General features: G+C 31.3%; 7 protein-coding genes and 2 long non-coding RNA genes across 9 annotated transcripts; 6 read left to right on the forward strand and 3 right to left on the reverse strand.

Annotated features, from left to right (window-relative positions):
• Window positions 1-701: 701 nt before the first annotated feature.
• Window positions 702-1,481, reverse strand: LOC108327973 (lectin 7). Its single transcript, XM_017561731.1, has one exon. It carries the CDS (start codon window positions 1,479-1,481, stop codon window positions 702-704), a length of 780 nt encoding a protein of 259 aa, XP_017417220.1.
• A 557-nt stretch (window positions 1,482-2,038) lies between these two features.
• Window positions 2,039-2,866, forward strand: LOC108327982 (lectin 5-like). Its single transcript, XM_052867776.1, has one exon. The coding sequence runs from the start codon at window positions 2,039-2,041 to the stop codon at window positions 2,864-2,866; it is 828 nt and encodes a 275-aa protein (XP_052723736.1).
• Window positions 2,867-6,917: 4,051 nt separating this feature from the next.
• LOC108327990 (lectin 7) lies at window positions 6,918-9,425 on the forward strand. Its single transcript, XM_017561755.2, has 2 exons — window positions 6,918-7,695; window positions 9,373-9,425. Exons 1-2 carry the CDS (start codon window positions 6,918-6,920, stop codon window positions 9,423-9,425), a joined length of 831 nt encoding a protein of 276 aa, XP_017417244.2.
• A 12,742-nt stretch (window positions 9,426-22,167) lies between these two features.
• On the forward strand, window positions 22,168-24,394 carry LOC108327997 (L-type lectin-domain containing receptor kinase IX.1). The gene has a single exon (XM_017561767.2). The coding sequence runs from the start codon at window positions 22,291-22,293 to the stop codon at window positions 24,328-24,330; it is 2,040 nt and encodes a 679-aa protein (XP_017417256.1). The 5' UTR covers window positions 22,168-22,290; the 3' UTR covers window positions 24,331-24,394.
• A 9,747-nt stretch (window positions 24,395-34,141) lies between these two features.
• On the forward strand, window positions 34,142-39,324 carry LOC108328008 (uncharacterized). Its single transcript, XM_017561777.2, has 17 exons — window positions 34,142-34,278; window positions 34,480-34,594; window positions 35,514-35,595; window positions 35,711-35,832; window positions 35,968-36,021; window positions 36,148-36,267; window positions 36,385-36,501; window positions 36,727-36,862; window positions 36,991-37,167; window positions 37,348-37,503; window positions 37,606-37,712; window positions 37,813-37,906; window positions 37,988-38,129; window positions 38,220-38,379; window positions 38,491-38,607; window positions 38,758-38,884; window positions 38,980-39,324. The coding sequence occupies exons 2-17, from the start codon at window positions 34,497-34,499 to the stop codon at window positions 39,223-39,225; spliced, it is 2,055 nt and encodes a 684-aa protein (XP_017417266.1). The 5' UTR covers window positions 34,142-34,278; window positions 34,480-34,496; the 3' UTR covers window positions 39,226-39,324.
• Window positions 39,325-43,628: 4,304 nt separating this feature from the next.
• On the reverse strand, window positions 43,629-44,365 carry LOC128195776 (uncharacterized). The gene is made up of 3 exons (XR_008247642.1): window positions 44,114-44,365; window positions 43,953-44,017; window positions 43,629-43,848 (listed from the first exon to the last, which is right to left on the reverse strand). It is a non-coding gene; the product is annotated as an uncharacterized LOC128195776 (long non-coding RNA).
• Window positions 44,366-44,972: 607 nt separating this feature from the next.
• LOC128195777 (uncharacterized) lies at window positions 44,973-47,063 on the reverse strand. Its single transcript, XR_008247643.1, has 5 exons — window positions 46,524-47,063; window positions 46,332-46,414; window positions 46,147-46,240; window positions 45,537-45,603; window positions 44,973-45,389 (listed from the first exon to the last, which is right to left on the reverse strand). It is a non-coding gene; the product is annotated as an uncharacterized LOC128195777 (long non-coding RNA).
• A 1,945-nt stretch (window positions 47,064-49,008) lies between these two features.
• Window positions 49,009-57,592, forward strand: LOC108328019 (probable rhamnogalacturonate lyase B). Its single transcript, XM_017561790.2, has 16 exons — window positions 49,009-49,169; window positions 53,839-53,914; window positions 53,989-54,110; window positions 54,273-54,323; window positions 54,653-54,766; window positions 54,860-54,979; window positions 55,088-55,223; window positions 55,337-55,519; window positions 55,599-55,757; window positions 55,848-55,954; window positions 56,039-56,132; window positions 56,239-56,380; window positions 56,463-56,622; window positions 56,711-56,827; window positions 56,917-57,040; window positions 57,135-57,592. Exons 1-16 carry the CDS (start codon window positions 49,009-49,011, stop codon window positions 57,369-57,371), a joined length of 2,103 nt encoding a protein of 700 aa, XP_017417279.1. The 3' UTR covers window positions 57,372-57,592.
• Window positions 57,593-69,256: 11,664 nt separating this feature from the next.
• On the forward strand, window positions 69,257-71,472 carry LOC108323871 (probable mannitol dehydrogenase). Its single transcript, XM_017556671.2, has 5 exons — window positions 69,257-69,440; window positions 69,519-69,632; window positions 70,092-70,605; window positions 70,766-70,916; window positions 71,067-71,472. The coding sequence occupies exons 1-5, from the start codon at window positions 69,343-69,345 to the stop codon at window positions 71,270-71,272; spliced, it is 1,083 nt and encodes a 360-aa protein (XP_017412160.2). The 5' UTR covers window positions 69,257-69,342; the 3' UTR covers window positions 71,273-71,472.
• Window positions 71,473-72,089: the final 617 nt, after the last annotated feature.

The raw sequence follows: 72,089 nt of genomic DNA on the forward strand, positions 1-72,089 counted from the left end.
TAACTTTGGTATGCTGGTGATGGTTGGTTGTAATGGTAATGGTCACTGCAAGAAAAAATATCAACTTAGAGTTGGCTAAAAGCTTATGTTACCAATGAAAAGTCAACTCTACTACACATGACTAATGTAATTTTCTCATATTAATCAATATTTCAGAAAATTTTCTGAGTGTCTTATGGAAAAGCTAAAGGGTCCCTTCCTAGTCAACTTTTCCAATAGCATGGATTTCCCAAAGGCTGCTGGTAATAATTAATCTTTGATTTTCATTTCTTAAAATTCAATAAAAGGAAATACTACATACACGTGTGTGTGTTTTTTATTTATTTATTAACCTCTCTTTTATGTTTTGTTCAGATTTTAGGATAAGATAGAATAAAAAAAAGAAAAAAGAAAAGAGAAAATAATATCATATAAATTAGGAAAGAAAAAAATAATTAGATTTATTTATTTATTAATGTTATATTATATTATATTACATTAAAAAATGTAAATATTAATTATCTTTTCATTATATAATAATAATAAAGTAATAATAAGAATAATTAATATAAAAATTGAAAAGTTTTATTATTATAAAGTATTAATAAAACAGGTATTAAGTGATTATTATTTTAAAAGATAAGTGAAAGTAAATCATGATTGATGACTCATTCCTATGTAACATAAGTATTTGATATCATCTCATAGCAGACGCCATTTTCCTAATTGAAGCTAGAGCTGAAAGTCCAAGATAGAATCTTGTGCAGCTCAATCAGCTGTCCCGTGGCACCGGAGAACCCAACGCTGACCCATTCAGGCAGAACGGTCGTCAAATCAATCACGTGCCCAATACTAGGTCCGTCGTTACTTACGACCGCGCTTAAATTTTGTGCCACAGGATCATAGGCAACGGTAGCAGATACTGTTGCAACCCCAAGCTGTTTATTTTCCCAGGCCACTGTTGTTACAGAAGAAATGGAGTTAATATCAATGCCTATGTGGGGAAAAGGAGGGTCCCATTCATCTCGGTGCATGTCAAATTCAATGGCAACTATATGGTTTCGGCTGGTGTTTTTTAGAGCGGTGTGGGGACTGAAAAGTCCGAGGTATCCACCAACTGCATCACGGGGCATGTCGGAGCGGAACGGTGCAATGAAGAAAGAGATCCCCTCGCCAAAATCTAAAGTTGGAGCGTTCAGTATCTTAAAACTGAAGGTAGTGGTGAAGCTTGCCGTCTTACCTGTTTCTGCATCCCAAAGACGCACCGGTAGAGCATAGGTGGCTCTGCCAGCACTGTGGAGCACGATTGTGCCGTTATTCAGGACTTCTGTTAGTTCTATTACACCAGTTGATGCAAAGGCATCGCCTTGGAAGTTTAAAAGGGTGTTAGCGTATGGCCCTGAAAAATTGGGGAAATTGAAAGATGTGTCTGAACTGCGATGCAGCATTAGGAGCGGGATGAGGAGCAGGAAAACGGGCTTTGTGTTGTACAAAGCAGCCATGGCTTGGAGAATGGTAAATGTCAATCCACTAGATATACACAAAGAGGTTTTTCTGAGCTGAGAAAATGAAATTATGTGCAGGATAGGAAATGGCCAAACTATTTACATAGTTTTTACTAGACAGCGGATGAAGGGTGATTAGAACAAGGGTGAAGTCTTTTTCACATTCACAAGGGAGCAACTCATTTCAGTACAGTTAACGGTAGACATTTTTTTACTCATTTAGGTAAATATTTATTCATGATAAATTAATAAATATGTATGATTTTTTGCTTTTGTTGTGATCAAAGAATGACATATATTTAGGACAAGCGCCAGTAATCCAAAGTAATATTGACTAAAATCTTTCGAGAGAGATATATGAAGCAATCCTAGGATTTTTCACCTTTCATGTTTTGACCACACATTACTATGTTAGGTGCATTGTTGGAAAATCATTTTTTATTGAATTTACTGATTTAGAACGGATCAGCCAGCCTATATATAACTCGAATTTCTGGGTTTTGCCATGCACCACCAATCAATTAAGTTTCAAAGTAATCTCTGGGGTGTCAACCATGGCTAAAACACGAATTCCATTTCCCCTTCTCATGATTTCCTTCTGTTTTGTGTTTCTTGTAAATAACGTGAAGTCAGATTCACTTTCATTCAGCTTCTCGAAATTCGAGCCAGGAATACAGTTCGACATTGGTTTCCTCGGCGATGCCCGTGTAGTAGACGGTGCAATACAATTGACTAGAAGAGACGGTGGATCATACGGCAATCCGATCATTCGCGAACACAGTGCTGGTCGTGCTGTTTACATTCCACCCGTCCGTCTCTGGGACAAAACCACAGGGAAACTTGCAGACTTCGAAACTGTGTTCTCCTTCGTCGTTGATTCCGCTGGGTCACAAATCCACGCTGATGGCCTCTCTTTCTTCATCATACCATTCGATGCTGACCCGAGCGTTCCCAAAAATTCAACTGGGGGATACCTCGGACTCTTCACTCCCGAAACTGCTTTCAACGCCGACAAGAATCAGATAGTGGCGATTGAATTCGACAGCTTCGGAAATGAATGGGATCCCGAGCCTGTTGCCATTGCTCCGCACATTGGTGTGGACATCAACAGTCTTGAGTCTGTGAAGACGACAGATTGGCCTATTAATTCAGTTCCTGAAGGTTCGATTGGAAAAGGTAGCATTATCTACGATTCCGGGAAGAAAGAGTTGAGTGTGGGCGTTGTGTATGATACTCATCCCCCCACTGTTGTTGGGCTGTCGAAAACAATTGATCTGAGGGGTGTTCTGCCGGAATGGGTGAGAATTGGGTTCTCTGGTGCCACTGGTGACAGCGTTGAGACTCATGACATTCTCTCTTGGTTTTTCGCTTCACGTATCTAGCAGACCTACTTCCTCTAAAGAGAATAATGATCTGTAATAAGGAAGAGGGCCAAGTCTGCAATTCTGAGTTGTCAGTGTTTTATGGATTCTGCATGAGTGTTTGTGTTTTCCTCGTAAGCCCAAGCTTGGTGTTATTGAATTAATAGTCATGGTTTTTACTTTGTTAATTTTGCTTAACTTTTTTCCTTCCAACTAAAACATCTAACTACAATTATATTTTAACAACTTTTTTTAATAACTTTTAACAATAGATTATGTAATATTATTTTATTGGTTCACATATTTGAAATGAACTAATCACAAGTTAACAATTGTTATGAAAAAATTGTCAAAAAAAGTTATTAGAAAGACATTTTTTAACATGTAATACTTCGTTTTCTCTAACAAAATCATTAAAGGAATTCATACTTTCACATATTTCATATGTACATTGATATATTTCACTAAAAAATTTAAAGTATGTTAACAAATTTTTTTAACAATTTTTTGATAACAGATTATGTGTCAATATTTTATTCGTCTGTATATTTGAAACGGACCAATCACGAGCTACCACATAAACAGTTATAAAAAAGTTGTCAAAAAAAATTGTTAAAAAACATTTTCCAAAATTTAACTCCTTGATACTATCCTTGGTTACTTTTCATTTTTTTCTTTTTCGTTTCTTATAACCATTTTATCTTACTAGTAAGTGTTAAATTATTTGAAATGATATCAAACAACTTTTTTTCTTTGGATATTGGACTACTACCAAACACACTCTTAAAAATGACCCAATTATAATTAACTTACCAAAAGATAGATACTTACTATAATATTTAAGTTAGTCTCGCAAAAGGGGATCCGACGTTAAAATTGATGTATCCCAATAAGACGTCGAATTTGGATTGGACGTTGAATGTCAAAAATAACAAACGTCAAAAGCCATTTTTACAATAGTGCATGAAGGCTGGCGTTGAACACCAAAGACCAACCGCTGAGCGATGGATTTACTAATGTGTCAAAATTTCCTATTTATTCAAGCTTTCTTGAAGCATTTGGGGTCTTTGGTGGTTTAGAGGCGAGATTGACTGCTTAAAGCTCATGGAGGCTACGTGAGGCATGTGAGAATATCATATTCTCCCTCCTTGGGTCTCCTTCTTTTTCCATATTTCATTTTTGTAAGCTTTGAGGCTCTCCTTGGAAATGAAGAGTCAAACCCATCTTTTTTGGGATAAATGTAATTATTGAACTCTCTTGTACCTTATAAATGCTTTGATTATATATATGCATCTTCCTTTATAAATGCTAATTTCTTGTTTCTACTCTTAATGCTTGCGGGAATGAGGATGTTCTTAGCTCGATTTGCGGTTTCTTTAGGTTTTGGAAAAAATCTAGTGAACCCTAACCTAGAAACAAGATATCTAGTGAGGATTTGTGTCTAGGAATGAAACATGATCCATTAGTTGCCTAAAACCCTAGGTCCTAATATGGGTTCACTTGTTGAGTGATCAAGGGATTGACGCTTAGTTAGAAAACCTCTCTCACCTAAGGGATTAGGCTTTGAGTGCTTTAGAGGGTTGACATTAGTATTTGATGAACATGAGATGATTTCGTATGTGCAAGAGAGTGAAGCCGGTGAACATTACCCTTAACATAGTCATTCATACCATTTACCCTTTTTCCACTCATAAGTGTCTCCAATTACCAAAGTCCATCCTTCTTTGTAAATCTTTATTTACTTGCATAATGTTTAAATTCATGAACTATTCGTTAGACTAGATGAGTTATTAATCATACAATTGACTATGTTACATGAGTGTCTCTTAGAAAAATGATACATGGTCTTACCATGATTTTATTACTTGAACGATTCATTATGCTTGCCAATGAGCCTACCAAGTTGTTGGCGCTATTATCAGGGACTCGTGGTCAATACTAGACTATTGTGCAATTTCTAACCTATCTAGACTTTCTTCTTTTATACATTCTCTACTCTATTATTGTAAATAGATATTATTTGATTTGGGCTGACTTGTGGCTTTAGCCTAATTATCTTTAGGTATATGTAGGGTAGCGCTCGCACAAGGAGGACTACAGCCTCATAATCACCCTTTGTATATCTTGAGATTGAATTATAGTGACACAAGGAGACAACAAGCTTGAGCACAACAAGTTGCTCCAGATTCTCCAAGTGCTTTGTTGAAAGATTTAGCAGAGAGGGAGCAACAAATGAGGAAGCCTAGTCACCACTACTCTTTGGTGGGAAGTAACGATCCCACAGTTCGCAAGACAATGGTGATTAGAAGTACGTTGTGGGTGTCTGAAGATGTCAAAGCTAGTGGAAGGGCTGAATTGAAGGTTTTTTATTCTTGGAGAGCCAATTTCATGACTAGAAAGTTATTCAAGAATGTTGGTGAGAAGGAGCACACCAACTGCAACAACAAAGCTTCATCGCTTCATCCGTCAACTCATGGCGTTAAACAAACGCTTCCTAGGAGGAAACCTAGTTTTCTAAGTTTGCTTTGTTGCTTGATTCAGTTTTCATGTTGTTTTTGTGTTGTTTATGTATTGGTGGCATGTGCAATGTATGTTTGTGTTGTTGTGGTGTCATGTTGTTTTCATGTGCATTAGTGACTTATATAATTGGGTTTTGTTCTGCATACATTATGTTGTGATTGTATTTATTATGATTAATTCAGGCTAGTGTAGCTTGATTTGTGTGTCAGTGTCTTTATTAAGGTTTGAGTGTCAAAATGCAAGGTTTAAGAGGTTAAAACCATTGAAAATAACATCTGTTGCAGTCCTTCCCTCAGCCTTGCCCTACACCGCTCAACCTTGAGCCTTAAATTTTTTCTCTGGAACTGCAATGTTGAGCAGTGGAAGCTTAGTGTTGAGCCCCATATCAGTAGAGCACAAAAACCCATCATTTACTGATATATCGCTCAACGATATCTTTCTAGCAGTTATAGGGTGTTGTTGTATCTCGCCTTCATTGATGGGTACGTAGCTAGCACTCAGAGTCAACGTCCTTGGAAGCTAATGTTAATATGATATATGTTATTATTTTAATAATTATTATGACAATATTATAAAATAATAATAATAATAATATACAATTTGATTTAATATATTTTTTAACATATTAAATCTTATTAAAATGTTAAAACTAATTAAGTTTTTATTAATTTTAAATTAAAAACAAAATTTAATAAAATATGTTAAAAGTTAACAAAAATTGTTGAAAGCTTGAAAATTTTTCAAAATCATTCAAATTTTCAACGGTTTTTAAAAATTGTTTAGATCTTCAACGATTTTCAAAAAAACTGTTGAAGTCATCAACAATTTTTTGATTTTTAATATATATTTTTGAAAAAGTTATCAAAAAAATAAAATCAAAATTCAATTTCTCAAAAACCAAGTTTTAATATATTTTTTTATAAAAATTATTGAAATAAGAAGTTAGAATTTGATTTCTAGAAAATCGAATTGTCTATGTAAATATTAGTTACAATATGCTGTAAATAAATAAAAAAACTATATTATATGAGAAAAAAGAACCAGATTCACCCAACCGCAGACCAAACCACCTATGAGACTAGTCATATTTTTATACTAAGATAAGAGACAAAAACAAGTTTTTTGAAGGAAAAAGAATTATATAGATTTTTGTACAATAATTTTACATAATACACGTATTTTTGTTTTATTGTAAAAAACAAATGTGTTAATATAAGATTACCCTTTTGTAAATCCAGTTATACGGTGCTTGGTTTTAACTTTTACTCCCACTCTGCTAGTAATATATGGAAACTTGATTGCCTTCAAAGTTAGAATAGCATTGTATTTATCACCTTGACTGCTCCAAACACCGTCTAATGTGTCCTATTCAAGTCATTTGGCTTCTTGATACGATAACACTCTTGCTGGCCGCGGGCCTGCCTCCATCATTTTCATCAACTTTTTGGCCTTTCTTCGTTTTCATTCCTAAACCCTCTACCATCTCTATATAAACCCAAACATTCTTATCAATCTATCATCACATTAATTTACTTCTTCAGACTTCGCAACCATGGCCATCAACAACTCAAGAACTCAAACTCAAAACCTCGTGTCTCTTTTTACTATCATCATTTCCTTCCTCGGACTGACCCAAAACGTCAAGTCAGCTTCTTTTTCATTCCCCAGTTTTGGGTCCTACACAAACACCATTGCCCTCGAAGGTGATGCCTCTTTTTCAGAAGGGACCATAAAGCTTACACCTGTCACACAGAACAGCGCCGGCAGAGCGTCCTATGCTGCACCCGTGCACCTTTGGGATGCCAAAACTGGCAAGCTCGCACGCTTCAACACAAACTTCTCCTTTGTTGTGGCGCCAAACGGTCCTGGGCTCTTTGCAGACGGCATTGCCTTCTTCCTCGCTCCGTTCAACTCCATCATTCCACAAAATTCCAGTGGTGGATTCCTTGGACTTTTCAGTCCTGACACTGCCCTAAACGTGTACCAGAACCAAATAGTGGCTGTGGAATTTGACTCCTTCAGTGGGAACCCCTGGGATCCTCCCTCTGCACATGTAGGTATTGATGTTAACTCCATTTCTTCGGTGACAACGGAGGCATGGGAAACTGACATTGCTGGGAAAGTGCTTGTTGCATTCGCCAGTGTGAGCTATGATCCTGTGGAGAAAAGTTTAGACGTGCTTTTAACATACCCTGGAAGCAACGTGGCTGACACTAGTCTCTCGTTTGTGATTGATTTGAGGACTGTTCTGCCAGAATGGGTTAGGGTTGGATTCTCGGGAGCCACAGGACAATTGGTTGAAATACATAACATTCTTTCTTGGACCTTCACTTCCGGCTACTACTAGAATTGGTCCCTTATGATCAGTGGTGGGAAAGACAACAAGTGTCGTTTGATTTAGTGTTTTCATTTTTATTTCGAATAAGCCAGTTTGTTGCTGATTATTATTAAGTTGCTAATAAGTGACCTTTCTCCACTTTATTCTTAACAATATTGATATTGAATTGCAATTTAATTTCATGAATAGTTATTGGAAGTCTCACATATATCAAAATATAATATACAAGTGAGGTGTAAACCTTACTTTACAAGTCGGTTAGGGTTGAATTAGACTTTAAACTCACTTTCTAGTACTTGTGGCCAATATTGAGTTTAAGGAATGCAAAATTGGTATACAATTTAATGACTATTACACATAAATCGGTACACATGGTTAATAATTACATTTAATTTATAAACGATTAAATATTTACTACACATCTATTTAAGAGATATTTTGGAAGTATGTACAAATGATAGTGAGGTTTCAGTTATACAATGTCAATAACAAACAAGAACTATGAATGTATAGTGTAGTATTAACAACAAACAACAATAACTAATAATAAACAAGTTCATGCAGATAAGTTCAACAAATAATTTCTTAAAAAACGTTTGAAAAAAGTTTGAGAAGAGAAGAAGATCTCGTTTACTAGTGTATCAATCACATTTTATTTAAATTAATTTCATCAATTAATTTTTTATTTTATTTTGAATAACAATTCACATTTTATTTTAACTTGATTTAAAGTAATTAAATTTTATTTTAAATTAATTTTAATCAAAAGAACAAAATTATAATCTTACCATTTTATTTATTAAAATATTATTTATCTATCACACTTATTAAATCTATCCTCAAATCCAAAAATGGAATAAAATACTTTTATATAATAAATAAATTCCAATGTAAGAATCACTAATAATTCTGAAATGTATATTTAAAAAATAATATAGTGTTATTGTGTTTAATAGAAAATAACACAATAGAAAATTAAAAAAAAACTATAATTCATTTGTAAGCACTAATATCTTTTTAATTTATTTTGTTGTGTTCATTAGAGAAAAAGACTATCAACAAAAGACGTGAAAACCATAATTATATATAGTTGTATAATTTTATTAAAATAGAATCATGGATTGATTTCAAAGGTTGGTGGGATTGCCACAAGGACATAAAAAAAACTACCTAGATTTTGCCACATATTAGTAGTTTACCACTTGTCTATCAATTAACTCCCGATGCTTACTTTAATTTACTAATGATTTTTAAATTACACTATAATTTAGTATCAAGGCTTTGTGTGAAAAATATTTGATAAGATATATGTTGATGATTATCATTGTAGACATTATTGATCTATAGAAAGAGATAAAAATATTTTCAATAAGTAATATTGATTATGTTTTATTTAATTTATGAACTATTTTTTCTAACTTGTATTTTTTCTTTACCCATTTTTTAAGTAAAATTATTATTTGAGCACATTATTGAATTGGGATATTGGGTGAATTATCTATTTATACCTGTTAATAAAAAAAATAGTGTTTTTCGCATAATACTGTTTTACATATTTCATTATTAATTATATTTTTATTAATATAAATTATTTTACGTTTTATAATTATTTTTTTAATTTAATCAATTGTTATAATAAAATTATAAAAAATATTTATTTATTTTTATTGTTCTTACTTGTGGAATATATTTCGTAAAGAACTCTTTCAGCTTCTTATGTAAAGATAATTACCACGATTAATTTGTCTAATAACATTAGTAAAAAAGTGTCAACTACAATGATCTCGGCTATAACTAGGCCTACATGGTGTTAACTACGATGAGGCAGACACGATATCATCCCTTGCCTTATAAGATGTGACTTTTAAGAATACGTACCGGTTATTATGCTTGTTAAGGCCAAGTGATCTCAACACATATAAGGCCAAGAAGATCTCAGAACACTTAACTATTATGGTACCATTATTATGTGGAGACCAAGATGATCTCATATGTAAATAGTACACTAGCCCCCAAGGTCAATATGGTATGAATGAGAACCTTGACAAGTTGAGATATTTGCAAAAGAAAATTTCATGTTCTTTGGGTAGGTATTTCATCGTATAGGTATAGTAGTCTCTTAGTCTCGAGGTACAAAAAGACAAAGAAGCTTGAGAGGTCATGCATGTCAGCTCTAAGGTTTTTTCGAGAGGAGTGTTGTGGTGGAGATCCTTGATCGTTAGATGTGAGAAGATATAGCAATTGAAGACGAAGGGGTTGAAGTCGAAACTACATCACTCATGTCTATAAAAGCTAAATTATTTTTGCATTTAAGGTTCGTTTTTTCCTTCTTTGACAAGGTGTACTCTCTTTCAAGAGGTCTTGTGTCGCTCTATTTCGAAGGTATGTCTTCCTTTGGTGTCCCCATCTCCCTAGCCAGGGACAACCCCACTATCAAGGCCTCATACTCAGCTTAGTTGTTAGAAGTCTTAAAGTCGAAGTGTAGTGATTTCTCCATCAATACGTCGTTAGGCCCTTCAAGCATTATCTCACCACATGCACCTTTAAGACTAGACAAACCATCAACATGTAATGTCCTTCATGCTTCTTCTAACAACTCCTCCATTTGAAACTCGTTAGTGAAATCCATTAAGCATTATATCTTTATAGATCTTTTCTATTCATACTGGGTATGGAACTTATATAGCTCTACAACCCAAGATCCTATTCTACTAGCCAAGTTTGGTTTCTATAGTATTTTCTGGATATGTTCATAGCTTTAAACATAAGGCCTTGACCTTTTATAAATTCTTTTGTCGCTGAGAATTTATGAAAAAATGATTTCCCCACTTCTATAGTATAATGTGAAAGCAAAGATCAATCGTAGGAGAGACAATAAACTTGAATGTATATAAGTGTGTTAATGTGATGCAAACGAAGGAAATCTACTCTACTAAAACTAAACTAACTAGAACATCCTAACAATATAATGAAAATAATGCATTACTTTTATCCTAAAATCTATATGTATAATGAGCATATAACAAAGGAAAATGCATAAATTAGCATTCTAAAGCAATCTACAATACATGGAAATGAATTACTAAGGCATGAAACAAACTAACTAATGATATGCAACTACTGAAAACTACGAATTAACTAAAGAAATCATGAAACTAAAATGGACCTCGAAATGTTATTATGTGAATGTGCAAGGCAACATAGGTTTTCATCACACAATGCATGAAATTTTAAGCTTAGCGTCTGATTTCAATTTGTATTGAACAATAAAAGTGTTACAAAATCATTTGGTTAAGTGTGGAGTGAGAATCTATTGAAACAAAATATAGGTTAACTCATTAAAGAAACTAATGAATCTAACTATCAAATTAGGAACTTTGATTTTAAGATTTGAGAACGAAATTAAAACTTCCTAACATACTTATATAACTAAAATGAAGTAATACAAATCAAGAAACATAAAAAACAATGGACAAATAATGAAATGTGAATATAAAATGCGTATTAGTGAAGTGATGAGATGAAGAACTGAAATGAATATATCAAAATATGAACTCAACTTCTAAACTACGAGTTAAACATTCAAACATGTTCCAAAAGATAAACTAAACACATCTAAATCTAGAAACATCAAAATAATCAGTTGAAATTCAAAATTGTATCAAGAATCAAAATCTGAAATAAACAAATAAAAGAATAAAAAAAATACTTTGGTTTTAAATTTGTCACTTCTGCATTGAGTTTTGAGTAACTCTAATCTAGTCTTCATCCCCTTACACTTGCATTTGAGCTTCAAAATAAAAAGTCAAACTTTGGTTAACTTTTCAAAATCTAGAATGGTTCTTTGTAGTCAAATTCTAAGTTTGCTAGAATTGGTGCTTCCTTCACATTGAATCAACTTTTTAAAAGTCCATTTTAGTGTCTTAAAGGTTTTTAACTCTTAAATCACCCATCGGAACCTTAAATACAAAAATCAACCATGAGGTCAAACTTTAAAATTTAAGTATTCTTTAAAATGGTTCACAATTCTTCTCAATTGAAAAATTATATTTTCTTATATTTTAATCAACTCCTAACCATTGAATTGAGTTCATCTCACTACATACAAGCCATCAACACAAGTTAGAGTCTTATTCATCTAAAAGAATCAAAATTAGACTTAACTATGTAAACTAACTATGTACACTAACTACACTTTAGCTAACTAGTCATGTGCAATCAAAATTTTCAATTCCAATGCAGTTTTAAGGCTTTTCCATCTTCACATAAGTGTATTTTCATGTATTCTTTGAAGTTCAAAAAAGTTAGATTTCATATTGGAGCAAAATTTCAAAAAGTTGACTTTTTGATCAACTTTTCAACCCTTAGACCAAATCTTTCCAAACTTGCATGATTGTCCTTTTGTGTATTTTTGCTAGAGATTCATCTTCATCAACATTGATGCCACATGCATGCACTGGTTTCGTTTGATATTTCTGCACAAAACATTAAAATCATGTTAGGCAATTCATTCTACATAACTACATTACTTTAGTTCACTTAACTAAACTAGAATTAAGCTAAAAACTTATAAAATAGAACTGCACATTATCTTAATACTCTAAACTAATTTTAAATGGATAAATAATGTTAACTAAACTATCCTAAAGAACAATTATGTATAACTAACTTTAAAAAAAAAAGTATAATTTTTTATCTTCTTCATGTACCAATTTTACTTTATATTTATTTAGTCAATGTTTAGTTTTTCGAAAACTCATTCTAATATGTATTTTAATTTTAAAAAAGGAAAATGAAAATAAATATTTTAATATACTTTATACAATAAATATTAAAAAATTGTGTTATTAGACAAAAGTAATTATTTTAATAAAACTGAAATATAAAAAAATTAACACGCTAGTGTTTATGAAATTGTGCTTACTTAAAAATTTTAATATTACTAATGATTTATACAGAATGAAATGAAATAATTGAAGAAAAATGCCATAATGAAGAGAAAGTAAAAAGAAATAATTTAATCGATCCATATCCAAACAAATAAAATTGAAGTTAAAAAATGCCATAAACATAAAAAATAGTCTAAAAACAATTTTTGTTATTAAAAATTTGTTTAGTCTTTTAAAAACTTTATAATATGAAAAAATTACAAAGAATTAAAGAATTGAGATTCTATAGTTTTGTGCTTAATTAAAATTTTAATTTTAATGTGAAATTAGATAAATTAAATAAAACAAAATTGAAAAAAAAAACAAGCTATAAAAAATTGTAATAGTAAGAGATGTGCGCAAGTAAACAAGTATTTGTTTTCGTTGATGTTAAAAGAAAAATTACAAAAGTCTTATATATTTGAATGATCATTAAAACTTTTTTCACAGGAATAAAATAGATTGATGTTGACCACTAATTAATATATATCTGTTGACAACAACAAAAAAGCTGATAAATTCCTTATCATTAATTATTTTTTTTTACTAATTGCATTGTTTTGAGTTAGGTTAGTTTTACAAATTTAGTTTTATTTGATGTTTTTAGCATGCTTTTGTGTGTTAGTTTTAGTCTTAAAAGTAGTTTCGGTTAGTATAATTTTAGTCTTGATATTAGTTTCTTAGTTTAAGTTCACTGTTAGAGTCACGATTAGGTTAGATTTTAGCTTATTAGCTTTGTAATCTAGTTTAAATATTAGTTAGTTTAATTAATAGTGAATATTAGTATGAAATAGTATAGAATAGATAGCTTAAGGTAGTACTAATTAAATATAGTTACAATTTAGAACAATTTTAGTTTTAGGTTTTGGATTTTAGACTAATTAAGTTATGGAAAATAGTTCCAAGGTGAAACTTTTTGTTTGTAGTTTCAAGTATTATAAGTATGAATGTAGGAAGCTCAGTCTTGGAGTTCATCCTAACAATCTAATGGTCATCCATTTTCACATACAGAGGGGTGAGACATGTGGTGAGAGTAGCAGGAGGTCCTAGTCTATGGGCTTTACCTTGGCCTAAGGTGTTGGTTAACAGACTAACCTTGTGTGATAGCTTGGGGTAGGTCGGCTGTTTCACCATTACAAGTGCACGAACCGTCATAGCTCGACATTGATACTATATCCAGTCTAGGTCTTTGCATGTTTAATATGTGTGGATTGTTTTATGAAAAAAATGATTCATGTGTGAAACATTAATGTATATTATGATTTGTTTTGTATTATTATCTTACACTTGCTTTTGTGTTGTCTTCACTTTTGCAATGATCACATAAATGGTGTGAGCTTAGGAAATGTCTTTTCAGTTGCTCCAACGAGAAGTGAAGGTGAAGCAGAAGCGTAGTTAGATGGATCTGTAGAAGTAGATCTCTTCTTTATGGTAGGTTGGTTTTATATAGTTGTTATATTATCATCTATGTAACGTTTGATTTTGGTAGGTTTTAAAAATGGGATGTTACACATTATAAATATTTAAGAAATCCTTAACCATAAAAATACAATAAACATACATAATATACATAAATAATGTAGTCACAATCATTAATATAGTTTCTCAAAATAAGAACATCCTTAAGTCATAAAGGTTAGGTTTCAAAATACAATTGCATATATTACATTCATACACATTAACCATCTCAACAACAAAACCTCAGCTACAACCACCATTTCTAAGGCCTTACTTCACCATTATATGTATGCTCACTTGCTCACACCATTATAGTAATAATTACAAAAGAGATACATAAGAAAATACACTAACAAGAGAAAAGGGTAAACTAATATAATTTCAAACATACTTGTAGTAAGACATTTATCATAGCAACAATCCTTATTACTAGCAACCAACAAAATCAATTTATCTCTGAAAGAACCAAGCACTCGATATGATATAAGATTTTATACTTAATATCTAGATTTATGCATTGACTTGGATACTATAAACCTTGCAACCGCCATTAAATAGAGAAACAAAGTACTAAGACTGGTCATACCAAACACTCACATGACCAAGGTAAGTTAACTTATGACCTTGCTAGGGATCTCACTCCTGCCATAAGAACCTTCTTCAATTATCATCACCTAAACTTTAATACTTTATGTAAGTTTCTAAACCTAGTAGAATAAAGGATGGTTTCTTGACGAACACATATCCATAGCCATTAAAATATAATACTTTATATGAAAGGAGTGTCCAATGATACCTAAACATCATCAACCCATTAGAGCTCACTAAGAAGTAAGCACCCAATAGTATATGGACAACACGCAATGCCAAGACATATGATGCTCTATGACTTGGAGTGCGCCTAATAGGACAAGAATGGTGCCCAACACCCAAAGTTGTGGAGCTCTATGCCAAGGCAATGCCCAACGACGATGTAGTGGCATCAATAGTATGGCAAATACCAGTTTCACCATATTTGAATGTTTTTAATGATCAAATGACTTATTTTGAGTGGTGCATACTTTCTAAATTTCCATCAACCACCATTTATCAATATTAAAATGCATCAAATATCATCATTCAAACAATTGAATAACTCACAGAGCACAATTATAACAAATGCATATATTTCCAACATCGCACATCACTAATGTAATAACATTATTATGTACTACACATTCAATTTCAACCCACACAATTCTCAATACTCATAGTTCAGTCATTTTTATCAAATCAAAACAGATTTAAATCAACACTTTTGCTTCTCATAATCAATTTATACCCATTACAAATTTCACATTAACTACTTTAAACATCAAATTGATCCAAACCAACATGATCTAATTAGAATAGAATTACCAGAGTGCAAATGTGCCATAGTACAAGAAATTAAAATTAACTTCTCTTACCTTGGTTAAACAACCTTTATTCTCTAATGCTTCTTATAAACTCTATCTAACACACACACACAAAATCTAACCAACTTGAAAACAAAGATCCCAAAAACATAAAGATATCATAGTGTTGGGTCTATCGAGGAGGAAGTTCCTTGTGGGTTATACAAATACCAATAACATCTGAGCCAACTATATAAGGAATCGACACCACTCTTTACCCAAAACCTTAAGACAATGGGTTAATGAGTCTTTCACCTTTATATACTGCTCTACTTTCTCATTTCTATCCAATATGGGACTTGGACTCACACTTGGATTCCCAACATATAGAGTAACAAAAAATTTCACATTATTATTTTTTTAAAAAAGAAACACCCTTTACTTTTCTAAATTCTCACACAAGATATAAGACATTATGCTAAATCGGTAGAAAAATTATGTGCAACAGAAAAAAGTTTTCTTACGGTAACTTAAGTAGAATATTCCAAATTCTTGAACTATTAGCACACAAGTTTACACAATAATTTGAATATAAGAAGAGTTTTACTTTTTAAATTATCTCGTTTAATTATAGTTTCAATTGTCCTCTCTCTAATTTCAATATCGTATTTCGAGTTTTTCAAAATGTAGTTTATAATAAATTATTTTGAAACTTTATTTTATTCTTATGTTTATGTATATAAAAATGTGATTAAAAAATATTTATTAAAGATTTTTTTCGGTAAAATGGATTTATTAAAGAAACTTAGTCTCTACTCGGTATTTTTTTTCATTTGTTCAAATAAAACGTCTAATTCGTTTTGATTGTGCAAAAGGCTTATAAATAATGCATCTACTTTTATATTCAATACCTCGTAACTTCAAAAGTAAATAATAAAAATCTGATCACTAATCTCTACTAAAAAGATTTTTGTTGAATGAGATCAATCATAATTGAAATTAATCATAAAAAGAACTAATATAAAGTTGTTTCATCTTCATAAGTAATTAAGAGTTTTGAATGTTCATTTCAGCTGAATGGCCTTATAGTCTCAAATAAGTGGCCTGTATAAATAACATTAATGTAAGTAACTAGCCATATGGTTGCAGAGAAGAATTAGACTATATTTAAACAAACATTTTTAACAAAAAAAAAACGTTTGTTTTCATAAGCTAAGAAATATTTATAATAAAAGCATTTATAATGAAAAATTATATAAATCAACTTATAAAATAAGAAAATTTTAACTCAAAAATATTGTTTGATTTTTTATCCTTTTTTTTTCTTTCAAAAAATACTCATGAAAAACTGCTCAAACATATTCAATCACTTAAACAATGAGAGATTCAATTCTCAGTTTACAAATGGTACTCAACTTTTGCAAACCGCTTCTACGAGAAAACTATTTCATTATATTTATTATTTTAATATATTCAGAGAAAAATTGCCGGCACTAATTTGTTTGGTTATCGCCATCCTTAAACTTTTACAATTTGTTTCTTCTTGTTGTCCCAGTGAATTTTTTTTTTAACTTGACAAAATATATAAATTTGTCTTGTTACTCATGTCTCGTTCAATTAATAATACACACACACGGTTGACCTAATCCAAGACATCGATCAAACTTTTCTGACTAACGGCCTGCATTTTGATTTTATGTTTGAAAAGTTTTGACGGAAGCACACATCACAACCTAGTTATATATATATATATATATATATATATATATATATATATATATATATATATATATATATATATATATATATATATATATATATATATATATGTAATCGATAAAGTGTTTTCGAAATGTAAACAGAAAATGTGAAAAATATATTTTTTATCTACAATTTTTTTAACTAAAATATGAATAGTTGACCAAGTGTAGCACTTATATTCCACAAAAGAAATTCACATATAAAAACATAAAAAAATGAGATTTTAGAAATTAAAATCTTGATAACTCAGTAAAACATTATATACTACAAGATTTTTTTTAATAGTGATAGAATTTTACTACCAAAACTAGATTTATATATAAAATTAAATTTATCCATAGGTTTTATCAACAAATTTTAAAATTAAAATTACTAACAAAAATATTTATTAATAATGGATATGTCAGTAATATTTATTAATATATTATAATTGTATTAGTGATAAATATTTTCATTGATAATTTATCCATCGATAAATTTTATCTATAAATTATAATTTGTATTATCGATAAATTTGTTTGTCAGTAAATTTTGTTGATAAAAGAAATTATATACTTTTTGTTTTGAGTTTTGATTAATTTGGGTAAAATTTATTAATAAAATTTGTTGATAAATCCTTTAGTATAAAAAACAAAAACTTTTCTTCAAAGTCTAATGATATTTTTTGTATAAATTAAGGGAATGAGAAGAAAAATGACAGAAGAAGAGAAGACAAAGCTAGAGTTGATGATCAAGAGACGATAGTAACGTGAGAAGAAGAGAAGACAAAGCTAGAGTTGATGATCAAGAGACGATAGTAACGTGACGACAATGATGATGACCATTAATGATAATGTGACACCAACAACAATGGAAGAGGAGAAGCGTAGAAGAAAGAAAAAAAAAGACCTAATTGTGATATTATTTACTAACAAATTTTGCTAATGATCAAAATTTGTGGATAATTATTAGTAAGTATTAACTAATGAATTTAAGCCATTGATAAATACTAACAAATTTAGATCATCAATAAAATATTAAAGAAAATTTAACAATAAATAATCAATATAATTTTCAATAGTTTTTTCGAGTCTGAATATTGATATTTGTCTCAAACATGAGATGACCTTGTACAATTGTATAAATATTTTAAATGATTATAATTGTTAGTCTAATGACCATAAACATTTTTACATTTTCCTTTTTTTTTTCTAAAAGAAAGTTGTTTATGATCGTCTATTTTATTTATTTTTTAATAACATATAACAAAATTTATTAGCTTTTTGATACATCAAAACTATAAGTCCGATTAGACATTTTATCTTTACCTTCCTCTTGTTGTAATAATTAGATACATAAGGATGCCAATTTTTATTTATGCAATATTCACATAATTCCCTAATTACGTAAAACACATCTCACTCTTCATACATTTCACATAATTCTTTATTATTCATTAGAGTTTCTAAATATGCTACTTGATCTTTCTTCACTTTTGGTATATCTCTTTCTCGACTTTAATTTATTTGTTTCTTTTGATATTATGCCAGGCCATATCTCTTAATGGTTGATTTATAATTATTTTTCTCATCGATAATTCTAACTTATTGTTATTATATGGACTAACTAATACTTAAGTCAAATACGTTGATTTTAGTTTCCTAAATTGGTTTATTTAATCATCAAGGCTTTATCTATTATATACCTTTTTAAATTCATTAACATGGTGACCAAGTAAACACAATTTCATCAATAATGAACTTGAGAAATATTTTATCCTTAATTTCTCATATTCACTGTTATATCCCCAGACTCAATTTGATTTCGAGCTATATGTTCAACCACCAATTCTCCAACTTCCCAAAAATAAGTTGATTAAAAATCTTGTTAATTTATTAAATATTTCATCATTTAGTTCATTTGAAAATTATTTTGATTTGTTATTTCCTTATCTATATCCGACAAATCTTACATAATTTTTAAATGTAACATTTGGTTTGCATTTTGTCTCTTCTTATTATAAGTGTATTGAATTATCTTATTAATAGATCCAAGCATGAATAAAATCATATTGATTATTATTAGAATCAACTAATTATCTAATTAATCTAAACATGTTAGTATTCAAGTTTAATGGAATTGGACTGTGACGAGGGTGACCCAAATCATAAGCTTATGGAGAATTATAAATGCATGTCAAAGATAATGTTTGTTGCAACTTTTACGACATATTTATTATAACATTAGTTGCTTAATCAATTTAACCTGAATTGACTTAAATATCATAGTATCTTTAACAGGTACACTTGATGGTTGGAGAATAAACTTTTCAAACAGGAAGAGGACAACTAGAGTTAACAATAAAGAATTTATTAAGTGGACTTTCGACCCTACATTTGAAAAATTTTGGAGCCCATTATGAGGTCGAGCGAAAACTTTTGAAGCCTACATGGTGACCACAAGGAACCTAGTAAGCAATCAAGCACTAGAGGAAACCATCAACCACTTGTGGACCCAATGGAAACGATGAGGAGAATGTAGAGGCAAATGAATGAGATATAAAGGAAGTAAGAGGAAGAAATAAAAACATTGCAAGTAGAGAACGAGATCATTCAGCAGGAGAAGAGTGATAAAGGCCCTGTGTCATTCACCCCAACTCTTCAAGGACCAACTAAGCAACCCTAGGATGCATTAGATCGAACAGTCCATGCAAGTAGTTTTGTTGCGAGCAAAGATAACCATCACTTTGTCACAATTATTAACATCGCTGGTCTACTACCATTTGTCGCAAGATCATGAAGACCCCTTTGCCTGATAACTTGAGGATGCTAATGTTCAATTAGTATGATGGATCTATAACCAAAAAGAGCAAATTTGAATTTTCATGAACCATATGGTGTATGTTTTCTCGACGTCTCTAAAAGGGAACGCCTTGGCCTAGCTGTGTTGTCGGGCAATTTCATATACTGTTTTGCGATCACCCAAGCGAGAATCGGAGCCCAGTTCGTAACAAGCCGACAACATCACCTAGCATCGATCGCTTTGGTTAATGTTAGGCATGATAAAGAAGAGTCATTGTGGGTTTTCATAGAGAGGTTTGAAAAGATGAATTTGCAAATCTGAAACCTCATCCTAAATGTTGCCATGCACCATATGATCACACATTGAGACTGGGATCGTTCGCTGACAACTTTTGTGTGAAACTTGTTTAAAGTATGCACAAGCTGAGGCAAAGAGTGCCCACTACATGCAGGTGGAAGATATGAGGTACTTCCACAAGCAGATACATGTGGAGTCGTTCGGAGAAGAAAAAAAGGCAATGGATAAGAAATCGTTCGCGGGTAAAAAAAGACCAAAGGATCCCCATTTTAACAACTACAACTTGTTGAGTGTGTCTCGAGCCAACATTTTGAAAGAGGCCCTCAATGTCGACTTATTTTCCACCCCAAGGAAGAAGTCCACCCTGTGCAATGTTGACAAGAACAAACATTGTCTCTATCACAAAATCCATAACCACACTACTAAATAGTGTTTTGGTCATGAGAGACAAAATTGAAGAGCTAATCAAAGTTGACCACTTGCGACAATTCGTGAAGAAGGACCGCTCGGACAAGAGTCCACCTCATCGACAAAGCCTGACGTGTAGTCCCAAAACAAACCATGGGACTGGTGGAGGAGTGAGTTATCCAAGCACAGAAGCCAGAACACGATAAAAAGCAAAGACCGCCTATTCAGAGAGCATATAAACACTATCTCGAATGAATTTGTCAAAGGTTAACACCGATCAGTGGATACTTGTCAAATGTCCTCCTATGCCATAGTCAGCTCAATTCAGATAACAAGGACAAGAAATACATAATTAATGTATAATCTACCACATTATCTCAAACTTTTATTTATTAGATCGACCTAATTAAAGCTCAAATATGATTAATCACTATGAAGGTGTTAACCAGGATGATTTTGGAATTAATATGTTCAATTGACACTTCCACCATTCAATCTCATTGGAAAGGATTTCACTAAACTAAATAACTGACCATCTACCTAATAATTGACTATATATATAATATAATATACTAAACAATCATACAATCACTCTAATAAAAACATTGATGTGTATTATATATTATTTATGAAAATTCGTTTGGCGTAGTTTACAATAAGACACATTTGAACTTTCCATGTCCGTTCCAACATGTCACCTTCAATTTTAACTAAGCAATTTTCACCGAATGTATAACCTCCATCTCTATATATTATTTCATTGATCATTTGATAAAGTTACCCTCAATCATTTAGTTTACTCTTTATATGTTTGGCTTAGCGAACCAATATATTTAATAATAAATTGATAAAAAAAAACCTTTTGATTTTTGTTTACTCGTTAATTGTCACTTTAATTCTGTAATATTATTGCTGCTATTAGCAATAATATTAATGTTTTCTTATATAATTTAAAATTTAAAAATAAATAATTTTAAATATATAAAATATACATTTTAATTAAAATATATTGTAATAAGAAACCTAAGCATACAAATTATATTATGTTTAGAAATTTATATTATAACAAAAGATTATTTTTAATCATAGCTATTTTTAAATATTTTAAAATTCAATTATAGAAAGTGTAGGGAAAATATATTATAAAAATTCATGGAGGGAAGCTACTTAAAAAGAAAAAACTCTTGTTATTAAAAATAATTCCTAAAATGCTTTGATTTAGTATTATGATTTTGATTTTATACATAAAACGATGGTAGGTTATCCCTAGACACGGGAAAAGACAAAGGAGTGAAATTTCGCATCGCTGAACATGTTGTCTAGGGCCAGGACAATAGAGAAGTTTAGAACGATTCTCCAGAAAAGGTGTAAGAGTATGTATGTTCATGTATTAGTAATTAATTCGTGAAAGCAACATATTTTTAATTCACCAAATACCTACTTAGGAACAGTTCAAAACATGTTTTGTTATCATCATTATTCCATTAATTTAATCGACAAACTTTGAAAGTGGATGCATATAGTTGCTATATTCTTTGTTCACATCAACACCATCAAAATCTTCTATCCCTCTCTACCATGGCTTTCTTCTCCTCTTCTTCATGCTCTAATCAAACCCAGAAACAAACATCTTTCTTCATATGTATCATCTTCTTCTTCACTTTGTTCCATAACACTGTAGAGTCAGTTTCCTTCAACTTTTCCAGCTTCCAGCAGTCAAACTTGAACAACCAAATAAATTTCACGGGTGATGCTTTTCCCTCAAACGGTGTTCTTCAGCTCACGAAGAACCAACTCGATGGCCCCATCACAAGTAGCGTTGGTCGAGCCTCGTATGAACAACCAGTGAGGATATGGGATAAAAAAACAAACAATCTCACCGATTTCAAAACCCATTTCTCTTTTATCATGAAAGCTGTGAACGAGTCATTTATTGGTGATGGCTTAGCCTTCTTCCTTGCACCCTTTGATTCTTCCATTCCCAACAATTCTGCTGGTGGGTTCCTTGGCCTGTTCAGCCCGGATTCCGCATTCGACACGAAGAAAAATCAGATGGTGGCAGTTGAGTTCGACAGTTTCAAGAATGAATGGGATCCGAGCTCAGACCACGTAGGGATCAATGTTAATTCCATTCAATCAGTTGCAAACGTCACTTGGAAGAGCAACATTAAGAACGGGTCTGTTGCTAATGCTTGGGTATGGTACAACTCCACATCCAAAACTCTATCTGTCTTCCTTACCTATGCTAAAAATCCAACCTTCAATGGCAGTTCCAGTCTTTCTTACGTTATTGATTTGAGGGACGTGTTGCCAGAGTTTGTTAGAATAGGCTTTTCTGCAGCAACGGGAATATCGGTTGAGATACACAACATTTTGCTTTGGTCATTCAGTTCAACCTTGGATGAGGTTGGTGGGAAAAAGGTAAAGGTTGGCTTAGTGGTTGGTGTAAGTGTTGGTTTGGGTTGTTTAGCTTGTGCTGCAGGTATAATATGGTTTACCTTTTGGAGAAGGAGAAATAGACTAAGGGGTGGAAACGAGGAGGAAATTGGTGTTGATGCCATAGATGATGAGTTTGAGAGAGGAACTGGTCCAAAGAGGTTCACCTACCGGGAACTAAGCAACGCAACGAACAACTTCGCTGAAGAAGGGAAGCTAGGACAAGGAGGGTTTGGAGGAGTTTACAAAGGTTTGATTGAGAATTCCAACCTTGAAGTGGCAGTGAAGAGGGTTTCGAAAGGGTCAAAGCAAGGGAAAAAGGAGTACATATCAGAAGTGACAGTCATCAGCCGTCTGAGACACAGAAACCTGGTTCAACTCATAGGGTGGTGCCATGAACAAGGTGAGCTCCTTCTTGTATATGAATTCATGCCAAACGGAAGCCTTGATTCTCATCTATTTGGAAATAGAGTGATGCTTTCGTGGGTGGTGAGATACAAGGTGGCCATAGGTTTGGCATCTGCACTTCTTTATCTTCATGAAGAGTGGGAACAGTGTGTGGTCCATAGAGATATCAAGTCAAGCAACGTAATGTTGGATGGTAATTTCAATGCAAAGCTTGGTGACTTTGGTCTTGCAAGGCTGGTAGACCACGAACTGGGTTCACAAACGACTGTTTTGGCTGGAACCATGGGGTACCTAGCCCCAGAGTGTGTGACAACAGGGAAATCAAGCAAGGAATCTGATGTGTACAGCTTTGGTGTTGTGGCACTTGAGATCACATGTGGTAGAAAACCAGTGGAGGTGAAAGAAGAGGCTGGTAAAGTTAGGCTTGTGGAGTGGGTGTGGAACCTCTATGGAAAAGGGAAAGTTCTAGAAGCAGCTGATGAGAAACTGAATCGGGAATTTGAAGAACAGCAAATGGAATGTTTGATGATTGTGGGGTTGTGGTGCTGTCACCCTGATCATACAATGAGGCCCTCCATTAGGCAAGTCATAAGTGTGCTTAACTTTGAAGCCCCTTTGCCAAGTCTTCCATCCAAGTTGCCAGTGCCAATGTACTTTGCACCTCCCATGGAGATTACTCAATTCTCCTACTCTTCATCTGCCGTCACAACCACAACCAAAGATTCCTCCCCGTACTCCTCAATTTCTACTGCCTCCCGAAACTCTCCCTTGTAGCAATAAAACTATTTGACTTTTTGGTTGTATTTCAATTGGGCAATGGCATAACCTGTTTCATTTAGTTGTCTTATGAAAATTTCAAACCCATCTAATTTGAAAAATGTGGTTCACTTTTTCGTTTATTGTCATCGGGTCATATGCAACTTTGGAACACTCTTCTTCTTAAAGTAATGATTGGAAGTAATGATAGGTAAAATGAATATAAAAATTGTGTGTTAAAGAATTATTATTGTTCTTCTTCTTATGCCTCACAATGGACTCGGTCTGTTTTATGGGACTTAGCACCAATCTTTTGGGCCTTACATGAAGCACTTAATCTGTATGGAAGTTCCTATTCTCACTCTTCTTCTTGATAAGTTCACTCCACTTTTCGAAAAGTAACTTTTCGATGAAGATGTGTTTTCTTCGTTTTAATGTTTATTGTAACACTCAACGCCATAGAAATTTGTTTCCCTGTGTAACTTTTGTAATAATGTTAACTTTTATCGTACTTTTTTTTAATATAAAATATGAGATCTTAATCATAAGATTTTAATCACGCTTTTTCATTCATAAGACTTAAACATGATATTTTAGTTAAATGGACTAAATATAATTTTACTTATAACAGCTTGTCGATTTATCATAATTAATTTGATTGCTATTAAAAGATTATTTTTGTAAAATAAACAGCTTTTATTATTGTTAATCACATGAAAATGTATATCTCTGCAATATTTTGTCTTGCCACTTAACAAAAAGTTATTTTTGTTAATGTATAAAAACAAGATTTTGATATTTTCATTTGCATACCCGACAATATTCCATTTGGACTTTGTTGCAAATTCCTATCTTTTTTCCAATGTTTCTCATTTGGATTGCAGATTAGTGCCACATGTCACGTAGAGCTCATCTTGCAATATTTTATTTCCCATAGAAGCATAACGAATTTGTCAGTTTCCCAAACAATTCTCACATTTTGGTTTGAGCCATTTGTGCTGTTCAACTGCCACCATCTTTCCATATCAATTTACTATTTGTTTTCTTGCTTGAAAATAGTTTACTTTCTCACTCCATATAATTTCTTGATATAGTACTTTGATGCAAAACACCAAATGCAGACTCTGTATTCGGTATGGAAAAAAGAAGATGCAAAGTAACAACAAAGAATGCTCCAAAGCCTTTTTCACAACTTGTCCATTCTTATAAAGTCTATTGTTTTCTTACACTAGATATATCAATTTCGGTAGTTTAGTCTTTAAAAATGTTAATTTTTGTATTTGTAAAAAAAAAATCAAGGATAAAATAATAGATGTAAAATCTGCTTAAAAATTAGTTGATATCAAAATAATAGTAACCAAAGTCTCTGTAGTTCCCACTTTTGCCCAATGGACTCTTGTAATTTGTTTTGGTTACTGGCTGCAGTTTGAAAAATTCTGCTCCCAATTAGATAGCCTCTTGCAGTGGTTGAGTCTTCCAAAGAAGAAACATTCTAAGAATGGATTTTGGAACCAATAGAAATGTTTCCTTTCACTTACAACTTTGAAGATAATTAAAGATGCTAATGTAGGATTTTGGAAATGTACAAATTCCAGGTGTACATTACCCTTACCTCTAATATAGACCCAATTTTCTTCAGCAAAAAACAACTTGCATTCTATGAGACTAACATGCTTCACCATAATTTACTCTCATGGAGACAATATTTTAGTTGTCATAAAAGACTAGTCTTTCTTCATTTACAACTTGGCCACAAATCTCATCATTATAGGTTACAAACCTTTTCCATTCTTTAACAACCTTCTATATAAATGTTAACATCTTAGACAGTTTTTTTAAATAAGTAATAGTATAAATTATATTTAATATTATTTTTCTGTTTTTATTTTTATTTTTTGTATTGTATAACTAACTATATATAATTTCAGAATTTAAAAAATATTAAAAAACTAAAATATATATGATGATAAATCATTTATAAAATATTTTAAAAGCTGTCAAAAAAAATTTGTTGTAATATTTTCTTATAAAAGAGTAGTAATACCTGTATAATAAAATATAAATAACTTATTCAATTTATAGACTAGTTTTTAGACTAATTTATTTGTGAACCAAAATCTCGGTGACTAATATTAATGACCAATTCATTATAATCATCAATTTAAAAGTTATTTTAATTATTAATAATTTTTAATTTATAAATTGGTACGGGTAACTATAGTAACTAATTATTTTTTATCATTAAAATTAGTCATTATTTAATTATTTTCTTGTAGTGTACTCAATAACATTTTTAGGTTATAAAAGCTTAGAATATGAACATTAGAGAATAAGTGAGAAATAACATAGTTATAAAAGATTAAAAAACAAAATAACGAAAGAAATAAATTTATAAAAATATTTAAAAAGATAAAAAACAATGATAAAGAAAATAGATTGATTTCACTGCTCTTCCGAAATAGGATTCATTATTGGTTATCTAAAGATTATTGTTCAATTAATTATTATCTTAGATTTTCAAATTAATCAATATAAATTCTTAATTAATTTGTTCGCGTCTTACTTTTAACCAAAGTACATTTTCAATTAAAAGCAAGAACTTTGTAGATTAACCATAGTAAATTTAACTAGAGTACATTCTCAATTAAATATTACTATGTTTAATCACGTATATTCTTTTATCACTTTTATCAAGTAAAAAACTAATTAACCAAAGTACATTCTTGATTAATTCTTGTTAAACTTTTTACCACTAATCAAAGTACATTCTTAATTATTGGAGAAAACTCGTTCAATCGCATGAAAGTTTCTAAATTAAAATTAAAAACCTTTAGACTCACATGATTGATATGTTATGTAGATTTAACCCCATGTTTACTTTCTATAATGTAAAAATCATTACTTTTAATTGATTAAGAAGCAAAAGACATAAATAAAAATAAATCACAATAAGAATCAAAAGAACAAACAAATTTATTCATCTAACCTCATAAATCAATTAAGAATCCAATATTAAAGACTAAACGAGGGCATAAATATGCATTCATCACACCCCTACACTTATCATTTTGCACTCCTGGACAAAACTTAGTAATTTCAAAACTTTATTTCGAATCAATATTCATATCAACATTAAACCAAAAGAAAAGAACTTTACTAGAAACTAATCAAATTGACATGAATCATGCGAATGGAAAAACTCTATTTTAAACACATGAGTTAATCTTTTGCTCAAGTTAAATTGTATATTCTTTCATGAATGCTCTCTTAAGTGTTTAAGCTTGTGTTTGCACTCAAAATATTCATGTATGTAAACACTATCAAAACTTAGAAAAATTCTAATATTCACATATTTTTGAAAAACATGCATTCAAAGATCATGAGAACTTTTCAAAGGTTGTAATGTGACCAAGGCAATAAGTAGGAAAAATTTAGGATATAGAAGCTTAACAAAGATTTGGAAATAAAGAATTAAGGAGAAGATATTTTGGAAAACAAATATATTATTTTATTTGTTCTCTTTTTGCAAAAACAATTATCCTTCTTTTTGTACATTTCTTTTCCCACTCTATTTTCTTATCTTTTGTTTCTTTCACCCTCTTTTTTCTATGAAACTCTTTTCTTTATTTTTCCATTTTTATTATTTTTGGGTGAGGTACTCACCCATACACTTTAATCATCACTCATTCCTAACACAACTCATTAGCTCCTTCTTTCATCCTAAGATAAGGGATAATATTGTCTTTTTCTTTTCAAGGTTTTGCAATGGATTTTAAGAAAAAGAAGTTAAAGGCTCAAAGGAGTTATCAATGGATTAATATTAAGGTGTATTTATTTGGCCAAGTAGCTAAAAATAAGAAATGTCTCCATTATATCAAATAGTGCATATCTACCTAAGTTGCAAAACAAAAGAATCAAACAAAATATTAGAGTATATACAAAATATGAGCAAGTCATTCAAGAAAAATATGAATAGCAAGCGGTGATCCATCCATCATAATTAGGTTCAAAACTCACAAGACTAAAAACTCTTTCACAAAAGATTCAACCAAATAATTCTCAAATTAACTCAATTAATGATTTATAGTTATGAATTAATTAGGCTAGCTTATGATCAATTTAATAATCCATTCAACATAAAACATGACTACTATTTCAAGATTATGATTGTTTTAGTTGCTAGACAGATCCTAAAATTCAATGTCAATATATTTTATTGAAAACAATAAAATATTTTTAAGTAAATTTATTATGAGACATACTGTGTAAAAGTTTCACCAAGTGAAAAGTTAATACTTTCACAATTTTCTCAAAAAGAAATCACATTTTTTCTCGAGAAATAAAATAATAATTGAAAAACAGAAAAAAAAAATCCTAATTAATATTTGTCTTCCCCACACTTATTTCAAAAATTATCTTTTATAAATTTATTTTAGGAAAGAAACAGAAAACTTTTGAAACTTTTGGCTCAATCTAGTCATGTCAAAATTTATTTTCTTTAATTTTATAAAATACAAATCACTGTGTACAATTTTATTAATTTATTAAATTTTTATTTTTAATAAAAACAATTTTTTTAAATTTAATAAAAAATTCTATTTATGCAGAAAACAGAAAATAAAAATGTATGTATCTTTAAATTTTTATATATCAAATTAATCTCACTAAAGGTTATACTAACCTATAAATATTAGTTCCCAAAAATAATTTTAGATATTGTATCCAAGTCAATTTTATAAAATTGAATGTAAAAAAAAATTGAACTAATTAGAATGTTATTAATAACAAATATTATAAAAAGTATCTTCCCTAAAAATATACTATTTAGGATAAAATTTTATTAAAAAGGTAATTTTTAATTAACATTTTTAAGTGTAAGGAATACATAAATTTGTATTAACCTTTTTTAAATAGTAACGATATATTTTAATTTTTAATTAAAATTTATTAATAAAAATAATAATTTACTAGAAATAGAATATTCAAATTTCATATTCTTTTAATGACAATTTTTAAAGATGCAGAGGCAAGTTGTTATTTTTTTTTCATTTGAACTAAAAGCAGTAAAATTATATTCAAAAAAATAATTTTAAATAATAATTAAAAAGGAATAATGAATTAATTGAATATCACATTATTTTTACTAAAAGGAGAAGGATGCAGGTTGTGACAACTTATAATTCAAATATTTTTTCTAAAATTGAAAATGTACAAAATTTTATCATAGTTATATATTTAATATTTGTTAAAATTAATTTTATGTTTTAATATGAAAAGTATAATAATATTTAAAAATATCAAATGAGTTCATTGGAATATATGTTAATTATAAAACTTAAGCCAAGTTGTCCCAACTTATCTTAATATTTTTAAAAAGTGAGATTGAAAGTAGTAAAATAATAATTGTTATGAAAATAGAATAATAAATTGACATGTTAATCTTTCTCATCATTTATAATTTATGAGCTAGTTCATAATTTTTTAACAAAATAAATAACAAGAATTTACTATTATCAACACATAAATATATTTTTCACATAAATCTCAGTTTTGTGATTGTAATGGTTGTTTAAGAGAATTGCTAAATAGACACCTCTGTGTTCTTAAGACTCTAGATTATCATCATGACTTTGTTTTTGTCTTAGTTATTTATATAAGAAAATGGGAGAAGTCGTTCTTAGTCTAAACCAACTTTCAACAATTCAACCTATATTCATCATTTATTCCTTCAACATATCATCATTCTTGACTTCGTTTACCTTATTCTTAGTTGCTTACGTCTTTAAGGATCTTTCTCCCTTTCATTTCATTTTCGCTTTTCTTATAATCACATTTATTTTACTATTGGACTTCTAGGCTAGTTGTGACTATGGGCAGCAAATCGATTTATTTATACTTCATCCATTTAATCAATTAACAAGTAAATCTATCCATTTTTATTTTATTTTCGATGATAAATGATTCATCCACTATTATTTTTAAAATTCAATACATATCTGATTATAATACTATATCAATCAACTAATCCAGCCTATCTCTTATATTTAAAATATTTTTTTTTTAAAGTTCAATTTTTTTTTTCAAAACTTGTTTACATATTTTTATAGCAATCAAACCTTTAATTTTTCCGGCTTCAAAAGCAGTATTCTTTTGTTTTATTTTTTAAATTAATTATTGAATGCGTTTAGATTACTTTATTTTCTACTTAAATTTGCTAAACAGATTCTTTTCATACAATTAATCAACTCTATTTCAATCCTTCTGTAGAAAAGTTGTCCCCTTTTTTCTTTCATACAATTTATTCTGAATTTCTTTGAAATATCATTAGATTACCGTAATACAAGCAGCTAACTATTACGAATCAGGAAAGACCAAATAGTTTATTGTCTAAAATGTCTTTTTATGGTCAATAATTTGGCCTTGATTAATGTCATATTTCTAGCCACAAGAAAATATACTCTAAAACTTCAAAACGTGACAATGGAATTTTATGAAAACAAAATAACTAAAAAATTCACGAAGTCGTTGTACCCTACCCATATAATCAGATTTATCATGCTTCCAAAGAATTTTGAGGACTAAGTTTAATTATTTATCTTTTTGGATAGTTTTTTTTATAGTGTTTCTCACAAATAAAAAGTTTTGTAATTACTAATAAATAATTACAAATGGTAATAAATTAATCGATAATGAATATTTTAGTCAATAATAAATTCATCAATAAAATTCATCAGAAAGATCTGTCGATAATTTATAATTACAATTATCGATTATAAAATTTGTTGGTAACTTATAACTACAATTGTTGCATTAAAATATATTGGCAAGATCCGTCGATAAATTATAATTTGTGTTATCTATAAATATTTTTGTAAGTAGTTTATAATTATAACTATTGATAATATTTTTTTGTTGGCAAATTGGATACTAAATTTTTCGCTAAGTCGGATGACTTTTTTTTTGCGTATTAAGAGGAAACGGGTGAGGAGAAGAATAGAAGAACAAAAGAAGAAGAAAAAAAGAAGAAAAGGAAGAGGTGAAGGTGGTGGAGATGGAGGAGGAGAAGAAAAAAGAGGAGGAGGTAAAGACTCTACTGTGAGTGACAGGAAGTGCAACAATGATATGGTGCGGGATTAGGTGGATTGGCGATGATACAGAGGTGAGACAATGATGATTGTTAGAGTTACAAAAGGAGGTGAAGTGGGAGGAGGTGAGGGTATGATAATCCTACAAAGAGAAGAGAAGGAAGAAAAAAAAAAGATAAAAAAAAAAAGAATAAAGAAAAGAGGAAAAAGACTCAATAACATATTTTTGTCGATAAATATTATAATTTATATGTATTTACTAATAAATATATATAACGAATATTTATCAATAAATTTGTAGTACTAAATAATTATAAATAAATTTTATTGTCCAAATTTATTCACAATCACTTTATCAACAAATTTGTGATCATTAATAGTTCATGATTAAATTTCAATTATTAACAAATTTTTGTTATTATTCACGTATTATATATGTGTTTTCATATAATGTTGTTGAAACTTTAGAATTATAAATTTGCTTTACTTTTCAATTACTTATTGCAACTAATAATGAATATACTTTCTTTTCGTTTTAAGAAGCGGTTTTAACGCTGATGTAAATTTGGAACACTTCCACAGTTTATTTATCTATGTTATAAAGTTGTAATTTCATATTAACGTTTATTACTCTTTACATACATCTAAAGAAAAAAGAGTAATTACCTAGTCCTAATAGCATTTCTACCCTAAATATTTAAATTCAACATATACTATTTGAATTTGAAAATTTATTTTTAGGAAAATTTGAAAACTATTTCTTAACTACAAATATTACGAAAATGTCGATAGGAAAAAAATTAGTCTTTCGTTTTTATTTAAAGGCATTAATCATTGATATTATGTATATATAGATATATTATAATTTTATATATTGAAATAGAATACACTAAATAATATATATATATATATAGATTATTTTTCTCAATTCTAATTTATGCAAAAGTTTTCAACGCAAATATTTGTTTACATGAGATGTCTTGAATAGAGCAAACAATAAAATATGATATGCAAAGAAAGAAATGATAAAGTTTTTCAGCTAAGGTGACCCTTTCATTCATATTTGTGCACTTTTTCTATTATAGTGTATGGCTTCGTGCCTAGTCCAAAAACTGAACCTTTAATCCCCCAAGGACAAATCTATTGGCCAATTTCTTAAAAGAGAAAAAAACAGACAAAAGTTTCATGTCGTGTGCTAACCGCTAAGTGGCTCAGCATTCTAGAGCACACCAAAAAGCTCCCTCTGCCCCCCTTATTATATTTCTCTTGTAGTTGGTTCAATGTTCTCCTTCAATACAAATCATATCTCTCAACTATGTTTGCTCATATTAATTACTCCATTCCAACTCTGTTTATCACTATAATATATTCCTCATTTAAATACTAAAATTTCAACTACCAATTTTATTCATCAATCTATACTGAAACTTCAAATACTAATGACATCAGCCACTTTCAATTCATGAGCATATATCAACCGGTATTTTCAAATATTAATCTTTTGAATGGAGTTTAGGATGATAGAGTTGATTCTATCAGTTGAAAAGCATGAAATATTTTGAGATGATGTATTTTATTTATAGAAGCTCCTAGTCCTAGGTATCCCCGCAAACAAGAAAAATAGTTCAGAATCGAACAGTACTGGCATGAAGAAAAAGGCATCACGGGATGAACTTTTGTTGGTAAACCGTGCCCAACAGGGAATAGTGGGTGCCATTCACACATGTAAAAGGGCACCATCACTTCAAGGTGGTGTATTTGGTTACCAACTTTGTTTGGAAGGGGTTCCAATAACGATTTTTCTCAGCTTTAGAATGACTTTTGCTTACTTTTCTTTTATATATTTTCTAAAACTTTGAAGCCTCTCTCTTTTCAACTCTTCAAAAACAATTCCTAATATTAGACTATACCATTCATCATGTACACCTCAGAAGAAATACATGCAAGTTAGGCCTTTAATCTTTCTATCATTAAGGATTAGGTACACACCAAACAACCCCAATTTACCACAACAATTATCATCAGAGTAAATGTTCTTCGGGGCATGTCTAATATCAATCACTTCTCTGTTTTTTTCAACATTTTGGTATAACGGCACAAACAACTTAACCGAAACATATTTTATTTACAATAAGTGAACATTTTTGGTCAACTTTGGCTAGTCACTAATTGTCAATGTTTTTGTTACTTGGAACATGATTTCATTTCTTCTGAGATTCTTTGTGAGAAAAAAAAGAGATGTTTTTACCTCTTACCAACTATTGGACAACTTGCTTTTTAAGGAAAATATAATCATTAGAACAAATAAATTTTTATAACTATAAAAGGAAAGAGAAAAAAATATAGATATCAACTGATTGTATAGTTTTGTTAAGACATCAAAATATCATTACTTATTCTTATTCAGCATAATATAGATAAGATACATAGATAAGGAAGGTAAATGTTGTCATACTTGATTGCTATTTCAAGGATCTCATGTGACACTTTCTTTCAATAATTTGCCCTTATGGTAGGTTTTTGAAAGACTGTTATGCCCCCAAAGGGAGGACTTCCTTAACGTGAAATTGTGGAAACTGAGGGGCTGGGGTTTACCAACCCCATTTTAGCATTAAAAATAAAAAGGATTTTATTTTTAACATAAAAGAGAAGCTAGAGTTGGACATTGATTTTGAGATGTATATATAAGGCCATTCGCTTGTCATTACGAAAATGATAGCACCTTTTTTCAGCCTCCAGGAGAACATTAGAAACGGAACGGAGATTAAGGATTAGACAAAGTGTTCCGAAGGTAAAAGACGCTCGGGATATTGTTCTGCTGGCCGCCCTCATCTCCCGTCATTTTGTATTTCACTAGGAAATACATTTCTGATTCTGTAAGGTTCGTGCTCCCATTTCTTTCAAAATTCTCTTGTGGCTGAAAATTCCTTTCATTCACATGCATGGAATGATGAGACCATAGTTTTCTGCAATTTTAACAGAGCAATGTATGACTTCGTTTTGGCATTTTTGTTTTAAAATTTGTTCATACGCGGTCTTGCATGAAGTTGTTTAGAAATGAAGGTAATATGTGTTCTTGCAGGTTCACCTTATTGAGAGATGAAGGGGAAGAGCCAAAAGGTTTTCTTGCTTTTCTGGTTTGGAATGACCCTACGCTTGTTTTTCTTACTCGGTGCCTGTTGCGAGAAGACAACAAGGTTCTAATCTACTCTTCTTTTGCTCCTCATTTTGGTGTATAGCAATTCTGCATTTTATCTCCTACCATCTTAACGTGTGTGTCAGAGAGAACAAAAAGGAAAGCAAGAGAGATAAAAGAAGCTTGAGACCAAAGTATTTAAGGAAAACATTCTAAGTTTCATGTTGTTTTCATTCTTTCTTTGAAAAAGGGTACCCATATTCAACATCACACTCCTATAATTCTGTGTATTTACTCTCTTTTTTTCTCACAATAACGATTTTTTCTGCTCCAACTTTTTAAATATATTGTCAACATTTTTTATTTTTTATTTTTCATTGCATCACTAATTTAACTCATGTTTTTTTTTATTGTTAAAAAAACAACATTACTAGTTAAACTAAATAAATGCGGAGAGAGAGAGAGAGAGAGTTTCATAAGCAGAAAGAGTCACGGTTTCTTTGTCTTTTGTGTCGCGTTTCTTATCACATGCAACTTTTTAGAATTCTATGTCCTCGGTAAGGTTTTAAGTTAAATCTATTTGTCATTTTTATGTTAACTTTTTTCCCTGAGATGGCTGCATTACTTTATGGTTTGTGGTAACGAAAAGTTAGCCACTACTGTGGTGGTAATGAAAGGAATTGATTCTTGCACCCACGTCATCATCCCTGAACCGTCTGACTTTAATTTCACATGACTTTGATAACAATGGTCTCCACAGTAATAATGAAATATTCTGTCTTGTATTCTGTTCAAAGCATACGAATAAATATTAAGGAATTTAACTAAATTGATACGTGACGTGAATCTCACACACATTAATATATTTCTACATAGTTTTCAAATACCTTCTTCTTTTAATATTTCCCTGTTAGTTCATAGCAATGGTTTCTCTTCACTTCATAAAGATTTTTCTTTCCATGCATGCCTTTCAACTCCAGAAAAACTATGAGGCAAAGCCCCCCCACTCAACAGACAACTTCTAAGTCTGGGGTCATTCTGAATACAAAGAACAGTCAACAGGTGATTGCAAGAATTAATTTGATTCCCTCACAGGTTAATTAGATTTTCTCGTTTGGTCCGAAACGAGTGCATCGTTTTTGACTCCGACAATTGTCTTTGACTTTCACTTTTTCAGGTGGTGGTTGACAATGGCATTGTTTCCATCAATTTTTCAAGACCTAAGGGTTACACCCTTGGAATGTCATACAAAGGAATTGACAATATACTCGAAGACGATAACGAAGAACAAGATAGAGGGTATTTACCTACTTCACACGAAATTTTTGAACTCGATAAATTTTAAATTATCAAGTTTGGCATAAAGTCATAGGGACTAATATATGGTTTAATTCTTAAACTGACCGAATAATACGTGTTCATATTTGTTTCCAGGTACCTTGATGTCGTTTGGAATATGCCACCATCAAAGAATAGTACTTTTGAGAGGTATAATATTTTGTCGTCTTCATTATTATCATGTGTTAAATTATTGGTACACTTAATGACAAGCTAGTAGTAGTAACAATCTGAAGTGATACACGTGACTAATTCATAATTGGAATCATGTTGCAGAATCTTCGGGACAAATTTTACGGTTATAGCAAATGACGACAATATCGTTGAGCTCTCATTTTTAAGAACATGGAATTCGTCCATGAAAGGCTCGAGTGTCCCTATGAACATTGACATAAGGTGGATGATAATTTATAGTAGTCATAGTTTTGGAACAGAACATATATGGACGATAATGACAGCTATACTATGTTTATAAGCTAATTAACGTTACACCAAACAAACTTTTATACGCAGATACATTTTGCGAAGTGGTGATTCCGGATTTTATGCATATGCAATATTTGATCGTCCTGAAGGATGGCCTGCGGTGGAGATTGACCAAATTAGGATCGTTTTCAAACTCCAATCCAAGTAATAACTAATATATATATATACTTTAGTTTCACTTAGTTCTTTGGATTCATTCTAATTTAATCCTTGTATGATTCTTTATACTAGTGAGATAAAAATATATTTAAAAAGTGAAGATGTTTTTTAGTGAATAAAAAGAGACAATCGTTTACTTTTCATTATAATACTAACTATTATAAAAGTCAACAGTTGATTCAGTGATGTAAAAAAAAATGGTTGGTGCAGATTCAACTATATGGCAATATCGGATGAAAGGCAAAGAAACATGCCAACGAAGAAAGATAGAGAAACTGGTCAAGAATTGGCATACCCCGAAGCAGTTCTGTTAACGAAACCAGCCAATCCAGAATTTAGAGGAGAGGTATTATGTGGCACGTATTTGTATGGTTGTCGTATATGGCAATGTTTGTTTGGGTGTTTTTTCCTTTGTCGGTCAAAGTTCAAAATGCCCGTGAATTAAAGAAATGATGGTTTTTGTGTTGGGTTCAGGTGGATGACAAATACCAGTACTCAAGTGAAAACAAGGATAGCACTGTTCATGGATGGGTGAGTGTTGATGCCGATGCACCCGTGGGTTTCTGGATGATAACCCCAAGCAACGAGTTCCGCAATGCTGGCCCCATCAAGCAAGACCTTACTTCACATGTTGGCCCCATTACCCTCTCGGTATGCCCCCAGTAATTCCTGTCTTAATCAGTCAAAACAAGCATAGCATCAATTTCGATCCAAGTTGTTCATAGTATAAACACATGGCTGGCAGTATCAAATATTCAAAGAACTTTACCTGTTACGTTATGCATGTTTGTAATTAGATGAAAATGTAAAACCAATTTGTTTTTCGTGTAGATGTTTGTGAGCACTCACTATGCTGGCAAGGAGTCAACCATGTCCTTTAAAGAAGGGGAGACTTACAAAAAAGTTTTCGGCCCTGCGTTCGTCTACGTTAACTCTGCTTCAGGCGAGGATGGTACACTATCCCTCTGGTCAGACGCTGTGCAGCAGGTAACACTTACCCCTAACACACCCAACTCTGCTTATTTATCAAAGGTTACTAAAGCTCTTCTGTCATCACGCATGATTTGATTTTGTTCTGTTACCAATCAGCAAGCCAAAGAAGTCAGAAGTTGGCCGTACGAATTTCCTAAATCTGTGGATTTCGTTCCACCCAGTCAAAGGGGAATAGTTTTGGGAAGATTACTAGTGAAAGATAGGTAAATAATGCCAATGCTTTGTGCCCACTTTTTATTTCTTTGATTTCTTACTACCTATAAAAGAGAGACTGATGTTCTTTTTATTTCCTTGCTTCAACAGTTACTACAGAGGAGGTAAAGTTGTGTATGCTGACAATGCTTACGTTGGCCTAGCTTTACCTGGAGAAACAGGGTCATGGCAAAAAGAAAGCAAGGTATATTTGGAATTGTTGTCACCGAAACTTATTTTATCTTGGTAAGGCACTCAAAATATTTGAATTTGATGCTATTGACAGGGCTATCAGTTCTGGACTCAAGCTGATACAAAGGGTTTTTTCCTGATAAATAATATTGTGCCCGGTGACTATAATTTGTATGCATGGGTTCCTGGCTTCATTGGTGATTACAGATATAATGTTACAATCACCATCAAAAAGGGTAGAATTTTCTTCCCCAATTTTCTTGTGGCTTCAGGGCAAAATTAGTTATGAATCGCCCAACTGAACAATTACTTGTTTGAACCTCTAGGAGGAGTCATCACATTGGATTCACTTGTGTTTGTTCCACCAAGAAGTGGACCAACCTTGTGGGAAATTGGGTTCCCAGATCGCACGGCTGCAGAATTCTATATACCAGACCCTTACCCTACGCTCATGAATAAATTATACAACAAAAAGCCCAATGACAAGTAAACCAAAACCCATTATATCATTAATTAACAGTTCTTCTTCTGTTTCCCAGTCTTCAAATTTTTCACCTTTTTATTCATTTAATGTATTGGGGTCTCCACTTTTTACAGGTTTAGGCAATATGGGTTGTGGGATCGTTACACTGATTTATATCCAAATGATGATCTTGTTTTCACTGTTGGTAAAAGCAAGTATGACAAGGATTGGTTTTTCGCTCACGTTTCAAGGTAACACACTCTTTTAAACACACTTCCTAGCACAAAATTATTAGATACATGAAATTTGATGATTTTACATCATATTTAACGAACCCAGATCCTAAATTTATTAATTGACAATCTTTGTTGGGTTTTGAATCTAAATTGCAATGTATGCAGAAACGCAGGAAACAAGACATTCCAGCCAACGACATGGCAGATTGTATTTGATCATCCAAATGAAGTAGAAAAAGGAAACTACACATTGCAACTGGCATTGGCATGTACCAGTGATGCTAACCTGCAGGTACATGGTTTGAAATTTGACATATGGAAAGAGAATGAGTTAATGATTTTTAATGAGATGTGTTTCGTGGATGATGATGATGATGATGATATCAGATTCGTTTCAATGACGCTGGAGCAAAAAACCCAGACTTTGGAACTGGGAAAATCGGAGCAGATAGTGCGATAGCAAGGCATGGTGTGCATGGTTTGCATAGGCTATTCAGCATCGGTGTAAAAAGTAGTCGAATTGTAAAAGGAAAGAACACGATCTATTTGAAGCAGGCAAGAGCCAAGAATGCTTATCAAGGAGTAATGTATGATTATATCCGTTTAGAAGGACCTCCATCGACAGGGAAATGATTTTGTCCGACTGTCGTTCACCACAGGGTGAAAATAGCACTGTACATAGAATTTAGCCATTTGGTTGTCTTCTTTCATCTTTACAGCCACTTTTGGATCTGAGGACTCCTCCACCACATACCCCTAGAAGTATAAAACCAGAAGTAAAATTAAAGATGATAAACCTCCTAGGATAAAACAAGAAGATTTCTCAATTAAATACATATAATTCACTATACCTTTTTGGTTATACCTAAATAATAATAAAATATCAATTAACAAGCAATAAAATTGATATTAATAAATGTTGTATTATTATTATACTTTAAAAGTTGAATTATCGGTTTAATATAATTATAATTGATGTACTTTGTTTTTAGTACAATAAGGACAAGAAAAGAACAACAGTCTTTTTGTTCTTTTACTTTTGTTTTAACTCTATTAACGGAGAAGGTAATTCAATATATTTTATCTTTAGTAATTGTCGCATATTTTAATTAATTGATAATTTAACTTTAATATATACAATTAATTTAACAGAAAACAATTAAGGATTTTCAATTTATACAGAAAAATAATAAAGGTTATAAAAAACAACCTTTAATGGTATATTAATGTTATTTTTCTCTATACTAAACACACAAGAAAAGAGGGTTGAATTTTGTTTTTTTGCAATGTATCGTCTGATATAATATCAAACGATGGTTTTAGGTTGACAGACCAGCTAAAACTTATGAAAATTCGTTTGTACATTTTTCATTATTTCTTTAATGGGTACAATAATATGCAATATGAACATATAAATCAGTGCAATTTTATTTAAGTGCGGGTTTTGAATTAAAAGTAGATTAAATAGAAATGAATAAGATTAATAGCTTAATATTTTGGATAAAATCGTAAAAAAATGTTTAGAACATTTTAACAAAAATAATAATCATACAATGTAAATCTAAGTTACTAAAACCTCTTAATTAGATGTTTTTGTTTCCAATATTATATAACCACTTTTTCTAATCTATGTTGAAATTCATAATTTTAATTTTGAATTTAAATAAATTTATGTCTAAGTGATTTTGGAACGAGATTTTATGATTGCCATATGTTAAAAGTAGAGCTGTCAAAATGGATTACAATCCGTGAGCCAATACGGCTCTCCACGACTTTGATCCGGGTTGAGTTTGAAAAAATTATATTCTTTTATGCGGGTTAGATTTCAACCCAGCTCATGCGGATTGAACCCGTGGTGAGTCGGGTTGACCCACCAATCCATCTACCTATTTTTATTTTATTAAAATTTAATTTTAATTTTATAAAAAAATATTTATTATTTTCCTTTTGGTTGAAAAAATTATTTAAGTTTCTTATTTTCAAAATTAATTAAACACCCATGACAGCTCTAATTAAAAGATATATTTGTCCCTTTCAATAATTGGGAGGTTTGAATGATGATAACAGGTTTGCATTAGCATAGAATTTTCTAAATTTATAATTTGGAAATTGCACGCTGATTATTTGAATATGGTCTTGATAAGGATATAATTATGATAAGCTTTGTATCCTCTTTTCAGTATGAGAAATATAAATACAGAAGAATTACGTTCATATAGTTGAAAAAAAAAATAGACACATTAATTAGACTTATTTCTTGGGCCAAAGGAATATAATTATAGACGTATGTCTCCGACAAGGTATTACGTAAAACGTATCGTGCATATGATGCATGCCATATGCAGCTTTTCTATGTAAGTATTCTTATACACAATGTGTGTGGGTCTTTCATTTTCTCGATATGTGTTACTCTTTGTACCTTCCACTAGTGCAGTAAGGAAAAACGACACTAGTTTTTTTCGCTCATATACAACGATTCCTGAACTGAGGCATATTCAATTGAGACAAAAAGGATAGTCTTTTTGCCTCGGTTTTGAACTGAGGCATAAAAGTGTTCCTATATTTTTAAAAAAATCTACATTTTTCTTTTTTTTTCTTTAATAGATTTCAAAATCTGTTGAAGAAAAATTCTTTTAACGAATTTCAAAATTTGTTGAAGAAATTTTTCTTCAATGGAGGATTTCGATATCTGTTGAAGAAATTTTTTTTCTTAAACAAATTTCGAAATCCATTGAAAGAGTTTTCAAAAATTTCAACAGATTTCGAAATCCGTTGATGAAGGATATTTTTGAAATGTGGGGGTGTAGGGAGAAAGGTGAGAAGGTGCAGGGAGTAACACTCTCTGAATATACTTTTCCTTTACCTTTTCTATCTCTTCTTCCTTCTCTTACATGTTATCTAGAGCCAATTTTTGGTAAGATGACTTCCCCGAATCTACCAACACTTGTATCTACATTGCTCTCTTCTTTTCCTCACACCTTCAACACTCCAATCATGTTAAAGCTTGATGAAGATAATATGGCAAGAACAAGTTCTCGCTACCTTACGACGTTTAAATCTTCAACATATCTAGGACTATGCATCTTCTCCTGCCCATCCCTCTATGATCACACTAATACAACCACACTTCCTAAACATGATCGACGACATTATCTAATCATGGCTTGGTTGCTAGCTTCAATGACAACCCTATTCTTCTTCTTGTACCACTATCAGGCTCAATTCTTTTTAAATCCTAATACTCAAATGTAACACCCAAATATTTTAAAGGGTATTACTGATAGTAGAGACTAAATTAATTTGATATCTCATATAAACAATCAAACTTTATTTCAATTACTCCAAAGTACAATACCAAACTTACAAACTTTAAACAATATAGTCTTCATCATTGAAATTTCAACTTATAAGTTTTACACAACATAATCTTCCCAATACAAATTTATTCTTTTTACAAAAATCCCTGAAAGTTTTTTCCCGCATCTCTCTCATCTCTAAGCTTTTTCAACCGCATCTGCAACATTATCTAATCACATATAACATGATTTATATGATCATAGAACAAACAAATAAGGGTAAGCCAACCATATCATATCAATCATTAAACTTGTAATAAGAATAGTTCAAACATGTATTTCTACAATTACTAAAATATCATTACCCCGATGTCATTAATTCATCATTATCAAAATCAACTTCCTCAATTTCATAAACCTTACAATTTTACCATGCTTACTCACGAAGCCTTATGGTCAGACCGCTCTCTGCCTGCTTCCTTAAGCCTCACCTGTATACTATGTATTACTCTCTGAAGCCTTATGGTCAGACCTCTCTCTGCCTGCTTCTATAAAACTTATGAACCACATATTTATGTCAAAGCCTTATGGTCAGACCACTTGCTGCCTGCTTTCATAAACCTCAGGTGTTACTTTGCTCATATCAAGCTCCCATGGTATAAACCGAACATACTACTTCCCGTAGGAAACATCATTTCATAAGCAATGATTTCTTAAATCTACTCCAACATTTCATCAAATCAACATTTCATATCCTCTTATCCACTCCAACATTTCATCAAATCAACAATTCATAACTTCTTCTCCGCATAACTCAATCATGTTCATTCTCTAATCATAATTTGACAATAACCTATTTTGGTGTCAATAAATTAAACATATTGTCAGATATCATACTTCATATTATAAACTCATTTTGACCATACCGAGTATAACTCAACATATTTTCACCAAACAAAGATCATGGATCAACCAAAATATATCAACATATCTTAGGAACTACATATTAAAGTCTGGGCTCAATGTAATGATAAATAAAATATATATGAAATTTTTACCATGATAATATTATGCATCTACAATCAACTTGTTTTATTTTATTTTCATCCTAGTAGAGATTTTTCTTTACCCCAATTGGTCACCGGAGAGGACCCAGATGTCTGAACGCATCAAATTCACCTTCGACGCCAGCACATATGACTAATCACAACTGACTGGACCAGGCCAAGGCTGCTCTATGATCAGGGATGTGCCAACTCAGGTTTTTAAGGTTCCTCTATCCTACCACACTACAAGAAAAAATTAAATTACATACCATCAAAATCCGTATATAAAACCCAAAATCCGTATATAATACTTGATTACATACAGCTTACATACGGACAAAAATCCGTATATAAAACTATCGTAGCTAAATTATATACGGATTTATCCGTATATAATTTATATACGGATAAATCCGTATGTAACTTATATACGGATATATCCGTATGTAACTTATATACGGATATATCCGTATATAATATCCGTATATAATATATCAAAAAAATAATTTTCTTTTACATACGGATAAATCCGTATGTAACATAAAATAGAGAAAAAAAATATTTATAAAAAACAGAAAGCTTTAAAATAAACAAAAAAAACTTACAAATATAATATTATATAAGGTTATTGCTATTAGTTTCAACTTTCAACAAATGTAAAGAATTTATAATATATAATTATGCTTAAAACAAATAATTAAAACATAAAAATTTTATTGAAAGACTTTATAAATAGAGTTCAAAACAAACCGGCCCTTGTACAATATAGAATTGAATATTAACTAAACTATAATTTACACCTAAAACATAATCAAGCTCTACTCAGAAAGAAACTCTGAAACAATTGTTGCTAGCTCTGCAAATGTTGCACAAAATATTATTGGGTGGAAGACCTTCTTCAAGCTTGATGGAATCTGAAAACAAAGGGAGGGGATAAGAAATGACATAACTATAGTAGACTTGCAAGGAAAGCAGAAAGTAGAGACATCTATATAAAAGAGCCATAGACATTTCTGACCTCTTAGATTGAATCCTTTTGGCGGAACATAAACCAACTTGGGAACATATGTCATCAGGTTTCACCTACAGAACAAGATCAAACTCATTTAGGTCCAAAGAGTGAAAATGCAAATCGAAAAAATTTCACAAACCAAAAACCATGTTCAATTGGATACCTACCCCTGATACCAAGAGAATCTCCAGATATATCGAAGCACATATAGTTGGACTAGCACATCTCTAATAATGAAATTAGGAACAGATGAAACAACAAAAGAAATATTGAAACACACCATAATGGAACAACATTGGCAATTGAGATCATCCTACAGTTCACAGTAGTAACATTGGTAAGCATAGCTATCTACAAATATATATTGAGTGGAAACTCACAAAAAAGTACTCACCAGCTGCTTGACAATAGCGTTGCCAACTTTAATTCTCATAAAAATATTAAATTAAATAAATTCCTACAAAAATATCAAATTAAAATATCAAAGTAATAGGAGCGAGAATTTCTACTGTGAAAGGAAAAAGAAAGTGAAGACATGAGCTGAGATTGAAGGGTAGTAGAAATGGGAGTGAGAGGTCATGATGAATACTGTGAGAAATAAGTTATTAGAGCAATTACAATGGTTGCAAGAACATGGCAATACACCACAAACACCCTTGGGTTCGTTCTTGTTGAGAAAACAAGTATCTGTGAAAGTGGCAACTTTGAATGAAACTTTATTCCAATTGAAAAGTTAACAGCGAGTAGTCTTTAATTAAAAAACAATAATTACAGTCAAACCAATATTGGAAAAAAAGTAATAAAGTCATTTAATTGCAAATGAAATCTATAACTTTTAACATATCAATAACACATTGTTAAAAGAGAAAAGAATTAAAATGTATAATCAAACATTTTATCTAAAAAGAAAGAGAAATGCAACTATTCCATCATGAAATACTTTTATTATTTTTATAAATAATAATACATGATTTTTTTCAAATTTTGGCCCAGAATCCTATTAAAGTTGGAATGGAGACGGTGGTACCTTATATTCACTCCCATTATCTTAATTTTCTTTGTCTATTCATTAAACTTTTAGTAGCATTAGCAAAAAGGATGAACAAGGAAAAAATTAATAAAATACAACTTCATTATTTTTATTTTAATATTGTAGGTTTAATTCATTATTTTTCTAGTTCGTAAAATTAGCATAATTTTTCCTCTTTTTTACAATCATCTTTTTATCAACCTCCAAAAGAAACAAAAGAACATGTGTCAAAATAATTGGGCTAACAATGGCCCATAAAGACAGATAAACAACAAAAGAAAAGTTATTCTCATATTCAAATATCATTATTTACATGAGTTATTCATAATTCTTACCATATCAGGTAATTCTCTGATAGATGAGATTTCCATAAGAAAGCCAATTTTGCAATCAAAAGAGCTAGAAGTAATATCCTGGAAGAAAAGTTAACAGTCAGCTTAAAGTTGATAAGCTTTGGTACTTTAATTTTCAACTAGTTCATGAAGATTTGTGTTACAAGTGATCCCTAACCAATACATGCAGATTTGGCCATGGACATGATTTTTCCCAATTCATTGTACCTGCTGGTTAGCAACAAGGCCAGGGCACTTTTAGTTACTTTTATTTGATATTCTCCCTGTATATAGCCTGCAATCATATGTCACATTGAAGAAAATTGAACTTGTTTATGCATATTTAAGCATACCCTGCACCTTGGCCGATTATGAAATCACATAAGCAAACCAATTGTCATGTCCATTAGCAGGAATTGAGATCATCAAATCATTAAAATCTCCAAAATTAGGATTCAAAATCTCATAGATACAAATTAACTCATGAATCACTATGGTAAATTTCTTGTCTTATTAGTAAAATACAGCAGGGTACAAAAAAGAGTATGAATACTAGTAATGAAAGGTTACTTTGCCAAATTAGCTTCTAGGATAAAGTTTTCTTTTGTTTCTTCATTAATTTCTCATTCATGAAAAACACAAATCTCTACTTTCTTTCTCATGGAATGCTAACAACAGGTGGGTTTCACTTCCAAGCATGTTATACTTTTACTTGTAACAACAATGGTCAACTCATTAGGAAATAGTTACCAATATAACAGTAAAAACCTGAAGTGCCAATAAATACCATAAATAAGGCTAGCCACTGAACATGTTAACTCCACATAAAACTCCTTACCTGCATATCGTGTTTGCAAATAAGGATGAATCCATCGACTTGGTCAATTGCACAAAGTTAGGCTCCTGAATGCCCCTAATTAATCCATTAAGACCTAAGAACATGTCCAAACCAGGTCAAAGAGAATGATGAACAAAACAACATAACAAAAACCTCGTGAGAAAACAAATATCACCGAAACATACCTTACTACCACTTCGAATGTTTTCAAAATGCAACACCCTCGCCTCAATCGATATCTGGTAACAATGGAACAACGTCTTCCGAACTACACCACATATCGTTACGTGAAATAGGAAGAAAGAAGAAGCAAATTAGGGTTTTCGAGTTTTGCAATTTTAGGGATTTATGAATCAAAGAAGAAAGGGATTACTTACTAGATGAAGGAACTTTGTTAGCGTGACCGTGAGTGCAAAAAGAACGAAGCGTGATGGTCATAAAAGAGTATTTTCCTCTGGGACAAGTTTTCCATGATCTAAGGCATTTGCTCGTTGGTGATAGAGGTAGGAGCAAGGGTTGAGGTTCTGACTGAAGAGCATAGCCATGGAAATGTGAGGAACTTCTAGAACCTTCGAGAGCCTCTACGCTAAGAGGTTCCTCCCAGCTCCAGGCTTCCCTATCATCACCCACTACACTCCACGCTTCGGCTTGCAACCCTGTGTGTCAAGCATGCCGTGTGTCGCACACTCCTCTTCTCGTCATCCTTGTAGTAGCACTATGCAACGGCCGTCGATCCAAACCCTCGGTTAGACCGGAGCACGAGGGCCCTCAACGGCACCGCGATCCCATTCCCTTTCTCGAAACCTCATTAACGAAAAACATGTGACGATGGTTTGTGATCGAGAGGGAAAGAGAAGAGAGGGAAAGCTCAGAGCGAAAGAGATGAGAGGGAAAGCTCAGAGCAAAAGAGATGAGAAGGAAAGCTGGGAATGGCGCGAGAACTTTTCAATTAATTCTCAGCCTATTAGGTTTTCACTTAGGGTTAAATTTTTAATTTTTTTATTATTTTTTAACATCCGTACATAATATCCGTATATAATAGTTTTATTATATACAGATTCAGATCCGTATATAATAATTCGTATGTAAATGACCTTTTTCTTGTAGTGCCAACAAAGGGAGGCATTCAATAATTAACAATTTATTTATTTAATTTATCTGCCTTATTTTCTTATGCTCTAAATCTTAAAATGCCTAATTTTACTTCCTCTCACAACAACCTCAAACACTGTTTATATATTTAATACCCATATACAAGCTATTACAGAACCCTTATTCCAAACCTTCCAACAAGATTAATTTCAGCCAACAAACTCATTCAATAAATTCATCACAATAAACATCCATAATAGAATTCATACAAGATAATTATAAACAATTAACAATAATAAAACATTACTATAAATGGTCATAGAAGAATACAATATTTGACAATCATAAAAATAATCTTAATATAAAAATTCATGGGGAAACAAGAAGTTGAATCTGGCAGAGCCGGTTAGACAACTTCTAATCCATCCATCAATACAATATAATTAAATAACAAGAACAATACATGTCTGGGGAAATAAGAAGTTGAATCTGGCAGAGCCGGTTAGACAACTTCTAATCCTTCCAAAAATGCAATAAAATAAATAAGCAAAGAAATAAATAGTTTGGGGAAACAAGAAGTTGAATCTGGCAGAGCCGGTTAGACAACTTCTAATCCTTCCAAAAATGTAATAAAATAAATACGGAAGGAAATAAAAAGTTTGGGGAATCAAGAAATTGAATCTGGCAGAGCCGGTTAGACAATTTCTAATCCTTCCAAAAAACAATAAAAATAAATAAGGAAAACAATAAAATGTTTGGGGAAATAAGAAATTGAATCTGGCAGAGCCGATTAGACAATTTCTAATCCTTCCAAAATACAAAAATAAACCACTAATAACATACAATTGGCATAACATAATCAACATCATATTTTACAACTATCACACTTGGATATTAACACAAAACATACTCTTATTTAAAATTCAAAATCATACAGAAACAAAATACTCCATATTCAAGATTTAAAATCAGACAAAAGAAAAATTATAGCATATTCAAGACTCAAGATAATACAAAAAGAAATACTCAAAGTTAGCTTCCCTTACCTCTATTCCAGACTTAGTTTCCTCTTCTCAAACCGTTCTCCGGAAACTTCCAGAATTTCCCCTCTTTAACTATAATTTCCTCCAACTCTCTTCTCTCACAATTTCTCTAGAATTTTGGTGCAAATTTTCAGCCTCCCCCCCTTGATTATTTATTGCCAAAAAATTTTACTATTCATTTTTTACTATTCATTTTTACTATTCACTTTTACTATTCATTTTTACTATTCAAAAATTATTTTTTATTCATCATTCTTATCTCTGAATGATTAATTCTACGTGGAGTGTTCTCTTCCACAATTTATTTTAATATATTTTTTTTAACTATTCACTATTCATTATTCACTATTTACTATTTACTATTTACTATTTACTATTCACTATTCACTTTTCTTAAAAAAAAATCCTAAATAAGTTATCAAAAATTTGAAGCTCTCCCTCTAGAATTACTATAACTTTATATCCAAAAATTTACATTTTTCTATCCATTAAAATTATTATTACTAATAAAATGTTAAAATTTACAATTATAAATATTTTTTTTTTTATGGATCTTACATTTTAACTTACAAATATTTTCAAGGATCTTACATCAAACGTCAAGGTTCCCTTGTTTTGGAATCAACCGATTAGGTTTAAGTTGATAGGGGAGAACTTGCTGAGTGTTGACGAGAAATAGGGGGTGGCGCTTCGTAGCCAACATCCTCAACTACTCAACTATGGGGAAATGCTTCATGGCACCGTTGCCAATGGTAGGCGAAGGCCACTCTCACGATGGTTCGATGCAAAGCAGGTTGTTGCCCCCAAGTCCAAGGCGTCTTCTTGGGCTTTTGTACAGAGGAGACAGGTTTTCCGGGTGGAACATGTGTTTGCTGGAATCTACAAAAAGTATTTCTTATTGAAAAACTTGAAAATACAAGATACACACACAAAACTCTTCACTCATTTTCTCATAACACTCTCAAAAGCTCACAAACAACACTCATGGTGTGCAATTCTGCACACAACACTAACCCTTATATCCTACTATTTCTCGATGGCACCCTCCCCCCCCCCCCCCCCCCCTTTTCCCTCTTATTTTTCTCCTTTCACTCTACACACTTTGTAGCTCTCTGTTTCACATATGTGGTTCTCGGTGGTGCATGTTTGCTTTCTTCACTTGGTGATTTATAACAAAAAACTTCCCTTATCTCTATCAAGCCATCACCCCTATCTCTGGAAAGCCATCACACCACAACTAATCAACATCACTCCATCACTTTAAACCATGTACCAAAGTCATGCAAGTTACAAAACATGTCCAATTGTGTGGGATCCATTCAATGTTTATCTCACAAAACTCCTTCATAAACTTAAACAAATCTTTTACTCTTCATTCCTATATCCCGATATGCATAATCCCACACCAAGTTTGTTTCTTTAATTAATAATTGGGTTCTTCTCTTTCTTTGTGGCCAACTTCTTCTTTTCTTTTTTACATTAGTTGTCTTCTTAAGCTGACTTCTTCATGACCGTGACCAACTTTTGAATTATTGAGTTCCTCTTTATATTTATATTTTCATGTTTTTCATTTGTGAGATCTTCCTCGTGTCAGTGACGAGCATGTGGGTCAAATTCATAATCTTCGATTACAACATATAGCGTTCCTTCGTCATTTCTTCTACTTGCTTCGTTGTCTCCTTCTTACTAACGACATCATCTTGCAGCCAGTCAAACTCATCATGATTCCTTATAGCCTCATGAGTCGACATCTTCAATCAGTTCAACAACACCTGCAATTCTGACATTGCATTTTTCGTGGCAACACGCGCTTGAAATCAAATGGTTGATGCTGAATGGCCAAATCGAAATGTAGAGAGTAAAATTCAACAAAAAAATCAAGGTCAAGAGGTTGAGGTCGAATGGTTGGAGTCGAATGGCCGATTCGAATGGTTGAGGCCAAAGGGTCGAGCCAAATGGTTGAAGTCAAATGGCCAAAACAAAATGTCAAGACTAAAAAGTCAAAAAGAGAAATCGAGGCCCATAGGTTAAGGCAGAATGGTTGAGGTTGAATGGTTGAGCTGAATGATTGAAGCTAAATGGCCGAACCAAAATGTCAAGACTGAAAATTTGATAGAGAAATCGAGGTCGAGAGGTTGAGGTCGAATGGTTGAGACCAAATGATTGACCCGAAAGGTTGAGACCGAATGGTTGAGGCCAAATGGCTGAACATGATGAAGTGGCTAAACTAGCCGAGGCGAAGTGGCTAAACAGGACAACTGGTTTAGGCCTACTGGTCAAGCCGAACTATCAAGATTAAAATTAAAAGTCCAAAAAAATTAAGGCCGAGAGGTTGAGTTTGAATGGCTGAAGTCAAATCGCCAAGCTAAATGGTTGAGGCAGAATGGTTGAGATGAACGGTTGAAACTAAACGGTTGAGACTAAATGGCCTAATCGAAATATTAAGACTAAAAAGTCAATAGAGAAATCGAGTTTGAGAGGTTGAGATTGAATGACCGAGTCGAATGGTTAAAGCCAAATGGATAATGTTGAATGGTTGAACCAAAAGGTTGAGATCGAATGGTTGAGGTTAAATGGTTTAAGAGGCCAACTAATTGAGGCCAATTGGCCGAGGCCGAGTGGCTGAACAGGTTGACTAGTTGAGGTTGACTGCCCGAGCCGATTTGTCGATACTGAAAAATCGATAGTAATTGAGGCCGAGAGGTTGAAGCCAATTGGTCGAGGCCGACTAGTTGAACAAGCCAACTAGTTGAGGCTGACTGGCCGAGCCGAGGCCAACTAGCCGAGGTGAGTGGCCAACCACAAAGGTAGAAATCGATTACCTCTTTTACCACAACATTGCTCATTATGTTCCTTGCGGTGACTGTGGTAGTAGACAAGTGGTCAATTAGTCTCACGGTGGGCGTCAAAATATTTCTACAAGGCTAGACAAGTGCTCTCAACTCCCAAATAGCTTGTCATGAACCGCTCCTAACTCTTGTCCATTTATTCTTCAAGGTTTCTAGTTTGTCCAAAACCGCTTGGATGTTTGTAGGTATTTCGATGCTTAAGTCAGTAGGTGACCAATCACAAGGATATTAAATTCAGTCATGTGTGAATAGTCATATCTTATACATTTATTTATAGTAGTTGTTATGAGATTTTACCCTTTTGCTAGTCTGATCATAACCCAATCATATCTTAATCAACATTAGTTAATTGATTCATAAATATCATTAGTTAAGTGTTAATTTGATCTTTACTCTATAATTAGTCGATCTACATGTAGGTTCGAATAATCAGCCTGATGGTATATTAATCGGTTTGCTAATCGATTTGGGTTCGATCAATATGATCAACCATACTAATTGATTTAAAGGTAATTGGCTCAAAAATAATCAACTAGAATTATCAATCCAAAAATATACTTATAAATTTATCAATTAACCTGATTTATTGACTAAAAGACTAAATATCCATCACGATAAAAAAATAAATGATAAAACAATAAATAAGTATCTTATAAGTAAATAATTTTAAATTATATTATATTAATATTATTATTCTATTAAAAAAAGAATATATTTTTAAAAATATCAACGTTATTTTCTTTTGGATATCCTCTATATAAATATATATATATATATATATATATATATAGTACGAAGATATTTCTGTAAGAAATTGAATTCAATTTCAAAATATTTATTAAAAGAAATTATATATCCAAAATTATATATATATATATATATATATATATATATATATATATATATATATAAAGATAAAAAATTATTTAAAATGAATCACATTTTCAATATCTTATTAAATATATATTGGAAAATTTTTCAATACATAAAAAAAATACCAAAAATATAGAAATCAAATTAATACATTCATATATTAAGTAGGCAATTAAAAGAAATTAATTAATTATAATAAGAATGACAAGTTAGTTTAATGGTATTAGTAAATTCGACACAGTTGGCGTTATTAGTTATTTCTACGTTGATCACATCACTACTAGTATTTTAACTAACTATCCAATAATATCTTAAGTTTGAAAATTACCAAAGGTATAGTTAATTATTTGTATCCTGTTGAATGCAACTAGTCATGAACAAATAAAACGCAAATTTGTTAAATCTTAAAAAACCAAAGCAAAGTTTGGCCAAGGGTGTGGTGAAGAGATAATATTATATAAATAAAATAATAATAGCCAGATTTGGATACTGGTTATAATGTTGTAAGTATTCAACCTATATTGATATTTTAATGTTTATAAATTTGGAAGTACATTTTAAATTTTGATTTTGATATGATATATTTTGTTAAATTTAATAATAAGCTAGATAAAATTATAGTCTATTATAAAGAAATTACTAATATCATAAGTGATTTTTTTTTTTGTTTAAAATTCGATACATTTATTTTATTTATAAAAAAAATTAAATTCATCACCTATAATCTGAATAATCCAATCAATTTAATTCCGAACGGTTAGTCTAATCCGATAAATTAAATAATCAAATATAAATAATAAAATATTAAGTTTCTATTATATTGAATTACTTATATTAGATTCGAATCTAACTCAATCAACCAATATTCGGGCCTAAATGCAATACAATTTGAATTTATCTGTTTTATTATCTTATTTCTACAAGATTATAATTTTTAATAAATTACAGAATTATTATTGATGAAAATACATTGAGAAAGATAACTGTTTAATTAATTATTATCTTCAAATTTATATAATAAATATATTTAGTGGGAAAGAAAATCTTAACTTATCTCTACTACAGTATATATTTCCAACGCTAGTCCAACGTTTTACATAGTTCTTTCTTTAACAAATTGGAGCATCTTACGACTAGGTTGAATTGAAAGGTTTGCTTGAACATCCAGATATCAAGATAAAAATTATGGTTTTCACAAAGAAAACTGGTTTTCTCCTATTAGGGGGAATAATACACTTCTGCTTCTTACTCATTCGCTGTGCCTCAAGGTTTTTCTCTTACTCTAATTTTTTTTCTTAACCCAATAATCTCTATATGTTTCTTTGTCTTTCCTCGTGTACATTCAATTTAAAACAATAATTATTAACATGTTTTTCAATAAAAAAATTACCATCTCTTCTTCAATCAGATTTTTTTCATATCTTAAACAAAAATTTATATATAATTTTATATTAATAATATATAAAATTTTATTTATATATATTTATTTCTTTTCATCACATCCCATAATCTCACGTTGTTTAGGAGTAGACGTTTGAAATAGTTTAAATATTTCTTCATCTTAATAATATTATTTTTTTCTGACAAAATTGAGACGGACAAAAGACAGTACCTTTAATACATGATTTGTTGATTCTTACTATGTCACTTTTTGGAATCCAAATAATATAAAAATTCACATAAAATATAAGTTGTAAATAATTATAATTACTTTTATTTTGTATAATTTTAATATATCGTTATCAATTATGCAATTGATTCTTTTTTGAAATAACCTTACACATACAAAACAATCATAACTTATTGTTCACTCAACGTTATATTTCCAATTGCAGGAGTTTAAGTGAGTTCAAAGGTTCTGACGTAGCATTTAATAATCCTGAAGTCAAATTGCATATAGAAAACAAGCAGGTATTAAATATCCAATTTTAACATGAACTGTAACCAAATGAGGCAACTTTCATTAATTTATCTTATGCCCTCAGATCACAGTGCAAAATGGCATCATTCGTGTAACTTTCTCAAATCCGGAGGGCACTATCCTTGGAATATCGTATAATGGAATAAAAAATGTGCTTGAAGGTCGCAATAACTTCAACAACAGAGGGTACGTATATACCTATGTCGTCTTTAACTTATATTCAATAACTCCTTTTTTAGCCCATCCTTTTTCAAACAAATTAAAAAGTTTAGCTTTTCAAAAACCAAACAAAGAATCAAACGAAGCTATTATTTAACTCAGATAATATTAAAGTCCTCGTCTTTGCAGGTATTTTGACATTGTCTGGAATTCACCTGGAGTCCCTTCAAAACTTTGGGGGTAAACCTTTTTTCATAGAATAACGATACTTATGACAATATTTTTTTGATAACATTTTAACACTATCTACGTATCAATATGTGATTGGTCCATGTTGGTATTTATAGTTATTATTATTATTGACTGTGGAGTAATTTTGGACCAATCACAGAATAACACGATGATGTTAAAATGTTGTCAAAAAAATGTTGTAAAAGTATCCTTATCATTTTCCATATTCATATCTATAAAAAAAAAAAGATTATAAATGTATGGGTTCATGATGTCATCGTAGATTTGATAATAACATAATGAATCATGAAATTTAAGCATATATGTTGGATCCGCAGAATTGAAGGGAGTAGATTTTCAGTTATAGAGACCAACAAGAATGAAGTAGAACTTTCGTTTTCCAGAACGTGGAACAAGGACAACTCAAGTCCTCCCTTAAACATAGACAAAAGGTAGTTTTTTTTAGGTCATGCTCAACTACATGTTTATTTTAAAAAGTAATTTAACACATGACCAACAATTTATGAAATGGTCGAATTTTGCAGATATATTTTACGAAGAGGTAGTTCAGGATTATACATATATGGTATATTTGAGCATCCTGAAGATTTTCCTGCAACGGAGATTGATCACATTAGGATTGTTTTCAAGCTGCAGAAGGAGAGGTAAGTTGAAAAGCAGTGCCACGAACATATATTTTTATGAGTGTTGTTTGTAATCATAATCTTAAAATGTCGAAAACAGCGACCAATAGTAAAATGTGACCTGCACAGGTTCCACTACATGGCTATAGCAGATGATAGGCAGCGAGTCATGCCAACAGCAGAAGATAGATCTACAGGGCAACGCCTTGATTATGATGAAGCTGCTCTAATCACCAATCCTAGTAACCCTCAGCTTCAAGGAGAGGTACTCCTCTCTACTTTTTTCAGAAAATCTTTTCATATATTTTATAGAAAAATTAACTTTTTAAAGGTGATATTGTGTGTGATTATTTTGTTGTGGGATTGGGCTATGATCAGGTTGATGACAAATATCAATACTCTTGTGAGAACAAAGACAACAAAGTTCATGGGTGGATTAACTTGGACTTGAAGAACAATAAGTCAGTGGGCTTTTGGATGATCACACCAAGTAATGAGTTTCGTAGTGGTGGCCCAATTAGGCAAGGCCTTACTTCTCATGTTGGCCCTGTCACTCTTAATGTAAGTTCAGAACTTCTCATCATCATCATCATAATAATAATAGCTTCATATATAATTTGATGATTTTATTTATGTCTAGATACTCCATACCACTCACTACTCTGGGAAGGAAGTAACCATGACATTACACGAAGGAGAACCCTTCAAGAAAGTATATGGTCCCGTTTTTGCTTATCTTAACTCAGTTTCAAGGGTTCATCATTCAGAACAAGTCCTCTGGAGTGATGCTGTACAACAGGTACCACAACTAACAACCTTCAATACCACATTAAAAATGTTCTTATATCAGACTTTAATGTGATTGATGATTTTTTTTTCATTCACGTAGCTATCAAAGGAAATCAATAGATGGCCTTATGATTTCCCTAAATCAGAGGATTTTGTCCCTACAAATAAAAGGGGAAGAGTGGAAGGACAATTACTCGTCCAAGACAGGTACATACATGTTCATCAAATAATATTTCATCTTATAATATTTTTCTGATACGAAATATTAATGTTGCTTGCCTTTACCACCAGACACATTAAAGGAGGCACATTTTTATATGGCGAAAATGCCCACATTGGTTTGGCACTTCCTGGAGACGTGGGATCATGGCAGAGACAAAGCAAGGTATTTATTTATAGTTTCCATTACGTTCCAATCACGGAATAGAAAATAAAAACTAGCCAATGAAACACTAAAAAATGTGTTCCTTTTACTTTACCATTTCTTTCAGGGTTACCAATTCTGGACTCAAGCTGCTAAACTTGGCCACTTCGCTATAGCAAATATTGTACCAGGAGACTACAATTTATATGCATGGATTCCTGGAGTTTTTGGAGACTATAAATATAACACTACCATAACCATAACACCAGGTACGTAATTTTCCACGAATTTCATCTATGATTATTGTGTGACAGATTATTGTCACTAACATGTTTGCACTGTGTATTATAGGATGTATCATCCAATTGGGTTCACTCATATACAATCCTCCAAGAAATGGACCAACCTTATGGGAAATTGGCATCCCAGATCGCTCTGCTGCAGAGTTCCACGTTCCAAATCCTTATCCTAACCTCATAAACCGATTATACATAGCAAAACCATTGCACAAGTTAGTTCAAAACTCAATCAGCAACTGCTTAAGCTTTTCGCCTGCATCCCATTTTCAGTTTCTCTTACGTTAATTTTCCCACTAACAGGTTTAGACAATATGGATTATGGAAGCGTTACAACGAGTTATATCCAAATGAGGACCTCACTTACACTGTTGGCGTGAGTGATTACAGTAAAGATTGGTTTTATGCTCATGTTCCCAGGTGATTAATGTAATTAATTTTATTGATCTGATAACTATATATAGCTATTATTGTTGATATTTGATTTATAATTTAAAATCCAAATGCAGGAACATTGGAAACAACTCATATCATCCAACAGTATGGGAGATTAAATTTCATCTCCCATTTGTTATGAGAGGCATCTACACACTGCGACTTGCCTTGGCCTCAGCTACACGTTCTAACTTGATGGTAAGTTGAGATATGAGTGTGTTTATAAATTATATGTAGTTGTTGGGTTTGGTATGAGCGATAATTTCACGAACATTATGTCATGTGTTAATAGGTTAGGTTCAACAACCCTGTGGCTCGTCCTCCACATTTTTCTACGGGATTAATAGGTCAAGATAATGCAATAGCAAGACATGGCATCCATGGATTGTATTGGCCTTATAGTATTGAAGTAGGAAGCAATGTATTGGTGGAAGGAAGCAACACCATCTATCTTAGACAAACAAAAGGTATGAGTCCTTTTCAAGGCATTATGTATGACTACATCCGTTTTGAAAGACCAGAAGCATAGAAGGACTTAATGGAGCCGAAGATCTAGTTAAGCTCAATTCAATCATTGATTTATTAACACACACAAACTGTCTTTTCTTGAACCCTAGACCAAAAAGGTATTGCTATAAAGCACCCCATTCGACTAGAGTAGGGACCTAGTATAGCATGTGTGTATTTATTATGAGTCTGTATAAGCTTACTTAACAAAGGTGGTTTTAATATAATCAGCATATTTTAGCTTTTCTTTGTGTTTGTATAATCTGTTCATTTTAAAATCTGTATTTTTTTTTTACTTATTTCAATGTGAACATATAATCTACTCTTAAATATATGATTATTTTTAAAGCACTTATTTCAAGTTTAACCAAACTGTGTTATCATTTTGTTTTGAGTTTAACCAAACTGTGTTATCATTTTGTTTTGAGTTTAACCAAACTAGATCAATATGTCTTGTATATATTAGTTTTTCTTATAAATATATTATGGAACTTATTAGAAATTATTGATTTTATTTTCGTGATGAACACACTAAGGACATTATAAAAAATAGTTTTATTAACATTTTGAATATGTAAAGATGAAACTTATGTTTTTATTGTGAATATATAAAAAGTGTTTATAAGTATTGTTAATAAAAGTTTGAGAGATTAGATTGTTAAAAATATAGACCGACATTGTTTAGGAACAAAATAAAATCTAAAATTCCCTTAAGTTAAAAAAGATATAATTGTAATTCTGATAAAAAAAAGTTTTCTTAAAATAAATTTACATACTTTTATGATAATAAACTAATAATTACATCAACTTATAAGATAAAATTTGAAATTATAAAAATAAAAGATAATTTAAAATAATTCACATTAATGATAAGATAACACGTAAGAGATGAATCATAATCTGTCTAAAATAATTGGTATTATACATCGATTTTATTTATGTACAATTTATATAAAAATATTAATAAATTGAATATACTATTATAATAATGAATTAAACAAATTAATGTCACCATATTAACACTTTTTATGGAGAATTTTCACCTCACTAACATTATTTTAAATAAATTGTTCATCGGTCAATCAAATGTAAATTATTGCACTTGTTTTCTATAAATGAAATGGAAATATTTTGGTTGGACAAAATCTTACATTTTTCTATTGAAATTATTTCTCTCTCATGCATTTCACTGCATATGATAATGCTTTTATTGGATTTCTTCCTCCCATCCTTATAACGATCAAAACTTTAGATTTTTTCATTTGCGGAACCAACTTTCTTGTTTGGTCCTACCTCCTTATAGTTTGAAAAGGAGGAAATTCAAACTCTTTGAGTTTTCAAAATCTTATATTCCATGAAAAAACAATTAATTTATTATTTTTAATTGTTTCTTTTTCAAAAAGCATATGAAATTATTGTATATGCAAATTTTATTAACAGCTGAATTTATTTAATTATAATTTTTTATATTAAGTTTTTAAATTGAAATATAAAAATTATAATTATAAACCAAATAAAAGTTATTGACTGAAACGATAAGGATAATTTAGACTATCTTAATACTTATAAACACGTTTTTTAAAATTAAATTAAGTTTAATTTTTTAACTTGAGTTAGAATTTATCTGATAAAATTTGTATTTGTTGAACATATTTATCAAGTTTTTATTGAATTATCTATTAATATTTTACACAAGAAATATATTATAAATTGAATTAATCGCTTTTTTTTAACAGTTATATAATTATAGTTATTTAATTATAGGTTTAATAGGTTCGGAGGTTCCTATTTATGCAGATTTGTATCAATTGGGTCCTCGTATTATGAAAGTTTTCAATTGGATCCCTGTTTTGGTAAAATTTGAGTCAATAAAGCCCTTGCCGTTAAATGCTATGGATGGCGTTAATTTTCTTCTCATATGACATGCTGAGGTGTCCTTTAATTACGAGGTGGCACAGCATCAGAAGAGTCTTGTTGACCAGCTTTGACTGATTCATAATGTGACCAGTGAAGACCTGCCACATGTCAACCCCTTTCTCACCCAAAATTAGGGTTTCAGACAGGGGAAAGGAGGAAACCCAGAAACCCTAGCCGTCAGCCACCTTGAAGCCACCACCGTCAACCTTCAAATCGCCGCTATCCACCATCGCAGAAACGTGAATCGTATCAGCCACCAGAATCGTGATTCCTTCGTCCTCCGCCACCAAGCGTGATTCGATCTCCTTCCTCGCAAGCTTCGCCGCAACCTCCCCCAAACCAGAGATGCAAGCCTCTCCGAATCGCGCCTTTTTTTTCGCATCTCGCAGCTGCTTCGCCAAACCTTAGCGCCACAAAACCGCCGTGAAGACGTTGCCATGATCGCAACCACTAACCTTCATCACCCTCGCACCTGTCAGAGAAAACACGCAAAAACCCAATCACAGAGAAAATCAAAATCGCGCAGCTGTTCGAAAGCCATGGCGCGAATCATCTTCTCCTTCGTTCATCTCCACCTGTAACCACAATCAGACCTGCAAACAAACCCAGAAACAGAAGAGAGCCATCTCCATTCGGAAATTTTGGTGCGAGAAGCGGAGAAAGCATTTTCCCATTCTAACGGCGCGTAGGCAGAGGCACAAGGAGAAGCCCTTTCCCATGGTGGCGGTGAAGACTGGTGCCACGATTATGATTGCGGCGGCTTCTGCGAAGATGCAAAGACGACAATGGTGGCCAGTGAGGCTCGAGTTGGCGGCGCTGATACGGCGGTGGTTGACGGCACGGTGGTTGAAGGGAATTATTGAAGAAGAACGATGATACCTCGTCATTTATTTTAAATATTTTTTAAACTTAAAATGAAATAAATCCACATCAATGCCACCTCGTAATTAAATCACACCTCAGCATGCCACATTGCAAGAAAATTAATGCCATCCATAGCATTTAACGGCAAAGGCTTTATTGATTCAAATTTTATCAAAACAGGGACCCAATTGAAAACGTTCATAATACGAGGACCCAATTGATACAAATCTGCATAAATAGGGACTTCCGAACCTATTAAACCTTAATTATATGTATTTGTTGTTCTTATGATATTTATAAATTTTGTAAATGTTAAAGATTCATTTGTAGTTTATTTTTTATAATAACATGGAATACAGACCTCGTAAATATGCACCCAAAACCCCTCCTGTCAGCTCATTTAAAACGCACCCAAAACCCTCTACACAGACGCCAGGTGTCAAGAAACGAGGATCTGAAATTAGATAGTGGGATGCAGGTGTCAGCAGAAGAGCGGACGCTCGTTTTACGTGGGAAGAAAAAATGATTTTTGAAACCTCCTTCCCACTCACTCTGCATGCACCCTTCTTCTTCCAAAAATCTGATCTTTCATTTTCTCCTTCTTCCCTCTAGAAAACTTTCCCTTCTCTCTACTGTAACTCATCTTTCTCTTCTCCGATCCTCATTCAGAGACCGTAGGAGCACTCCCGGCGTCTCAAGCTTCACTTTGAACCGAACAAATCTGAGTTCTGAAACTGGTAAGTTTCTTTATGCCTAGCCGTTCGTTTTTCTGATACATGCAAACCCAGCTCCGGTTGCATGCTGTTATCCTGTCTGAGTCTCTGTTGGTTTATTGGATGTTTGAATTAGTTTAAAGTGGAGTGGAACGTAAGGGTAGAAGGGAACTCAGTCAGACGAAGAGTATTTTACCTTAGTACGTTCGTTCACTTTAAGAGGTAAGGGAAGCTTATTTAATTTAATTTGATTTATTTGCTGTTGAACTGTCTGAATGTTCGTTTAGTTGATTGAGAGTTTGATGCATGATGGTTCATATGAATGTATGGAATGAACGTTCGTTTATTGGATGAGATGAAATGAAATATGAAACTTATATGATATGTGCTGTATGAGATATGAAAATTTATTATGATAGGAATTTTATAAAGTTCTGAAGTTATAAGTTAAGAAAAATGAGTCTGAATGTAAAAGATTCTGTATATGAGATTTCACTATGATAAAGTACGTTCGTCACTGAATGGTCATTGACCGTTCGGTTTTCCTAGTAAACCTAGTTGAAATGAGATTCTTTCATTTGGAGAGAATCCTAGTGTAGGACGAGCGTCTTCGTGTGGTAATACTATGCTTGAGCGTTCGGCCAAGCATAGTGGGGCCTGAATCTAATGTGATAAACCTAATATATGTATATGTACTTGTATATTCTCGTTGTTCGTAAACACCACTTCAATAGTAACTTAATATAATTATCAACCCTTTTATTATAAGTTTATTAGTGCTCGGTTTCACACCTAGCGCTCGTAAGGAGTAGTGCTCGGTCTTATACCAAGCGCTCGTATCCCCTTTCTTGTATAATCAATCTTGATGAAATAGCGTTCGTCCAAATTATCAGTAACCTATTCTTACCATGCCTTGTCACTGACTAGCATTCGGTTTCTGTATATGAATGATTCTAAATATGGTCATTTAACGTTCTGACATGTCTACCTTCATTGGATCCGGCCTTGAGCCCTGTACTTAAATTATTGCTTGAGTATGGGTTTGAATTCACGGGAGTCAGTTCATTTAACTGATTTACTATGTAAATCACGTTCGTCATTTATGGTATATTGTTGTACTCGAGCTATTCTCAAATCTAAAAGTAATTCTCTTGGTCTTATTCCATTTTGGAACGAGAGATTTTATCGATCTCGTTTCCATCGTTCGTTCTCGTTATGAAGAGGGCGGAACGTTCGTTATTTTATATGTTTAGAAAGGATGATGAAAATGACACCTAAGTGAAAGGTTATAAAGGATGAAGAGTATATGAGATGAATGTAAGATTGTGGATTTGAACGAGCGTTCCGGGGAGGAACGACTCTTGAATGTATATTGAAATTTGGTAAAGTATGAATGTGGCAATGCTTAGCTGGCGGTTCATCCTGATGTTCCGTGAGTACTCGTCCTCACGTAGAGGAGGGTAAATCATGTGTGGTAACGACAGGAGGTCCTAGTCCTTAGGGGTACTTTGGACGGAACGGACTAACCTTGGGTGATATCTGATGAGAATTCCAGTTACTACATCACCCGGGTGCACGAACGTTGTAGCTACACAGAATTCATACAGTCCGGACGGTCAGTCTAGTAGTAGGCATTGTTTGTATAAATATGTTGAAATGTACTTGATGTGTTTGAATTGATAAACGTATGATATTTTCTTGAATTAAATTACATAAGCTTACCCTGCGTTTTCCTTATGTTGTCTTGTTGTACGTCCGTCTTGTTTTGCAAAGATCATCCGTGTGGATGTGAGCAGATGGAAGCGCGCTACTTGAAGAGGCGCTGGAAGAAGAAGATTTTGAAGACGCGAACCTCGTTGAAGTGGAAGTAAACGCCGAACAGTAGGACGTTCGGTTGTAGTTAGTAGTTTAGCATGAAGTGACCGTTCGGTCACTTCCTTTCCCTTTTGTTATTTGACCGATCGGTAATTTGACTTTTGTAAGTCGTTCGGTCATGTTTCCCTTGAATCTTGTACAATTTACTTTTGGCAAAGCTATGTAAGGTCGTTCGGCCAAAACCGTGCCCTTGTTTAGTATAAGACTGAATTGGTTTATCATTAAATGTAATTAATTCTATTATATGGTTTTTACTGTATTTTTGGGATGTTACAATGTAGCACATCAAAATATTTATTTTTTCTTGAAAACCAAATTTCCATGTTTTTCGCATATTTAGCGATGAACGCACACAGTTTAATTTTGGTGTGGATTCAACAATATCAAACGTCACACAAAAAGTTGGAATTTGACTCCTTAAGGATCGAATTTTGACCTCCAATAGTGAAATATTTTAATCAAGATCCATCAAAGACAAATGAAAAAAAAGAAATATATCAAATCCTGCAAAAATTGAATTCTAAGAAACTTTCATAACTAATGATAAAAAAATAGACTGAAAGTTCGATTTTCGAAAAGTGAAATTCTGACCCCTAAATGTTATTCTGAAAAATAAATTTGCAATGAGTTAATTTGAAATTTTTTTATTAAAGCAATATTAGTGGTGGAAAAAATATCTGAATGTGTGGCGCTGTCATTGCTTTTAGTGGGTGTTGTTGAATCAAAACCATGTGTCAGACAAAAGAAGGAAATCTTGTGTTGTATAATTTTTCTGGTTGATGATAATTGTGAGTTTCTCTTTTGTTTGATAACTGTCCCTGCTATTCAGCCAATTTCTGATGTCATTTTCTCTATTTAAGGGTTCCTTTCATGTAATAATTTTTTAGATATTTCTTCCATTTCCTTGGATGGAGATTATCGGGCATAGGATCCCTTGAAAGTCTTTGACAATTACAGATTGTAACTGATAATTTACAAAGTAAATGCAAAGAATAGATGTTAGATCACATAATTAAAAATGACAAAAATAACTATGTGTATTCATAGATAAAATTTATAACTATTACTCGTAGAGATTCATTATTTATGGATAAAAAATAGTGAATATTTTAATATTTACATATAGGGTAGAGTATCATATTATTCATATCAATATATATTTATTAATTACAAAAAAATTAAAATTAAAATTTAATTTATATTTTATTAAATTAAATTTAATTAAAATTAATTTATATTTTATTAAGTTAAATTTAATTAAAATTAAAATTAAAATTATATTTATATTTAATTTATATTATATTTTATTTTATTTTAAAAATTTATAAAATATATTTTTTAAAATATCAGCGATATACACGAGTAATTACAAATTTTAAAATATCCATAAATACTTTTAAATGAATATTTAAGGAATAATAAAACATGGATGAATTTTCTTTTACCATTAGATAACAAATAAGTATTATCCGACCTGAATCATAATTATCCTACGTATAACATATGCTATCATAGTTTAATTTGCAAAATAATCAGATGAAAAAAAAGAAGCTAATCTTTATTACAATTTAAGACTATGATGCCTCCAAAATTATATCTCAGGTTTTCATTCAGGTCACATACTTCTTTATTAGTTCATTATATTTATAAAAATATCTTGATGTAATATCCCAAAATTTCAATCATAAATATGTATATTGGTATATTTAGTTAATGAGTTTCTTATATATTTTAAAAGATTTAGTTGATTGATTACATTGTAATTCAATCAATTGTGAATATAATCTAAATTAAATTAATTAAGGTAAGTTTTAGTTTCATATGTAATTAAATATGCTATTAATTTATAATTAATTATGTGTAAGTTATAACTATCTTTTATTGAAATCATTAATTATATAATAAATTAAATTATATATTTTTATTCTTTTATTCAAAGGAATAAGTTGCATGAAAACTAGAGCGGTTAAAAAGGGTCATCTGGTCCAGTCCACCATTGATTGGTCACTAGGCTTTCTTCATGAATTTGGGGAGAGTGATTGAATGGATTTGAGAGGATTTAAAAATAAATTTTCTTGTAATTTATTTGAGTGGATTTGGAGGTAGGTGAGAGTGGATTTAGAATTAAATTTTTTTAATCTATCACATCAATCAAATTCTACACTAATTATCACAAACATTGCTTCCAAATTCATTCTCACTTACCTCCAAATTCATTCAAATAAACAACAAAAAAATTTATCTTCAAATTCACTCAATCACTCTCTCCCAAATCCATTCAAGTGAACAGAGGATTAGTGACCAATCCAACACGGCTCATTTATTAGCGAGCCAAAAAAATTCGAATCCGGTTTAGCTCACCACGGGTTCGTGAGTTAAACGGGATGACTCATTGACTTATTTATAATTACAAGTTTTTTAAAAAAAAGTTACAATTTTTTAATTCAAATTTGAATAAATTTCACTCTAAAATAATCTTAAACTCCAAAAACAATTCAAAAATAAAAAAGTAACATATAACTCAAATGTAATCCAAAAACAAACTCAAGAAAGTAAATAAATAAGTTTATAATATTGATAATTTTTGTGTCACTTATCCATTTATAAGATTAGAGTCTTGAATGCATAAATTTATAATGTTTTACTCTCTTGAAACATCTTTTCTTTTATTTATATTTACAATACAATAAAAAAAATGGTAACAAATAATATTGAAATAAAAAATAAAAAATAATTAAATTAAACTAGGTAGGTTGGTGAGCTAATCCGACTCACTGTGGGTTCAACCTAGGTGAACCGAATTCTAAGTTAGTCGAGTTAAAAATTGACTCGTATAAGTAATCGGATTCAACCAATGGTGCTAACCTATTTAAGTATATAAAAAAATTAACGTGTACGTTTAGGGAGTTGGGTGGTAGGGAGTTGAACCCCGCCAACACAACCCCTTTCAAAGATAAAGAGATGGCTCTACACCACACGGGGTCACTTGACGAACATCTTAAAATGCTCGTTCGGGTCAGTTGACCCATCGTACTTCTCGAACGTTGGAGGCATCCATCGCTCGGGCATGGGCGTCTCCATGATAGCTTGGGTAAATGGTAGCAGGTCAACCGTATGGACCATTTGTACCAAAGGAGCTTCATTGCTTACTGTTATGCTTCCTCCTGGACTGTCTTGTTTGCTCCCTTCACTTGCTTGTTCAGGTTCGACGGTCCAGGATCGCCCGACACGAAATGTTTGGCCCTTTTTTCCTAGCGAGTAATCGCGTTCTTGACTCTCAGTGTCGCTAATTCTTCTTCGTGTCTCCTTTGCAGCTCCTACATCTAGCATTGCATCTCTTTGATAAGCTTCAAAGGATCCTGCTAGTTGCTTGATTTTCCTAGCACAATTGTACTCATGTTCTTGGTGGTCATCATTGGGTTTTCTTCTGATTCCTCGGGCATCACGGTGGATACCAAAATATTTTTGGTTATAGGGTCGAGGTTACCTATAAAAAGTACTCTGATGTCAAAGTTAGTAAAGATGTGACAATTTTAATAATTAATGCGTAATAAATACAGTTACCTACCACTTTACCTGAAACATGTATTTATAGATTTCAGAATGAGTTTTGGATTATTGACAGTCAAATTGTGACCCAATTGATACAAATCATGTTTTGCTGTAAGTTAATTAGATATACTTGTCTTGAAGGGTGACCATTCGACCTACAGTTTACAAAAGTCCAATCTGGAGTAGTCACTAAGGTCATGTTTGTAGAGTGGTTAACTGTATAACCATTTGATCTTATGTTGATCGAGTAATTATACTGTATAACCACCAAAAGTGCAACAACAACACCAAAACTAGAATAAAAATAATATTAAGAGAAGGAAAATAAATACAAAAAGATAAATACAAGAAGAGATAAATGAGAAATGAAAAGAAAGATAAACAATAATAAAAATAAAAATGAACCTTAAAAAAGACTGACTATAGAAGAAAACACAAAATTGTAGCGACAAAAAAAGAGTACAGAGACGTATGCAACAAAATCTTTAACAAATTATAAAATTCACAAATTTATTTTTTTCAGACGAATATAGGCTTTGGGTCTAGGATAAACTAATGCTTATACCATGACTTGACATCCAGATAAAATCTTTTAAGATTATAGTGTTATTTTAAAAGTATTTTTTCTTTTCAATTTTTTAATAATACAAACTATTTTTAACAATAATTATTATAATTATAATAATAATATTTTTGTAATTTATAGAATTGATTTTTTTTCTAGTATATATAATTTTTTTATTATATATCAATAATAATATTTATGATTATAATAGTATTATTTATGTAGTTTTAAATAATAATTTTAATTTTATCCTAACATAGTTTTTATTATTTATATTTAATTTTATATTATATATATTTGTAAAAATAAAATATTAATTATTTAACTTTACCTATTAAAACACTTTTTAATCTATCGTACTAATAAGAAATTTTCATAAACTTCCTCTTCAAATTCTTTCATTCATCAATTCAGATTTCTTAAACAATATAATTTTTTTGAAAATATAATAGTCATTCTTTTTTAAATTTTCATTCCAATCCAAACATTGTCTTAACAATGACAAATGTGTAATGTACTTATTTTCATTAACAAGATGGAAGAAAGAGAAGAAAATAATTCATATTAAGAAAAAGACAATAAAACTGAGAAATATAGAAAAGATTGCAACTAATTTAGTTAATGTAATAGAATATGTTTTATAATATATTTAGAAAATAATTTTTAAATTAATATTTTGAAAATAATTTAAAATTGAAAAATTATTTAAAATATAGAATTCAAATAAAGTTTAATTTTTTAAATGAAAAGTTATTATAAAATTTTAATAGATAAAAAATTATATTTTAAAATTAAATTTTTTAAAATTAATTAATTAACATAAATAGTAAATTTGAAATTAATTTAATATATTTAGTTTATTATTTCATTATAATATAAATATTAATATTAACAAAGTGTTAAAATAATAATAATAATGCATTATATTAAAAATCATTAATTATTATAATAAAATATTATTATATTTACTTCTTTCAAAGGACTGACTTATAAAGAAAAGCTTAAACAAATAAACGAAGAGAAAAAATAGAAATCCAATGAGGAAAAAATATTAAAAAGTGGAAAATGATGTAAAATTTTTGTAATTATCTTTTTCGTATAACTGTGAAAATTTACGAAGAAACAAGATTTCTCAATTATTACCAATTTTGTAATCGATAATAATTGATTATGTGTTACATAATCGACTATATTATTTTTGCTAAATTAAAAATAATCTATGATATTATATGTAATTTTTTAAAGCATGTCATATTATTTAAATCATTCTTAAAATTTTACAAACTTATGTGATTTTTCTTCTTTTTAGTAGAACATATATTTATTTTCCCCATAAAAAGTTAGAAAAAAATAAAGACATAAACATTTATGTCTTCATTTTTTTACTTTATATTTTTTAAATTTACGATAAATTATTTAAAAAATACATATTTTCCCCATATAAAGTTAGAAAAAAATGAAGACATAGATATTTTTAAAATTTATTATAAATTATTTAAAAAATATATTTTTTAAATATCTTAATATATAGATAATTGTTTTTATCACATTATCAATCAAATTTATTATAATTGTTTTTATATTCTTTAGTTTCTTCTCATTTCCAATAATTTATTTTATTCTATCGAATAAATTATTACAAGCTTTAATTCATTTCTATTTTTTGTTAATATAAACAACTATATTTTGTTTTACTTTATTAGCCTGTCTTTAATGTTTTCCCTTTGAGTTTTGACATCTCAATGAATCACGTGAACAGTGTGGGTAACTAAAGATACGGGAAAGCTCCAGAGTTTTTATTTAATGATATTTTATTGTAAATTTAATAAATATTTTTAATTTAAAAAACGATCTATATGTAGAATTGAATGTTTTTAAAAATAAAATTATAATGTCCAGATCCAATGTCTCCATCAGTAGACACGTGTAAGAAAAACACCAATAGTTGTTGAGTTCCAGACTCTTCTGATTGGATTCTCAGTTAGATAAGGTACTTAACACTGAAGTCCAACTTGGTTGAGTATTATATTCAATGCGACCAAATACCAAAAAATAAGATATTTTATAACCATGTATACCGCTTGATTGATACCAACGTGTATAATCTTCACAATCTCAACCATACACATACTTCATAATGAATTTGATATAGTGCATTTCTTTTCAGAGGAATAACACAATATAAAACATATTTTTATATCAATTTGATACGTAATAAAATGATTATAAAAATATAGACTTTTATATTTTTTAAGAAAGAAAAAAAAATAAAAGATAATACCACAGAAAGGTAAAAAATTTAAGTGTATTTCTTTATATGATACGTGTCTAATAAAAAAAAGAGAAAGCATGAAAAGAATAGAAAGCAGTGTCCCCACCACGTGGCCTCATAAATAATAATTGCGTACGAGAGAAGACTATGAACCACATATCTCTGAGCGCTGGTGCCTTTACTTACGCACTGGCTGCTACAGCTTGTTCACAATTCTTGAGTCCAACACATTCAGATGGCTGCAACACCAGAACTAGAGCATTCTAGGAAGGCTTTTGGATGGGCTGCTAGAGACAAATCTGGGGTTCTCTCCCCCTTCGACTTTACCAGAAGGTATTCATTTCAAGCTCTTCAATTCCTCAACTTTACAAGTAGTTCACGCTTCTGATGTTCTGTTTTCTAATGGTGCAGGGAGACAGGAGAGAAAGATGTAGCAATCAAAGTGTTATTCTGTGGTATATGCCACACTGACCTCCACGTTATTAGGAGTGACTGGGGTGAGTCCACTTATCCACTGATACCCGGGTAAGCCTCTTACTCTTTTTCACGTATATGTTTTAAACACTAGATGCTGTCTTAACTTTTACCTTCGATTTCTGAAACAAGAAACAGTTCTGGAAATTTGTTCATATAATCAATTTCTAGTGTGATTTTCAAAATATGAAATAAAATGACTAAGCTTTAACTCAAATTTTGAGGGTGCACACACAGAAAGAAGAAACAAGATTTTTTTGAAGTCACTGCAAGATAACCATGCAAAGTAAGTTATATAAATATAAAACGCCTAAGACAATAGATCTGCTGTTTAGACGAAGCCGTAGATATGCTAAACGGTAAGTTGGAAAACAAACACCTTTCATGCAGACTAGTTATTTGATAAATAGTTAGCTACCTTTTCAATAAAACATGTTATTTGTTGTTTATCATTGACAAGTTATTAGTGTTAATGATAGATTGAATTCTAATTTAAGCTCCAAAACGTAGGCACGAGATTGCCGGTGAAGTGATAGAGGTTGGAAGCAAGGTACAGAAGCACAAGGTGGGAGATAGGGTGGGTGTGGGGTGCATGGTTAATTCCTGTAGGTCGTGCAAAAGCTGCGATGAGGATCTTGAGAATTACTGTTCAAAAACGATTCAGACTTATGGAGCGAAGGATCTTGATGGGAGCATCACACAAGGAGGCTACTCTGATCTGGTGGTTGTAGATGAACACTTTGTGATCAGCATTCCTGATAACCTACCTCTTGAGGCTGCTGGTCCTCTCTTATGTGCTGGGATCACAGTTTATAGCCCTCTCCGATATTTTGGAATTGACAAACCAGGCCTGCATGTGGGTGTGGTTGGTCTTGGTGGCCTTGGTCATATGGCTGTTAAGTTTGCCAAAGCTTTTGGAGCTAAGGTCACTGTAATCAGCACATCTCCAAACAAAAAGAAGGAAGCTATTGAGCATCTTGGAGCTGATTCATTTTTGGTCAGTCGTAATCCAGAGGAGTTGGAGGTACTTTAACTTTCCCTTTCTGAACCTTTCTACAATTATTTTATGAAAGTAGTTTGTTGTAAAATCTGCTTTTTATTATTGAGTTTTTTTAATATGGTTTAGTTTGTGTCTGTGAGGAAAAGTTATTGTTTAACTTCTAAATGCCATTTTTTCTGTTCAGGCTGCAAAGGGCACCCTGGATGGTATAATAGACACAGTGTCTGCAGTTCACTCTCTGGTCCCTCTGGTTGATTTGTTGAAGACTGGTGGGAAACATGTCATTGTTGGTCTACCTGATAAGCCTTTGGAGCTACCCATCTTTCCTTTACTAGGTATGCATGCACATGAAAAATGATTATTACACTTGTATAAAGAACCTTTACGCAAGTATAAATTAGATGTAAAATTAACTTGTAAATATAGTTCATGAAAAAATATATTTTATTTTTCTTAAAAGACGTACTATTATGTTTGGTTTGCAGCGAGAAAGAGTGTTGCTGCCAGTAACATTGGAGGAATAAAGGAGACTCAAGAGATGATTAATTATTGTGCCAAACACGATATACAGCCTGACATTGAGATTATTCCTGTTGATTATGTAAACACGGCAATGCAGCGTCTCGTCAAAGCAGATGTCAAATATCGATTTGTTATTGACATTGGGAACACACTGAAGCCCAGCTCTTAAATTTTCATAATCTATGTTGCAGAGGAAGAATGTAGAGGAAGATATGTTTATTACTTTAAATAAGGAATTTGTCCATGTTGTCGAGTGGATGTGTAGTTTGATTGGATGTTTTACTGTCTGTTTCAGGAGGCATAGTGAATGGCTTGGATGTAGTTGCTATCTTTAATATTATGTCATTAGTAAACATCTCTTTACTAAAATTATGGCTTAATATTTATCTTTTTTATACTGCTAAGAAAAAATGAGGACAAATTTTCTTTTACTAAAATTTTTATAAACGATTTAATGAACCTGATATCAATAATAGAGATAACATGCTTCAGTGACTTTGAATCATATATTTTTTATGTTTTGATATTCGTATTAATAAAGATCTGTGGTACGATAAATAGAAACAAGATCAGAGATCATTAGACATATTTACGAATAGGGTAGGTACAACAATGAGCAGTTTTTTAGTAAAACTGCTTAATGTCTGTATTTAATATCCTTCTAGCACTTTTTCTTGTCCGGAGACTTTGTAAGGACTAAGTGTTTGAGAGAAATAACTTTGATTTGACATTCAATTGAATAATTTGTTATTACAAATTCAAGTTGCGTATTGGATGTGATGATTACCAATTTTAGTTCTCTTTTGAAACATTCAATTGAAAGTAACCGAAAACAGTTTATTTATTATAATATATAAGACACTGAAAGAAAGAAATTTGATTTGAGATTCAATTAAATATTTTGTTATTACAAATTCAAGTTGCGTATTGATGTGATGATTACCAAGTTTAGTTCTCTTTTCAAACATTCAAGTAATGGAAAACAG

Source organism: Vigna angularis, chromosome 1, assembly GCF_016808095.1.
Source record: "Vigna angularis cultivar LongXiaoDou No.4 chromosome 1, ASM1680809v1, whole genome shotgun sequence".
NCBI lineage: Eukaryota > Viridiplantae > Streptophyta > Magnoliopsida > Fabales > Fabaceae > Vigna > Vigna angularis.

Bases quoted from the DNA above. Each gene is read 5' to 3' on its own strand.
- LOC108327982 (XM_052867776.1), top strand. From the start codon at position 2,039: ATGGCTAAAACACGAATTCCATTTCCCCTTCTCATGATTTCCTTCTGT.
- LOC108327973 (XM_017561731.1), bottom strand. From the start codon at position 1,481: ATGGCTGCTTTGTACAACACAAAGCCCGTTTTCCTGCTCCTCATCCCG.
- LOC108327990 (XM_017561755.2), top strand. From the start codon at position 6,918: ATGGCCATCAACAACTCAAGAACTCAAACTCAAAACCTCGTGTCTCTT. The intron at 7,696-9,372 runs CTTCCGGCTACT...TTTATTTTTATT, and splicing joins CATTCTTTCTTGGACCTTCA to GTTCTTACTTGTGGAATATA.
- LOC108328008 (XM_017561777.2), top strand. From the start codon at position 34,497: ATGAAGGGGAAGAGCCAAAAGGTTTTCTTGCTTTTCTGGTTTGGAATG. The intron at 35,596-35,710 runs GTGATTGCAAGA...TCACTTTTTCAG, and splicing joins ATACAAAGAACAGTCAACAG to GTGGTGGTTGACAATGGCAT. The intron at 38,608-38,757 runs GTAACACACTCT...CAATGTATGCAG, and splicing joins TTTTTCGCTCACGTTTCAAG to AAACGCAGGAAACAAGACAT.
- LOC108323871 (XM_017556671.2), top strand. From the start codon at position 69,343: ATGGCTGCAACACCAGAACTAGAGCATTCTAGGAAGGCTTTTGGATGG. The intron at 70,606-70,765 runs GTACTTTAACTT...TTTTCTGTTCAG, and splicing joins GTAATCCAGAGGAGTTGGAG to GCTGCAAAGGGCACCCTGGA. The intron at 70,917-71,066 runs GTATGCATGCAC...TTTGGTTTGCAG, and splicing joins ACCCATCTTTCCTTTACTAG to CGAGAAAGAGTGTTGCTGCC.
- LOC108327997 (XM_017561767.2), top strand. From the start codon at position 22,291: ATGGCTTTCTTCTCCTCTTCTTCATGCTCTAATCAAACCCAGAAACAA.
- LOC108328019 (XM_017561790.2), top strand. From the start codon at position 49,009: ATGCTTCATGGCACCGTTGCCAATGGTAGGCGAAGGCCACTCTCACGA. The intron at 56,381-56,462 runs GTACGTAATTTT...TGTGTATTATAG, and splicing joins TACCATAACCATAACACCAG to GATGTATCATCCAATTGGGT. The intron at 57,041-57,134 runs GTAAGTTGAGAT...ATGTGTTAATAG, and splicing joins CTACACGTTCTAACTTGATG to GTTAGGTTCAACAACCCTGT.